Below are 72,089 nucleotides of genomic sequence, written 5' to 3' on the forward strand. Positions count from 1 at the left end.
GCATTGATCTCACCTGTTAGATCTAGGCCCCGCATGTCAGCATGTGGGATAAAATAGAGTATAATAACAAAAAAATAGCGCACCGGCAGGATTCAAATTCATTACCTCACAGACAACATGCACATGTGCTAACCAATAAGCCAAGAACAGTTATCTATGCACTATCTAGTTACACTACTATTTGTTAGGGATATCGGACGAAATAATAAACAGAATAGAAAGAAAAAGGTTGACTCGCAGAAAATTTTAAAAATTATTAAGAAATTCTCACGTTTGAAAAAAGAGAACAACTCAACATATTACCTGCCATCAACTTAAAAAACTATTAGTGCATTTTTCTAAAAAGCAAGATATTTTGGGAAAAATCTCACTTGTATTAAGAAATTGTAAATGTGTATTTGAAAAATGCCCGCCACGCATTCAAAAAAATTACAACATCTATTTCATAAAATGCTCGATATGTTTCAAAATAATTATTGTGTAGAACTTTTCTTACATTTCTACAAACATGTTTAACATGTTTTAACCCATTTATAGAATTTATTATTTTTACACAATCATTTTTAATACGTATTGAACAATTTTCAAAATACAACTTTGTTGTTTTTTAATAATTATGTATTCTAAAAATACAATGAAGATACAAAATAATTCTCCGTACTTGTGGTCCTGAATGAAGATACAAAAAAATTATGCAATATTTCATAATATACTTTGAACTTTTTAAATCCACATAAATTTTACAAACAGTTCATGTTTACCTCTTCGAACTACAAATAATAAAAATAGAATAAATATTTTAATAGACAATAGTTGCATATTTGTATATTGGAAATTTTACATATATTGTAAAAACCAAACAGTAACTTGAAAAAATATAATGGAAATTGAAGAGTCTTGGCGTCTAGCACGCTTGCTATTTAACCCGGAGGTCCCAGGGTCGAAACCAATTCATTGACGCAGTATATTCTTTTCCTGTTATTAGCATACAAAGCAATGCTTTATTTGTGACTTTGATTAAATCTCACGGGATATTCTGCAAAAAAAACTCGTAATTCACCCAGCGCGGGCAACGCTCACCCACTGATCTATGGGCCAGCTGTCACACCACACAGAGAACAAATACTGTGACATACGGACGGAGGCACTGTATATGCACTGTGCGATAAGTTGTAGCACAACTTTTGTGTATTTTACAAGTTTAGGCACTAAACTGACCACAACGGACAAGTTTAGGCACTCGTGATGTATTTAACTCTACATACATTGATTCGCCAACTTTCAAATAATGGAAAACGGTCAGTTCTGACATGCGGGACGGAGCAGTCGAACAACAGAGCATAGCTTCTTAATACAACCCCTTACTTCCTTTATCAAATCAACATAGGGAGAAAGGGAGGGGGGTCAATTACATACATGATTCACCTTCCCTTTCGCAAAATTGTCACTGAAGACTCACCTGACAAAGTGGCAACACTCATTGCGGGTTGAGAACATGCCATGTCCTGTGAATCAAACCCTTCATTTTGCATTTGTGTCATCATGATGTAGCTTTTGTAGGTCAGTGATAAATCAGGAGGCGGCTAACAATGGTCAAGGTATTGCATTCGCATGGTAGGTCTTGCATTGGGCGATGGGTACGTGCATAACAAACCCAGTTTGAGCACGATGGTTACCTCATCCGCATTGTATTCCCCTCCGAGTCGTTGATCTACTGTGTCGACGATAGAAGCATTGTGGTGGTGTTGAAGCATCCACTCGACCAACAATGCCCGGTTGTTATGCTCATCGATGAAGATTGGCCTTTGTCCACACGTGACCTCTAGAAGAAACACGCCAAATGCATATACATCATAGAATGGTGTTGGAGTCCCGGCACGAGAGAGTTCAGGCGCAAGGTATCCGATGGTGCCAGCCACATGGGTGGTTTCAGCGGCGGATTCATGGTCGTATATCCTTGCAAGACCAAAATCTCCCAACCTTCCATTCATATTACCATCCAAGAGCACATTGCTTGCCTTTACATCCGTGTGGATGACGACCTGTTCCCAGTCCTCATGTAGATATAACAAACTTGATGCCACACCTTTGATGATCGAATACCTTTGGAACCAACATAGAGTTGGGCCATTTCTTGTGTGTAGGTACTTGTCAAGACTACCATTTTCCATGTAGTCATATACCAGGAGAAGCTCCCCCTTACGCCTGCAATAGCCCAACAATTGCGTGATATTTCGATGTCGAAGATGACCAATACTCACCACCTCGGCAATGAACTCCCTTACTCCTTGCCTTCAATCATGTGACATCCTCTTCACGGCGACCTCCAGGTCAGTCCTGCAAAGCAAACCCTTATAGACACTTCCAAAATCTCCCCTCCCAAGTAGGTTCTAGTCACTGAACCCTTTGGTCGCATGAAACAAGTCCTTGTAAGAAAATCGGTTCGAGCCAAAGGGGGCCTCCCAGTCCTCACACACCTCAAAGTACTTGAGACGCTGTCGTCTTACACATATGTAGATTAGGATGCTTACCGAAACCAGCGCCACCAATGCTAAGGCCAGAACGATCATCATTGGCAATACGATGGACCGCCGTGTCGTGTAGGTCGAGGTCGATGGCAAGGCCGGCAACATTGAGATGTTAAGTGCAGGGGCTAGCGCATCCAACGCGAAGCTCCAGCCGAGGACGAAGTGTTGTGTGTAAAAGAAGCTCGTTGCCGAAGAGAACCCGACATATGTCGTGTTCTATACCACACCCGAGAGGTCGACGGTGGTCCATGGGAGGGGCCTCTTGGGCCTGGCCATGCCCAACGGAGCCATGGTTATGGTGATCTCCTTGGCCGTTTACCTTAGGGGCAAAATTTCAAGTCCGCGATGGCCTATCCACGCGCTTCTGGCTGGACTCTTGGCTGGGCCCATCTCTGCTCTGGCAGCGCCACCCAGCAGCCTTCCAAGTTGCTGCGAACACGGAGCTGCTGGTGGGTGATGCTCTACGGTCTCCCCCCCCTTCTGTTACCTTCTTGCGTGCACTGCTACCTCACGAGGAGGCAGACTGGAACGCGGTGCTGGCCATGATCGGCCAGCGCACTATTTGCCAGGGCGAGGACGAGGTCTCTTGGAAGCTTTCTTCCTCGGGATCATTCTCGGTCAAATCCCTGTACACTAAACTTACCGAGGGAGATGCGCTCGACATAGCTCCGGGGCTATGGAAGGCTGGTATTCCGCTGAAAATAAAAATCTTCCTCTGGCAAATGTTTCAAAATCGCCTCCCAACTGCGGATAATGTTGCCATTCGCAATGGCCCTTCCAACGGATCTTGTGCGATGTGCAATGGTAATGAAGATGCTAAGCATGCCTTCTTCCACTGCCACCTTGCTAGATTTGCGTGGAGCGCTGTTCGTGCGGCGTTCCAGCAAAACTGGAACCCCGCGTCGGGCGTCGACCTCTTAAACATTCTACGTACACAAAAAGGCGCTAGTGCATGGATAGTGTGGTGTTGCGTAGGGGCGCTGTTGTGGTCACTTTGGACTATTCGCAATAAGATGACCATTGAGAAGAAGTTCCCCTCTCATCCAGCTGACATCTTGTACAAATGTCATCTCTTCTTGCAGACTTGGGCTCTGTTGGCGAAACCGCGTGATGAGGAGCGTATAACTGAGATGATGGCAAGGATCCGTTCCATCCAAACTGCAGCGAGACAAGATGCTAGCCACGACTGATGCTCGTCCTCATCCTTGCAACCTTATGCGCGTCTTGGTGTTTTCTTTACAGACCTTGTTTTACCAGCCTGCGAGCTGAGGTGTTGCCAGCCTGCATGCTGAAGATTGGTAAACTATGTCCTGCTCTTATTCTGGTCTGTCTGTAGGCCTGTTTCGATGTTATGAACTTGTTGTTACTCTGTCGGTTACCGTCTGTTGGCTTTATTAATTTAAAGCCGGACGTCGTCGGCGTCTTCGTTCCAAAAAACAAATCTTCGTGGCCCTGCCGTCGTAGTCCATGCACACCTGCATGGGGTTCCCGCTTATTAGGCTTAGGTTCTGGAACATCCCAGTGCCATCATCATAGTACCCGGCGTTGGCGGAGTCGATCGACATCAGGCTATCAACGTTGACGCCGACATGGTTATCGTAGATGTCGCGGAGTTCGTAATCTTTGAACGTGTCTAGTAATGACCCACAAGTGTAGGGAATCTATCGTAGTCCTTTCGATAAGTAAGAGTGTCGAACCCAACGAGGAGCAGAAGGAAATGATAAGTGGTTTTCAGCAAGGTTTTCTCTGCAAGCACTGAAATTGTAGGTGATAGATAGTTTTGTGATAAGATAAATAATAACGAGTAACAAGTAAACAAAGTAAATAAAGTGCAGCAAGGTGGCCCAATCCTTTACGTAGCAAAGGATAAGCCTGGACAATTTCTAATAATGAAGAAGGAGCTCCCGAGGACACATGGGAATTATCGTCAAGCTAGTTTTCATCACGTTCATATGATTCGCGTTCGGTACTTTGATAATTTGATATGTGGGTGGACCAGTGCTTGGGTACTGCCCTAAGTTGGACGAGCATCCCACTTATGATTAACCCCTATTGCAAGCATCCGCAACTACAAAAGAAGTATTAAGGTAAACCTAACCACAACATTAAACATATGGATCTAAATCAGCCCCTAACGAAGCAACACATAAACTAGGGTTTAAGCTTCTGTCACTCTAGCAACCCATCATCTACTTATTACTTCCCTATGCCTTCCTCTAGGCCCAAATAATGGTGAAGTGTCATGTAGTCGACGTTCACATAACACCACTAGAGGAAAAGACAACATACATCTCATCAAAATATCGAACGAATACCAAATTCACATGACTACTAATTGTAAGACTTCACCCATGTCCTCAGGAACAAACGTAATTACTCACAAAGCATATTCATGTTCATAATCAAAGGGGTAATAATATGCATAAAGGATCTGAACATATGATATTCCACCAAGTAAACCAATTAGCATCAACTACAAGGAGTAATCAACACTACTAGCAACCCACGAGTACCAATTTGTGGTTTTGATACAAGATTGGATACAAGAGATGAACTAGGGTTTTGAGATGAGATGGTGCTGGTGAAGATGTTGAGGGAGATTGACCCCCTCCCGATGAGAGGATCGTTGGTGATGACGTTGGTTTATGATTTCCCCCCTCCCGGAGGGAAGTGTCCCCGGCAGAACAGCTCCGCCAGAGCCCTAGATTGATTCCGCCAAGGTTCCTCCTCATGGCAGTGGAGTTTCGTCCCGTAAGCTTGCCCATGATTTTTCCCAGGGTAAAATCCCTCATATAGCAGAAGATGAACAACAGAGGGCCACCAGGGGGCCCAGGAGACAAGGGGCGCGCCCAGTAGGGGGGGGGGGCGCCCCCACCCTCCTGGACAGGGTGTGGGCCCCCTGGTGTACTTCTTCCGCTCAATAATTCTTAATAAATCCAAAAATATGTTTCATGGAGTTTCAAGACTTTTGGAGCAGTGCAGAATAGGTTTCCAATGTTTGCTCCTTTTCCAGCCAGAATTCCAGCTGTCGGCATCCCCCCCCCCCCTTCATGGTAAACCTTGTAAAATAAGAGAGAATAGCCATAGTTATTGAGATATAATGTGTAATAACAGCCCATAATGCAATAAATATTGATATAAAAGCATGATGCAAAATGGACGTATCAACTCCCCCAAGCTTAGACCTCGCTTGTCCTCAAGCGGAAGCCGATATCGAAAAATATGTCCACATGTTTAGAGATAGAGGTGTCGATAAAAATAAAATACGGACATGAGGGCATCATGATCATTCTTATAACAGCAACATATATAGATTCTATCATATGATTTCTTATGCTCTAGTAACAATCAATTCACAATGTCAAGTATGGTTCAAAAACATCATTGAGAACTAACAAATTATACTCGCAGTCATTGAAGCAATCGCAATTTATCATAACATCAGAAAGAGTCAACAATAGAGCTTTTTAGCAAGTTCACATACTCAACTATCTTGTAGTCTTCTACAACTGCTAACACTCATGCAATACTTGTGGTTATGGAGTTTCAACGGGACACTGAGAAAGATAGGGGCTTATTGTGTTGCCTCCCAACGTATTCACCTTTAGGTGATGTCAATAATAATAGCCCATGCTAACTTCCATCCAATTGGATATATATATCATGATCTTTCAAACACGAAGAGCTTGCCAAAGGATAAAATGAAAAAGGGAAAGGTGAGGATCACCTTGACTCAAGTATAAAGTAAAAGCATAAAGTAAAAGATAGGCCCTTCGCAGAGGGAAGCAGAGGTTGTCATGCGCGTTTAGAGTTGGATGCACAAAATCTTAATGCAAAAGAACGTCACTTTATATTTCCCCTTGTATGTGGACCTTTATTATGCAGTCAATCGCTTTTATTGCTTCCACAACAAGATTGTACAAAGCTTATTTTCTCTGCACTAATAAGTCATACATATTTAGAGAGCAATTTTTATTGCTTGCACCGATGACAACTTACTTGAAGGATCTTACTCGATCCATAGGTAGGTATGGTGGACTCTCATGGCAAAAACTGGGTTTAAGGATATTTGGAAGCACAAGTAGTATCTCTACTTGGTCCAAGGAATTTGGCTAGCATGAGGGGGAAAGGCAATCTCAACATGTTTGGAAGGTCAATGACAATATACTTTAACTGAATGTGAGAAAACATAAACCATTACGTTGTCTTCCTTGTCCAACATCAACTCTTTAGCATGTCATACTTAATGAGTGCTCCCAATCATAAAAGGTGTCCAAGATAATATATTTATATGTGAACCTCTCTTTCCTTATCACTTCCTATTAATTGCAACAATGACCAAAACTACGTTTATCAACTCTCAACAATTTTTATGGCTCATACATTCTATATGTGAAGTCATCACTAACCATAAGATCAATATGAACTCTTTAATTCTTTCTACTTTCTCAAGATCATAGCAACATAGCAAAGCCCTTGACTCAACACTAATTTTTATTATAGATAGCTCACGGACTTGATCACAAAGCAAAGCTCAAAACTACTTGATATCAAAACTTCAATCTACTAGATCAAGATACTACTAAAAGGATCAAACTAAATAAAACGGTAAAGATAGGAGTGTGATGGTGATACAATACCGGCGCACCTCCCCCAAGCTTGGCAGTTGCCAAGGGGAGTGCCCATACCCATGTGATTATGTCTCCTTCTTCATAGTTGGTGTTATGATCTTCTTGGCGATGATGCCCTTCAGGATACGGTTCTCCTCCTCAAGCTTATTGACTTGTTGTTTGAGGTCCACAATTTCTTTACGGAGCTTGCCCGTAACGGCCAAAGCTCCCTTTACCCCAAGGATGCTGCATAGCTTCTGGAGAACAAGTGAAGCTCTTTTTCATATTTTCATAATAAAGAAATCTAAAGTTGGAAGGGATGACCAAAGTTGGGATAGCCAAGCTAGGTAGTTCCCCCATCATGAATTTTGCTTGGAGACGAGAGGTAACTTCTTGATCTTCCTCCATGGCATCTATCCTTTTCAAATCAGCCTCCATCTCATCCTCCGTTGATGGTCCAAAGTGATAAGCATCGCTATTTTCCCATGGACCTGGTGTTGGGTGAGACACCCGACTCTCCCCAACTGACTCCTGAGAAGACATCTTGCTTTAAATCTGCAACAGGAACAACTCGAAATGAAAACAGAGGATATTTGCGTGATACATTAGTCAAAACCTTCGGGAGTATATATAATGAATTTTTACCGACCAAAATACGTAACTTGCAAGAAAATGGAGTCCGGGAGGCACACGAGGTGTCCACGAGACAGGGGGAGTGCCCAGTAGGGTTGGGCGCGCCCTCCACTCTCGTGGGGGCCTCGTGTCCCTTTCGTACTACTTCTTTCTTCCTAAAATTCTTAAATATTTCAAAACTGATAAAAATTGCCATTGGAGTTGTTTCGGAGTCGGTTTACTTACTGTACCACATACCTATTCCTTTTTGGAGTCTGGAACATTCTGGAAAGTGTCCCTTATGTATTCCTCCGGGGTTATGGTTTCCATAATATTAGTTTCAAGATTAATAGGATTACCTGAAATATAATGTTTAATTCTTCGACCGTTTACCACCCTCGGACTTGTGCCTTCGAAGTTGTTGATTTTTATGGCACCAGAACAATAGACCTCCTCGATAACATAGGGACCTTCCCACTTAGAGAGAAGTTTTCCTGCAAAAAATCTTAAACGAGAGTTGAATAATAACACATAATCTCCTATGTTAAACTCATGCTTTTGTATCCTTTTATCATGCCAGCGTTTGACTTTTTCTTTGAATAGCTTGGCATTCTCATAGGCCTGGGTTCTCCATTCATCAAGTGAGCTAATGTCAAACAACCTTTTCTCACCGCCAAGTTTGAAGTCATAATTGAGCTCTTTAATAGCCCAATATGCTTTATGTTCAAGTTCAAGAGGTAAATGACATGTTTTTCCATAAACCATCTTATATGTAGACATACCCATAGGATTTTTGTATGCAGTTCTATAGGCCCACAATGCATCATCTAGTTTTTTGGACCAATTCTTTCTAGATCTGTTCATAGTCTTTTGCAAAATTAATTTGATCTCTCTATTGCTCAACTCCACTTGACCACTATACTGCGGATAATAAGGAGATGCGATTCTATGATTGACATCATAGTTAGCAAGCATCTTACGGAAAGCACCATGAATAAAATGTGAACCACCATCAGTCATAAGATATCTAGGGACTCCAAACCTCGAAAAAATAACTTCTTTAAGCATTTTAATAGAAGTGTTATGATCAGGACTACTAGTTGGAATAGCTTCTACCCACTTAGTAACGTAATCAACAGCAACCAAAATATGTGTGTAACCATTAGAGGCAGGAAAAGGTCCCATATAATCAAAGCCCCAAACATCAAATGGTTCAATAACAAGAGAATAGTTCATAGGCATTTCTTGACGTCTACTAATGTTACCTATTCTTTGACATTCATCACACGATAAGACAAACTTACGAGCATCTTTGAAGAGAGTAGGCCAATAAAAACCAGATTGTAGTACCTTGTGTGCAGTTCTACCTGCAGCGTGGTGTCTGAAGGAAATATGCCCTAGAGGCAATAATAAAGTTATTATTTATTTCCTCATATCATGATAAATGTTTATTATTCATGCTAGAATTGTATTAACCGGGAACATGATACATGTGTGAATACATAGACAAACATAAAGTCACTAGTATGCCTCTACTTGACTAGGTCATTAATCAAAGATGGTAATGTTTCCTAACCATAGACATGTGTTGTCATTTGATTAATGGGATCACATCATTAGGATAATGATGTGATTGACATGACCCATTCCGTTAGCCTAGCACTTGATCGTTTAGTATATTGCTATTGCTTTCTTCATGACTTATACAAAGTTCCTGCAACTATGAGATTGTGCAACTCCCGTTTACCGAAAGAACACTTTGTGTGCTACCAAACATCACAACGTAACTGGGTGATTATAAAGGTGCTCTACAGGTGTTTCTGAAGGTATATGTTGAGTTGGCATAATTCGAGATTAGGTTTTGTCACTCCGATTGGCGGAGAGGTATCTCTGGGCCCTCTCTGTAATACTCATCACCTAAGCCTTGCAAGCATTGTAACTAATGAGTTAGTTATAAGATGATGTGTTACAGAATGAGTAAAGAGACTTGCCGGTAACGAGATTGAACTAGGTATTGGATACCGACGATCAAATCTCGGGCAAGTAACATACCGATGACAAAGGGAACAACGTATGTTGTTATGCGGTTTGACCGATAAAGATCTTCGTAGAATATGTAGGAACTAATATGGGCATCCAGGTCCCGCTATTGGTTATTGACCGAGAATGGTTCTAGGTCATGTCTACATAGTTCTCGAACCCGTAGGGTCCGCACGCTTAACGTTACGATGACAGTTTTATTATGAGTTTATAAGTTTTGATGTACCGAAGTTTGTTTGGAGTCCCAGATGTGATCACGGACATGACGAGGAGTCTCGAAATGGTCAAGACATAAAGATTGATATATTGGACGACTATATTCGGACACCGGAAGTGTTCCGGGTGATTTCGGAGAAAACCGAAGTGCCGGTGGGGTTACCGGAACCCCCCGGGAGAGTATTGGGCCTTATGGGCGTTAGGGGAAAGGAGAGAGGGGCGGCCAGCATGGGCCGCGCGCCCCCTCCACCCTCTGGTCCGAATTGGACTAGGAGGGGGGCGGCGCCCCCCCTCTTTCCTTCCCCCTCTCCCCCTTCCTTCCCCCTCCTATTAGGAGTAGGAAAGGAGGAGTCCTACTCCTACTAGGAGGAGGATTCCTCCTCCCTTGGCGCGCCCAAAGGGGCCGGCCGGCCTCCCCCTCCCTCCTTTATATACGGGGGCAGGGGGCACCCCATAGACACACAAGTTGATCTACGGATCGTTCCTTAGCCGTGTGCGGTGCCCCCCTCCACCATATTCCACCTCGGTCATATCGTCGCGGAGTTTAGGCGAAGCCCTGCGCCGGTAGAACATCATCATCGTCACCACGCCGTCGTGCTGACGGAACTCATCCCCGAAGCTTTGCTAGATCGGAGCCCGGGGATCATCATCGAGCTGAACGTGTGCTGAACTTGGAGGTGCCGTACGTTCGGTGCTTGGATCAGTCGGATCCTGAAGACGTATGACTACATCAATCGCGTTGTCATAACGCTTCCGCTTACGGTCTACAAGGGTACGTGGACGAACACTCTCCCCTCTCGTTGCTATGCCATCACCATGATATTGCGTGTGCGTAGGAATTTTTTTGAAATTACTACGTTTCCCAACAGTGGTATCAGAGCCTGGTTTTATGCGTAGATGTCATATGCACGAGTAGAACACAAGTGAGTTGTGGGCGATATAAGTCATACTGCTTACCAGCATGTCATACTTTGGTTCGGCGGTATTGTGAGATGAAGCGGCCCGGACCGACATTACGCGTATGCTTACGCGAGACTGGTTTCACCGCTATGAGCACTCGTTGCTTAAAGGTGACCGGCGGGTGTCTGTCTCTCTCACTTTAGCTGAATCGAGTGTGGCTACGCCCGGTCCTTGCGAAGGTTAAAACAGCACCAACTTGACAAACTATCGTTGTGGTTTTTGATGCGTAGGTAAGAACGGTTCTTGCTAAGCCCGTAGCAGCCACGTAAAACTTGCAACAACAAAGTAGAGGACGTCTAACTTGTTTTTGCAGGGCATGTTGTGGTGTGATATGGTCAAGACGTGATGCTATATTTTATTGTATGAGATGATCATGTTTTGTAACCGAAGTTATCGGCAACTGGCAGGAGCCATATGATTGTCGCTTTATTGTATGAAATGCAAACGCCCTGTAATTGATTTACTTTATCACTAAGCGGTAGTGATAGTCGTAGAAGCAATAGATGGCGTAACGACACGATGCTACGATGGAGATCAAGGTGTCGCGCCGGTGACGATGGTGATCACGACGGTGCTTCGGAGATGGAGATCACAAGCACAAGATGATGATGGCCATATCATATCACTTATATTGATTGCATGTGATGTTTATCCTTTATGCATCTTATCTTGCTTTGATTGACGGTAGCATTTTAAGATGATCTCTCACTAAAATTATCAAGAAGTGTTCTCCCTGAGTATGCACCGTTGCCAAAGTTCGTCGTGCCCAGACACCACGTGATGATAGGGTGTGATAAGCTCTACGTCCATCTACAACGGGTGCAAAACAGCTTTGCACACGCGGAATACTCAGGTTAAACTTGACGAGCCTAGCATATGCAGATATGGCCTCGGAACACGGAGACCGAAAGGTCGAGCGTGAATCATATAGTAGATATGATCAACATAGTGATGTTCACCATTGAAAACTACTCCATCTCACATGATGATCGGTTATGGTTTAGTTGATTTGGATCACGTGATCACTTAGATGACTAGAGAGATGTCTGTCTAAGTGGGAGTTCTTAAGTAATATGATTAATTGAACCTAAATTTATCATGAACTTAGTACCTGATAGTATTTTGCTTGTCTATGTTTGTTTGTAGATAGATGGCTCGTGCTGTTGTTCCGTTGAATTTTAATGCGTTCCTTGAGAAAGCAAAGTTCAAAGATGATGGTAGCAATTACACGGACTGGGTCCGTAACCTGAGGATTATCCTCATTGCTGCACGGAAAAGTTACGTCCTGGAAGCACCGCTGGGTGCCAGGCCTGCTGCTGATGCAACTGACGATGTTAAGAACGTCTGGCAGAGCAAAGCTGATGACTACTCTATAGTTCAGTGTGCCATGCTTTACGGCTTAGAACCGGGTCTTCAACGACGTTTTGAACGTCATGGAGCATATGAGATGTTCCAGGAGTTGAAGTTAATATTTCAAGCAAATGCCCGGATTGAGAGATATGAAGTCTCCAATAAGTTCTACAGCTGCAAGATGGAGGAGAATAGTTCTGTTAGTGAGCATATACTCCAAAATGTCTGGGTATAATAATCACTTGATTCAACTGGGAGTTAATCTTCCGGATGATAGCGTCATTGACAGAATTCTCCAATCACTGCCACCAAGCTACAAGAGCTTTGTGATGAACTATAATATGCAAGGGATGAACAAGTCTATTCCCGAGCTCTTCGCAATGCTAAAAGCTGCGGAGGTAGAAATCAAGAAGGAGCATCAAGTGTTGATGGTCAACAAGACCACTAGTTTCAAGAAAAGGGGCAAAGGGAAGAAGAAGGGGAACTTCAAGAAGAACAGCAAGCAAGTTGCTGCTTAAGAGAAGAAACCCAAGTCTGGACCTAAGCCTGAAATTGAGTGCTTCTACTGCAAGCATACTGGTCACTGGAAGCGGAACTGCCCCAAGTATTTGGCGGATAAGAAGGATGGCAAAGTGAACAAAGGTATATGTGATATACATGTTATTGATGTGTACCTAACTAGAGCTCGTAGTAGCACCTGGGTATTTGATACTGGTTCTGTTGCTAATATTTGCAACTCGAAACAGGGACTACGGAATAAGCGAGCACTGGCCAAGGACGAGGTGACGATGCGCGTGGGAAACGGTTCCAAAGTCGATGTGATCGCGCTCGGCACGCTACCTCTACATCTACCTTCGGGATTAGTTTTAGACCTGAATAATTGTTATTTGGTGCCAGCGTTGAGCATGAACATTATATCTGGATCTTGTTTGATGCGAGACAGTTATTCATTTAAATCAGAGAATAATGGTTGTTCTATTTATATGAGTAATATCTTTTATGGTCATGCACCCTTGAAGAGTGGTCTATTTTTATTAAATCTCGATAGTAGTGATACACATATTCATAGTGTTGAAACCAAAAGATGCAGAGTTAATAATGATAGTGCAACTTATTTGTGGCGCTGCCGTTTGAGTCATATCGGTGTAAAGCGCATGAAGAAACTCCATACTGATGGACTTTTGGAATCACTTGATTATGAATCACTTGGTACTTGCGAACCGTGCCTTATGGGCAAGATGACTAAAACGCCGTTCTCCGGAACTATGGAGCGAGCAACTGATTTGTTGGAAATCATACATACTGATGTTTGTGGCCCAATGAATGTTGAGGCTCGTGGCGGGTATCGTTATTTTCTCACCTTCACAGATGATTTGAGCAGATATGGGTATATCTACTTGATGAAACACAAGTCTGAAACATTTGAAAAGTTCAAAGAATTTCAGAGTGAAGTGGAAAATCATCGTAACAAGAAAATAAAGTTTCTACGATCTGATCGTGGAGGAGAGTATTTGAGTTATGAGTTTGGCCTACACTTGAAACAATGTGGAATAGTTTCGCAAATCACGCCACCTGGAACACCACAACGAAATGGTGTGTCCGAACGTCATAATCGTACTTTACTGGATATGGTGCGATCTATGATGTCTCTTACTGATTTACCGCTATCATTTTGGGGTTATGCTTTAGAGACGGCCGCATTCACGTTAAATAGGGCACCATCAAAATCCGTTGAGACGACGCCTTATGAACTGTGGTTTGGCAAGACACCAAAGTTGTCGTTTCTTAAAGTTTGGGGCTGCAATGCTTATGTGAAGAAACTTCAACCAGATAAGCTTGAACCTAAATCGGAGAAATGTGTCTTCATAGGATACCCAAAAGAGACTATTGGGTACACCTTCTATCACAGATCCGAAGGCAAGACATTCGTTGCTAAGAATGGATCCTTTCTAGAGAAGGAGTTTCTCTCGAAAGAAGTGAGTGGGAGGAAAGTAGAACTTGATGAGATAACTGTATCTAATCCCTTATTGGAAAGTAGTTCATCACAAGAACCGGTTCCTCTGACAACTACACCAATTAGTGAGGAAGCTAATGATAATGATCATGAAACTTCAGATCAAGTTTCTGCTGAACCTTGTAGGTCTACTAGAGTAAGATCCGCACCAGAATGGTACGGTAATCCTATTCTAGAAGTCATGTTACTTGACCATGATGAACCTACGAACTATGAGGAAGCGATGATGAGCCCGGATTCCGCAAAATGGCTAGAAGCCATGAAATCTGAGATGGGATCCATGTATGAAAACAAAGTATGGACTTTGGTTGACTTGCCCGATGATCGGCAAGCCATTGAGAATAAATGGATCTTTAAGAAGAAGACTGACGCTGATGGTAATATAACTGTCTGTAAAGCTCGACTTGTTGCAAAAGGTTTTCGACAAGTTCAAGGGGTTGACTACAATGAGACTTTCTCACCCGTAGCGATGCTTAAGTCCGTCTGAATCATGTTAGCTATTGCTGCATTTCATGATTATGAAATTTGGCAAATGGATGTCAAGACTGCATTCTTGAATGGATTTCTAGAAGAAGAGTTGTATATGATGCAGCCGGAAGGTTTTGTTGATCCAAAATGTGCTGACAAAGTGTGCAAACTCCAGCGTTCCATTTATGGACTGGTGCAAGCATCTCGGAGTTGGAATAAACGCTTTGATAGTGTGATCAAAGCATATGGTTTTATACAGACTTTTGGAGAAGCCTGTATTTACAAGAAAGTGAGTGGGAGCTCTGTAGCATTTCTAATTTTATATGTAGATGACATATTATTAATTGGAAATGATATAGAATTTCTGGATAGCATAAAAGGATACTTGAATAAAAGTTTTTCGATGAAAGACCTCGGTGAAGCTGCTTACATATTGGGCATCAAGATCTATAGAGATAGATCAAGACGCTTAATAGGACTTTCACAAAGCACATACCTTGACAAAATTTTGAAAAAGTTCAAAATGGATCAGGCAAAGAAAGGATTCTTGCCTGTGCTACAAGGTGTGAAGTTGAGTCAAACTCAATGCCCGACCACAGCAGAAGATAGAGAGAAAATGAAAAATGTTCCCTATGCTTCAGCCATAGGCTCTATCATGTATGCAATGCTGTGTACCAGACCTGACGTATGCTTAGCAATAAGCTTGGCAGGAAGGTACCAAAGTAATCCAGGAGTGGATCACTGGACAGCGGTCAAGAACATCCTAAAATACCTGAAAAGGACTAAGGATATGTTTCTCGTATATGGAGGTGACAAAGAGCTAGTCGTAAACGGTTACGTCGATGCAAGCTTTGACACTGATCCGGACGATTCTAAATCGCAAACCGGATACGTGTTTTTATTAAACGGTGGAGCTGTAAGTTGGTGCAGTTCTAAACAAAGCGTCGTAGCAAGATCTACATGTGAAGCGGAGTACATAGCTGCTTCGGAAGCAGCAAATGAAGGAGTCTGGATGAAGGAGTTCATTTCCGATCTAGGTGTCATACCTAGTGCATCGGGACCAATGAAGATCTTCTGTGACAATACTGGTGCAATTTCCTTGGCAAAGGAATCCAAATTTCACAAGAGGACCAAGCACATCAAGAGACGCTTCAATTCCATTCGGGACCAAGTCCAAGTGGGAGACATAGAGATTTGCAAGATACATACAGATCTAAATGTTGCAGACCCGTTGACTAAGCCCCTCTCACGAGCAAAACATGATCAGCACCAAGACTCCATGGGTGTTAGCATCATTACTATGTAATCTAGATTATTGACTCTAGTGCAAGTGGGAGACTGAAGGAAATATGCCCTAGAGACAATAATAAAGTTATTATTTATTTCCTCATATCATGATAAATGTTTATTATTCATGCTAGAATTGTATGAACCGGGAACATGATACATGTGTGAATACATAGACAAACATAAAGTCACTAGTATGCCTCTACTTGACTAGCTCATTAATCAAAGATGGTTATGTTTCCTAACCATAGACATGTGTTGTCATTTGATTAATGGGATCACATCATTAGGATAATGATGTGATTGACATGACCCATTCCGTTAGCCTAGCACTTGATCATTTAGTATATTGCTATTGCTTTCTTCATGACTTATACAAAGTTCCTGCAACTATGAGATTGTGCAACTCCCGTTTACCAGAAGAACACTTTGTGTGCTACCAAACGTCACAACATAACTGGGTGATTATAAAGGTGCTCTACAGGTGTTTCCGAAGGTACATGTTGAGTTGGCATAATTCGAGATTAGGTTTGGTCACTCCGATTGGCGGAGAGGTATCTCTGGGCCCTCTCGGTAATACTCATCACCTCAGCCTTGCAAGCATTGTAACTAATGAGTTAGTTATAAGATGATGTGTTACAGAACGAGTAAAGAGACTTGCCGGTAACGAGATTGAACTAGGTATTGGATACCGACGATCAAATCTCGGGCAAGTAACATACCGATGACAAAGGGAACAACGTATGTTGTTATGCGGTTTGACCGATAAAGATCTTCGTAGAATATGTAGGAACCAATATGGACATCCAGGTCCCGCTATTGGTTATTGACCGAGAATGGTTCTAGGTCATGTCTACATAGTTCTCGAACCCGTAGGGTCCGCACGCTTAACGTTACGATGACAGTTTTATTATGAGTTTATAAGTTTTGATGTACCGAAGTTTGTTCGGAGTCCCGGATGTGATCACGGACATGACGAGGAGTCTCGAAATGGTCGAGACATAAAGATTGATATATTGGACGACTATATTCGGACACCGGAAGTGTTCCGGGTGATTTCGGAGAAAACCGAACTGCCGGTGGGGTTACCGGAACCCCCTGGGAGAGTATTGGGCCTTATGGGCCTTAGGGGAAAGGAGAGAGGGGCGGCCAGCATGGGCCGCGCGCCCCCTCCACCCTCTGGTCCGAATTGGACTAGGAGGGGGGCGGCGCACCCCCCTCTTTCCTTCCCCCTCTCCCCCTTCCTTCCCCGTCCTAGTAGGAGTAGGAAAGGGGGAGTCCTACTCCTACTAGGAGGAGGATTCCTCCTCCCTTGGCGCGCCCAAAGGGGCCGGCCGGCCTCCCCCTCCCTCCTTTATATACGGGGGCAGGGGGCACCCCATAGACACACAAGTTGATCTACGGATCGCTCCTTAGCCGTGTGCGGTGCCCCCCTCCACCATATTCCACCTCGGTCATATCGTCACGGAATTTAGGCGAAGCCCTGCGCCGGTAGAACATCATCATCGTCACCACGCCGTCGTGCTGATGGAACTCATCCCCGAAGCTTTGCTGGATCGGAGCCCGGGGATCGTCATCGAGCTGAACGTGTGCTGAACTCGGAGGTGCCGTACGTTTGGTGCTTGGATCGGTCGGATCGTGAAGACGTACGACTACATCAACCGCGTTGTCATAACGCTTCCGCTTACGGTCTACGAGGGTACGTGGACGAACACTCTCCCCTCTCGTTGCTATGCCATCACCATGATATTGTGTGTGCGTAGGAATTTTTTTGAAATTACTACGTTTCCCAACAGTGTCCTCCATAGGATTCAGAGTGACACTTGCGTAAGATCTGTTCCTATTCATGCTCAGGCACACAACGTCTAATAACACCATCTACTCCTTCTTTATAAAGGTGTGGGTCATCCCAAAAGTAATGCCTTAAATCATAAAAGAACTTTTTCTTTTGCTGGTATGTGAAACTAGGAGGTATAAATTTAGCAACAATGTAATTAGCATAATCAGCATACCAGGGAGCAGTGCGAGAAGCATTAATGACTGCTAATTGTTCATCAGGAAAGCTATCATCAATAGGCAGTGGGTCATTAAGAACATTCTATAACTTAGACAAGTTGTCTGCAACGGGGTTCTCAGCTCCCTTTCTATCAATAATATGCAAATCAAATTCTTGGAGCAGGAGAACCCATCTAATGAGTCTAGGCTTAGTGTCTTTCTTTTCCATAAGGTATTTAATAGCAGCATGATCAGTGTGAATAGTAACTTTGGAATCAACAATATAAGGTCTAAACTTATCACATGCAAACACAACTGCTAAGAATTCTTTTTCAGTAGTAGCATAATTTCTTTGGGCAGTATCGAGAGTCTTACTAGCATACTGGATAACATTCAATTTCTTATCAACTCTTTGCCCTAGAACAGCACCTACAGCATAATCACTAGCGTCACACATAATTTCAAAGGGTAAATTCCAATCAAGTGGCTGAACAACAGGTGCAATGATCAAAGATTTCTTAAGTATTTCAAATGCTTCTACACAATCATCATCAAAGACAAAAGGAATATCTTTTTGCAACAAATTAGTCAAAGGCCTAGAGATTTTAGAGAAGTCCTTAATGAACCTCCTACAAAAATCAGCATGACCAAAGAAACTTCTTATACCTTTTATGTCCTTGGGCCATTGTTGAGGAAATCGTTAACTGGTAGCTGCTCGGTTGGCTGGTGAGTAGGGGATTAATCGGCTAATCGGAAAGTAAATCGGCCATTTAATTAATTGATTGGACGATTTATCGGTTTATAGGCTACTCGGTGACCCTGCTGTAGGGATTAATCGACAAATTAACTGGTTAATCGGATGAATTCTTGAACAGGGCCTTGGGGTATGGCATCTTTTCAATAGCATCAACTTTGGCTTTATCAACTTCAATACCTCTATCGGAAATCTTGTGCCCCAAGACAATGCCTTCATTAACCATAAAGTGACACTTTTCCCAATTCAGAACGAGACTAGTGTCTTCGCATCTCTGCAAAACTCGATCAAGGTTGCTCAAACAATTATCAAAAGAGGATCCATAAACGGAAAAGTCATCCATGAATACCTCACAAATCTTTTCACAAAAATCAGAGAATATAGCCATCACGCATCTTTGAAAGGTAGCAGGTGCATTGCACAAACCAAAAGGCATACGTCTATAAGCAAAAGTACCGAAAGGGCAAGTAAAAGTAGTTTTTGATTGATCCCCTGCTAACACAGGTATTTGAGAGAAGCCCGAATAACCATCTAGAAAGCAGAAATGCGTGTGTTTGGGTAATCTTTCTAGCATTTGATCAATAAAAGGTAAAGGGTAATGATCTTTTTTAGTAACCTTATTTAATTTATGGAAATCAATTACCATCCTATAACCTGTAATAATTCTTTGCGGGATCAATTCATCTTTATCATTAGGAACAACAGTAATACCTCCCTTTTTAGGAACACAATGGACAAGACTTACCCATTCACTATCAGCAACGGGATAAATTATACCTGCCTCGAGGAGCTTTAGTATCTCCTTTCTTACTACTTCTTTCATCTTGGGATTTAGTCGTCGTTGAGGATCTCTAACTGGTTTGACATCGTCCTCCAATTTAATTTTGTGTTGGCATAACGTGGGACTAACGCCCTTAAGATCATCCAAAGTGTATCCAATAGCAGCTCGGTGCTTCTTCAGAGTTTTCAATAATCTATCTTCTTCTTGCTCTGAAAGGTTAGCACTAATAATAACAGGATATATTTTCTTTTCATCAAGATAAGCATACTTAAGATTATCAGGTAAAGGTTTGAGTTCAAACACGGGATCACCCTTGGGTGGAGGGGGATCCCCAAGAATTTCAACGGGTAGATTATGTTTCAGCACAGGTTCCTGTTTAAGGAACACTTCATCTATTTCCCTTCTTTCCTTCATAAACATATCATTTTCATGGTCTAGCAAATATTGCTCTAATGGATCAGTAGGAGGCACAGCAATGGAAGCAAGACCAATAATCTGATCCTTACTAGGTGGTTCCCTATCACGAGGTTGTCTACAAAACTTAGCGAAATTAAACTCATGAGACATACCATCTAAGCCAATGGTGACAGTATCTTTTCCACAATCAATCTTAGCACTAGCTGTATCCAAGAAGGGTCTACCAAAAATAATTGGACAGAAGGCATCTTGTGGGGAAGCAAGAACAAGAAAATCAGCAGGGTATTTAACTTTCCCACACAAAACTTCAACATCTCTAACAATCCCAACAGGTTTAATGGTATCCCTATTAGCAAGCTTAATAGTAACATCAATGTCTTCTAATTCAACAGGTGCAATGTCGTGCATAATTTCTTTATATAAATCATAAGGTATAGCACAAGTGCTAGCACCCATATCACATAAACCATGATAACAATGATCTCCTATTTTAAAAGAAATAACAGGCATGCCTACGACAGGTCTATGTTAGTATCTGGTCTAGCAATATTAGCAGTTTCATCACAGAAATAAATAACATGCCCATCTAAATCATCATCCAAGAGATCTTTAACCACAGCAATACTAGGTTCAACATTGATTTGCTCAGGAGGTGTATAAGTCCTAGTATTACTCTTTTGAACAACAATCGAAGTTTTAGCATGATCCTTTAACCTAATAGGAAATGGGGGTTTCTCAACATAAGTAGTAGGAACAATAGGATCACTATAGGTGATAGTCTTTTCTTCAACTGTAATAGGTACAACTACTTTCACTTCAACAGGAGGATTATATTTAAACCACTTCTCTTTAGGGAGATCAACGTGAGTAGCAAAAGATTCACAGAAAGAAGCTACTATCTCAGAGTCAAGTCCATACTTAGCGCTAAACCCACGAAAAGCATCGGTATCCATAAAAGATTTAACACAATCGAACTTAGGTGTCATACCTGACTCCTTACCATCGTTGGAACCCAATCTTCAGAGTTGTGTTTAATTCTTTCCAATAAGTCCCATTTGAAATCAATAGTCTTCAGCATATAAGAACCAACACAGGAAGTATCGAGTAGGTTGCGATTATTAAGAGAAAGCTGAGCATAAAAATTTTGAATAATCATTTCCTGGGAGAGCTCGTGATTGGGGCATGAATATAACATTGACTTAACCCTCCCCCAATCTTGAGTGATGCTTTCTCCATCGCGAGGCCAGAAATTATATATGTAATTACGATCACGATGAACAAGATGCATAGGATAGAACTTCTGGTGAAATTCCAACTTCAATCGTTTATAATTCCAAGATCTTGTATCATCACATAGCCTATACCATGTCAATGCATCTCCCTTCAAAGATAAAGGGAAGACCTTCCTTTTGACAACATCATCGGGAATACCTGCAAGCTTAAATAATCCACAAACTTCATCCACAAAGATAAGGTGTAAATCGGGATGCAATGTTCCATCTCCTGTAAATAGATTAGCTAGCAGTTTCTCTATCATACCCGAAGGAATCTCAAAGTACATATTTTCATAAAGTTCAGTAGGTTGAGGAGAAACTCTTTGCTCTTCTGGTCGGGGTGAAGATACCCCGAACAAGCCCCTCAAAGGATTAGTTTCCATAGTGACAAGTAACAGAAAATTTCAGCACACTATATAAATGTTTCCTTACCAAGTTCCACTCACCAAAAGCGCTACACTCCCCGGCAACGGTGCCAGAAAAGAGTCTCGATGACCCACAAGTGTAGGGGATCTATCGTAGTCCATTCGATAAGTAAGAGTGTCAAACCCAACGAGTAGCAGAAGGAAATGATAAGCGGTTTTCAGCAAGGTTTTCTCTGCAAGCACTGAAATTGTAGGTGATAGATAGTTTTGTGATAAGATAAATAATAACGAGTAACAAGTAAACAAAGTAAATAAAGTGCAGCAAGCTGGCCCAATCCTTTATGTAGCAAAGGATAAGCCTGGACAATTTCTAATAATGAAGAAGGAGCTCCCGAGGACGCATGGGAATTATCGTCAAGCTAGTTTTCATCACGTTCATATGATTCGCGTTCGGTACTTTGATAATTTGATATGTGGGTGGACTAGTGCTTGGGTACTTCCCTTACTTGGACAAGCATCCCACTTATGACTAACCCCTATTGCAAGCGTCCGAAACTACAAAAGAAGTGTTAAGGTAAACCTAACCACAACATTAAACATATGGATCCAAATCAGCCCCTAACGAAGCAATGCATAAACTAGGGTTTAAGCTTCTGTCGCTCTAGCAACCCATCATCTACTTATTACTTCCCTATGCCTTCCTCTAGGCCCAAATAATGGTGAAGTGTCATGTAGTCGACGTTCACATAACACCACTAGAGGAAAAGACAACATACATCTCATCAAAATATCAAACGAATACCAAATTCACATGACTACTAATAGCAAGACTTCACCCATGTCCTCAGGAACAAACGTAACTACTCACAAAGCATATTCATATTCATAATCAGAGGGGTAATAATATGCATAAAGGATCTGAACATATGATCTTCCACCAAGTAAACCAATTAGCATCAACTACAAGGAGTAATCAACACTACTAGCAACCCACAGGTACCAATTTGTGGTTTTGATACAAGATTGGATACAAGAGATGAACTAGGGTTTTGAGAGGAGATGGTGCTGGTGAAGATGTTGAGGGAGATTGACCCCCTCAGGATGAGAGGATCGTTAGTGATGATGTTGGTGATGATTTCCCCCTCCTGGAGGGAAGTGTCCCCGGCAGAACAGCTCCGCCAGAGCCCTAGATTGATTCCGCCAAGGTTTCGCCTCGTGGCGGCGGAGTTTCATCCCGTAAGCTTGCCCATGATTTTTCCCAGGGTAAAAGCCCTCATATAGCAGAAGATGGACACCAGAGGGCCACCAGGGGGCCCAGGAGACAGGGGGCACACCCAGTAGGGGGGACGCCCCCACCCTCCTGGACAGGGTGTGAGCCCCTGGTGTACTTCTTCCGCTCAATAATTCTTAATAAATCCAAAAATATGTTTCGTGGAGTTTCAGGACTTTTGGAGCAATCCAGAAAAGGTTTCCAATGTTTGCTCCTTTTCCAGCTAGAATTCCAGCTGCCGGCCTTCCCCCCTTCATGGTAAACCTTGTAAAATAAGAGAGAATAGCCATAAGTATTGAGATATAATGTGTAATAACAACCCATAATGCAATAAATATTGATATAAAAGCATGATGCAAAATGGACGTATCATCTAGCTCCACCGCGAAGATGCGGGTGCTCCGGTTGCCAATATTGCCTTCGTTGAGGAGGCCCAGGAACTGGCCTAGCGACACAGTGGAGAGCACTTCCCTGGACGTGGCCAGGAAGAAGGCGATGTCGTCGCTTCTCACGTTGTCGTATTGATTGGAGATGGCAAAGACGAAGGTGGTGGAGAAAGGCCGCACAGCGCCGGTGGCGTTCGACGCGGTGCGGGACGGCAGCGGGAACGGGTGGACGACATAGCCCTTCACCTTTCTGGTGTGATCAGCATGAGGAGGCCGTTAGGCATAACTGCGCTCGCGCTGTCAAGCATCAGGTTGGCGCCCGTGAAGCCGTTGTAGACGAACTGCTGGCCGTCATGGCCGCTGCCGGTGGCCGCAAGGCAGCGGCCCGCAGCGACCAGGAGCAGGAGAAGAGCGACCAAGTGGTAAGGCTCGAGAAGAAGCATGACTATCGTATCACTAGCGACGTAGAAGGACCGCTCGCCGCACTAGTAGAAAAAGGACCTATTGTCCTGGTTCGTAAGGGCCATTTGTCCCGGTTTTTGAACCGGGACTAAAGTGTCGGTACTAATGCACTAGACCTTTAGTCCCGGTTCTTACATAAAATGGGCCAGATGGGCCTCCACGTGGCCGGTGCGGCGAGCCCAGGCAGGAGGCGCTTTGGTCCCGGTTGGTGGCACCAACCGGGACCAATAGGCATCCACGCGTCAGCATTTCAGGTGATGGGATTTTTGTTTTTTTAAGGGGGGTTAGGAAGTTTTGGGTGGTTAATTTAGGTGTTTCATATATTGTGTTAGCTAGCTAATTAATAGAGAGAAGTGTCCTCTCTTATCTCCATGCTTGGTCGACGTTGCGTACTAAATGTATGAATAAATGAAACTAAACACAAATGATGGTAATAAAATAAAATTGTGAATATTATTATTTATGTACTTCATATTGTTTGTCAGAGTAGACCCGCTCACAGGTCGTGTGGCGGATGGACTCGCAAATGTAGTATCCACAATAATCATTCCCTTGTTCCTGCCACAACCACTTTACAAGAAATATAGGTCAATCAAACTGATAATTAGCAAGCATGCTAAATGGTATTGATGAAACTAGCGCTTGAATCACTAGGAGATGCGTGGAACATGCTACTATAGTACTTACTTTCGGGTGTCTAAATTGCAGCTTCTTTGGCATTCTCGGAGTTTTTGAGGTGAATTTTTTCCAAATAATGCCAGACAAAGAAAACAATTACTTGATATCAGGAAATGAACAAAAAGTTGCCGATATGGTGTGATAATGATCGATTTAACTTACTTCTCTAGAATCTTAGTCATGTCCGCATACTCCTTGGGATCTTTTCGTCTCGAGTCTAAGACGGTTACTAGTCCATGCTCGAGCTTTATCTCTAGGAGAATATAGTGGAAGCTACGCACGCATGCATAACTCATCAATTACATTACTATAACCTCGACTAATCAGGGAAACCGAATATGCACAAGACAATAAACACTCACTGGAATTCGTAAAGGAAGAGTATTATAGCTTTGTTTTGATTTAATACAAACGATTGTAGCAGCTTGGCCTCGGTATCTTTGGCCTGAAATTCAACCATATATGCATCTATGAGATTTGTGTTAATGAACCCAATATCACCGATTTGTCTTTTCTTCAATTCGGCGATCTTCGATCTGCATAATATAGCGAGGATAATTAAAAATACATGCAATGAAAGAGCTGTCCTATATATAGAGACTTAATTAATGACAGAAGTAGTACTACTTACAGGCAGTAGCAAGTGATCATTAATTTATCGAGGGCCTTTAGATCGAAAAACGCAAAGAACTCCTCAAATGGAACATTCAAAAGTTCAATTCCAACAAGGTCATGCTCCTCTCTGACTCTCGGCGTCAAAATATTCATCCCCTCAGACTCTCTGCAGGTTTTCATGTACCAATCATGGAATCTGGACATCATCGTTGGTAGAGATCTTTCATCTTTGATGAGAGGCTTCCCGTACACGTATTTGTGTTCGTCCACCTCCATGAAATCATAATGTACATCGTCGGGCAGGTAATCTTCAAGATTGTTATAACCGGGCACCATCCCGCCCGGAACATTAGCAACGATATTGCTAGACACCTGGAGCGGGTGGAACGATTGGTTCGCTTATTCACCGAGCTGGGCAACTTTTTTCCCAGCTCGTCGTTGACCACTGATAGTACTTCCCGACCGCGACGCTTCCACAAATGACTTTGTAAGAATGCACTCATAGTTGCCTTTCGCCGGAGACTTTGGCGGTTTCTTCAGGGCAGCCAGAGTATGCTTCGCTTTTACCGGATCTATCTTCTCCTCCAAAGGTGGATGTTTCTTTGCTTTCACCCCTTCAAAGAAGTTCTTCACTTTGGCTTGCACGATCTGCGTGTTTTCCTCCATGGTCCTCTCGTATGGTAACTTCTCTGGAGTCTTGAGAGAAGGACCGAATTTGTATTGCCTCCCGGCTCTGGCTGTGCTGCTAGACGCCGGAGCAGACGGAGCAGCTGCGACTGTCTTTCCTTTCTTACGAGGCGGAGGAGAAGGACTACGACGCGCCGGAGCAGCCGGTGCGGCGGCCGGTCTCTTGATCCGCCCTTGTTGACGAGGCGGAGAAGGAGGCTGGCTGCTCGGGGGCGCCGGCGCAGGCGGAGAAGGAGGCGGAGGTGCCGCCATGCGCTGGAGAAGGAGGTTGAGTGCCCTGATCACTCGCCGGAGGAGGAGGCGGAGGAGGAGGCGTATTACCCTGACTCGCCGGAGGAGGAGGAGGAGGAGGCGTCCAGTTCGGAAGGTTGATGAGCTCCTTCTGCCATAGGCATGGAGTCTTCAGAGAAGAACCCAGCCGAATCTCCCCTTCACCCGTAGGGTGGTCAACCTGAAGGTCCTCAAATCTGTCCATTATTTGATCCACCATCACCCTAGCATATCCTTCTGGAATCGACTGGCCGTGGTAGGTTGCGCCAGGTTCATTAGGTATAACAGAGCCAACAGTCGCCTTGACTTTCAATGTCATCCATCACGTCATAAGGTGGCAATGTTGAGAATCCGTGATAGCATCCACGGGGTAGCTAGCAGGAGCCGAGAAGACAGGCTCTAGCTGATGAGTCTACTCGGTGGAAGCCATGCTGCTTCTTTGCTGAGATGGCGGGGTAGCTTCAGGGGAAGATTCGGCAGGTCGTTTGCTGCGATCTGCTTCTTGTTCCTCTAGCCCTTGTACACTTTCGTGCAGCGCCTGCAGTTGGCTATGCTCCACTTTCTTCCTCCTATCCTGGGTTTTGTAACCCCCTACGTCTGGAAAGCCAGCCTTCCACGGAATGGAGCCTGGAGTGCCTCGTGTCCGTCCAGGGTGCTCAGGATTCCCGAGGGCCATTGTGAGCTCGTCCTTCTCTCTGTCTGGGACGAACGTCCCTTGCTGCGCTTTCTCGATATACTCCTGAAGCCTTGTGACGGGTATTCGCAGTTGCTCTTCCGTCCAAACGCACTTCCCTGTTACAGGGTCCAAGGTTCCGCCAACCCTGAAGAACCAAGTCCGGCAATGGTCTGGCCAGTTCAATGTCTCTGGTTCGACCCCTTTAGCAATCAGGTCATTCTCAGCCTTGTCCCACAAAGGTCGGGCTTTGAGGTAGCCACCTGACCCCGTGCGATGGTGATGCTTCTTCTTTGCAGCATTTTTCTTGTTTATCGCTGACATCTTCTTACTCTTTTCCGATGTCTTGTGGGCCACAAATGCGGGCCAGTGATCTCTGATCTTCTCATACTTTCCGGTGAATTCTGGTGTCAAATCTTCATCGACAAACTCTGTTTTCAGCTCATTCTTCCACCTCCTGAATAGTTCTGCCATCTTCTTAAGAGCATGAGACTTGATCAATTGCTCTTTAACTGGCTTCTCCGGATCCTCCTCTGGCGGTAGGGTGAAATTTGCCTTAAGCGATGTCCAAAGATCTTCTTTCTGCATATCGGAGACATAAGACACCTCAGGGTCTTCCTTCTTAGGCTTTAACCATTGCTGGATACTGATCAGGATCTTGTCCCTAACAAGAACCCCGCACTGAGCACGAAATGCATCCCTTGTCCGGATGGGTTCAATCGGCTTGCCATCACGCGTGATTGCTGTGATATCAAACCTTCATCCGAGCGCAACTTTTTCTTCGGACCTCGTTTCTTTACCGGAGTTGTGCTCGATCCGGAGGGCTAGAGAAAAGAAGAAAGACGAGAGTTAATTAATATGTGTACATACGAAAACAATGAATGCATCAATTAGCTAGTCAGCACATGCTTAACTAATATATATACCTGGCTGGACTCGGTTCGGTCACCGGAGCCGTCATGACGGTCTACTTCTTCTTGTGCCAGCATTGGGTCACCGGAGCCATCATAATCATAACATTCTTCTTCACTACCCTGTCCTTCCAAACCATCGGTGTCGTTGAGAAACGACGCAACGACATCACTTCCTTTTGCGATTATGTCCCCCAACATCTGTTCTGTTTCTTCATCTCGGGGGTGCTCCATAGTTTCTGCAAATATTTACAACATGGCAATTATTAAACATGACAGCTGGATATATTAGTGGCAAATGTAGAACTAGCTAGCTAATATAATCACAATAAGGAATCATATTAGTGGCCCCGACGCTGCTTCTCTAGGGTTTGGGGTGGCCTCGGCAACGCTTCAAGGGTTTGGGGTGGCCTCGACAACGCTTCAAGGGTTTGGGGTGGCCTCAACGACAACGCTCTTTTAACTTGGTAAATTTGGGTGGCCTCGAGAGAGTTTTTCGGGTAGGGGCACGGCGGGAGGGGGTAGGAGACCAACATCGTTTTTTTCTAGGGTTTGGGTGTCCTCGAGAGTTTTAGTCGAGCGAGAGGGCCGAGGGGGGGTGCTCCCGTGGTATAAGTTATCACGGTCGAGAGGGGGTATATATATCGACCGCCCCTCATGTCGAAGTTATCCGGGAGGGGGTTATATCGACAACGACGCGACATACATACATGGGAAAATAATGTTATCGGGGAGAGGGTATATCGACCCCCCCCCCCTTGTGTTGAAGTTATCGGGAGGGGGTATATCGACAACAACATACCCGATAAAAAATAAGAAGACAAAAGAAGAAATAAAAAGAGGAGAAGAAAGAATAGAATAGAAGCAATCGAAGAAAAAAAAGAAGGAAAAAAAGGAGAAGAAGAAAGGAATAGAGGAGAAGAAGAAATAAAATAGAATTTTTCTACTTTTTTCTTCTTCTCCTCTATTCCTTTCTTCTTCTCCTCTTCTTTTTCTTCTTTTTTCCTCTTCTTATTTATTTCTCCTCTTCTTCCTCTCCTCTTCTTCTTTCTTCCTCTTCTTATTTTCTTTTTTCATATCCATCTTTTTCTTCTTCTTCCTTCTTAATATCACTTAGCAACTTTTGCAACGATGGGAGGGGGTGCTCCCGTGGTCTAAAATCGGTCTATGCATGATAGAAAATTCTGAAAAATTTACATCTATGATCCCTCAACGTCCCCGCCTCTCTCATGAACAAAAAAAATCTATGAATAAAAAACACCATGTTCTATGAACAAAAAAATATCATATTTCATCCGCATCCATGCATACATCATATATATATATATATATATGTGATCATCTATGAAAAAAATCATATTCTAAAAAAATCATCATATATATATGAACAAAAACAATTATGATAACAAGCATATATATCATCATATATATGAAAAACAAGCATATACATGAAAAAAACAAGCATATATATATATATATATGGAAAAAAATGCTAGATGGCGCCGGCCGGACCAAGGTAAGGAGGAGCGCTGGGTCGGCGGCGAGGAAGGTGACGGGGCAGTGGGCGCGCGCTCGGGGTAGGGGGTGATGGCGACGGCGACGACGGGGGCGGGCTGGGGCAACGCGCGTCGGGGCAAGGGAGCGGGCGACGGCGAGGGCGCAGGCAACGGCGAGGGCGCGGGCGACGGCGACGGTGAGGGCACGGGCGACGGAGACGGCGGGGGCGGCGGCGTCGGGGCAGCCTGGCGGCGTCGATGTCGTCGGCTCGTCGGGGCGGCAACTGCGAGATGAGAGTGAAAGTTTCCAAAGTGTGAACTTATATAGCAAAGCCTTTAGTCCCGGTTTGTGCCACGAACCAGGACTAAAGGTGAGCATTAGTCCCGGTTGGTGGCACCAACCGGGACCAAAGGCCTCTTTTCAGCAGCCCAAAGGGTGGGAAGCAGAGGCCTTTAGTCCCGGTTGGTGGCACCAACCGGGACTAAAGGAGGGTCATTGGTACCGGTTGGTGCCACCAACCGGGACCAATGCAGACCTTTAGTCTCGGTTGGTGGCACTAACCGGGACCAAAGGCCTTGTGCTGGCGCGGTGCGGTGGGAAGTTTAGTCCCACCTCGCTAGCTGAGAGAGCTCAGCACCTGTTTATAAGCTGCGTTGCAGCTCAGGTGCTGAGCTACTCTCTAATATGCAGGCATTAGTTGCCTACCCTTGTCATTGTCGTGTTAGGCCTATTGGGCATGCGGGTCTGCACCCTAGCCCATGTACAGATGGGTTTCTAGTCGTATGCAGGCCGTGTGACCCATTAGGCGGCATTTTTTTGTATTATTTATTTTCTTTTGATTTTTGCTTTATTTTTTATTCTTTTTGCTTTTAGCTCAGAATAATTATAATTTTTCTGTTACTCCATTAGTTTCCAAATTTGAATAGTTTAAATTTTAATTCTTTGAAATTTGTGTGAATCACTAGTTTTATCATTATATTCAAAAACAGATTTTGTTATTTTAGTTTCTATCAAAAAAATCTTTATGAACATTCTTTTTGCTACTAAAGTTTCTAACAAAAAATTCTTTATGATAATTCTTTCTGTTTTTCATGTTTTGAACAGAAAATACTTTGATAATTTTAGTTGCATAAATTTTATATAATTTTAGTTTAAAAAAAACTAGAGGTTTATAAAAGCTTTTTAATTGATTCCTTTTGCTATTAGAGTTTCCAAATTTGAATAGTTTAAATTTTAATTCTTTGAAATTTGTGTGAATCACTAGTTTTATCATTATATTCAAAAACAGATTTTGTTATTTTAGTTTCTATCAAAAAAATCTTTATGAAAAATCTTTTTGCTACTAAAGTTTCTAACAAAAAATTCTTTATGATAATTCTTTCTGCTTTTCATGTTTTGAACAGAAAATACTTTGATAATTTTAGTTGCATAAATTTTATATAATTTTAGTTTAAAAAATACTAGAGGTTTATAAAAGCTTTTTAGTTGATTCCTTTTGCTATTAGAGTTTTATAAAAGCATTTACTGTTTTTTTAGCTATAAGACCTTGAAATTGAAAAGCATTTAAAATGAACTCTGAAAAGGTTGGAAGTTGGCATGGTATTATCATTTCACCCACATAGCATGTGCTAAAAAGTTGGGAGGGTTATGGAAAAAACTGGATACACTTCGTGTACAAAATGGACAATCTCTTTCGAAGTATCAGGGTTTTATACGGAAACTCATTTGTTACAAAGAGATTTCATTTTGTTGAACTTATTTGAACTCCATAGTTTTTTATGTTTAAAATGCACCATTCGAAGCCACATCATCAATTTACAACCCTTTCTGACTTCATTTGTTATTTTTCATGCATTTACTGATTATTTTGAGCTATAAGAGCATGAAATTGAAAAGCATTTCAAATGAACTCTGAAAAGGTGCAAGTAGGCATGGTATCATCATTTCACCCACATAGCATGTGCGAGAAAGTAGAGAGGGTTACGGAAAAAACTGGATGCACTTCGTGTACAAAACGGACAATCTCTTTCGAAGTATCAGAGTTTCATACGGAAACTCGTCTGTTACAAAGGGATTTCTTTTTTTTGAACTTATTTGAATTCCATAGTTTTTCTGTGTTCAAAATGCACCATTCAAAGCCACATCATAAATTACAACCCTTTCTGACTACATTTGTTATTTTTCATGCATTTACTGATTATTTTGAGCTATAAGACCATGAAATTGAAAAGTATTTGAAATGAACTCTGAAAAGATTCCAAGTTGGCATGGTAGCATCATTTCACCCACATATCATCATTAATAGAAGTTCATCATCACATTAAAACCAAAGTACATACATAGTTCTCGTTGAACAACATATAGCTCTTCAGAGCATCTAATTAAACCATACATTGAAATTATGTAAAACATTTCAATGCAACAACAAATGCGATCATAATCACAACCAAGGTAACAACTGATCCAACTGCATAATGATACCAAGCCTCGGTATGAATGACGTATTTTCTAATCTTTTTAATCTTCAACCGCATTGCATCCAACTTGATCTTGTGATCATCGACGACATCCGCAACATGCAACTCCAATATTATCTTCTCCTCTTTAATTTTTCTTATTTTTTCCTTCAATTAATTGTTTTCTTCTTCAACTAAATTTAACCTCTCGACAATAGGGTCGGTTGGAATTTCTGGTTCAACAACCTCCTAGATAAATAAAATATATGTCACATTGGTTGGCATAATTGTCATAAACAATAAATGAACCAAATAGTTATGAAAAGATAATATATACCATATCTGAATCATAGACAGGACGAGGGCCGACGGGGGCGGATACCAAAACCATCGCACTATATAATAACAAGGAATAATAAAAGTAAGAAAATTAGACAAGTATCTATCTGAAGTAAGAATTTTTTTTTCTTTCAGAAAAAAGATAAGAACAAGAGGCTCACCACGGTGGTGCCGGCGACGAGATCGGCGCGGGCGATCAACGGCGGTGAAGACGGGGACGGGACGGGACGGACCGCTAAACCTAGACAAATCTCGGGGAAAATGGAGCTCGGAGGTCGAGTTTCGAGAGGAGAAAGATTAACTAGTGTGGCTGGGGCATTTCATCAAACACCTCATGTGCATAGGAGGTGAACTAGAGCACCCAAATGCCCTCCCCTCGCCGGCTTGAAAAAACAAAGCACTGTGGAGTGCTCTGCTGCGGCAATGGGTATATATAGGCAAATTATTTGTCTCGGTTCGTGGCACGAATCGGAACTAAAGCCACCCCTTCTATACCGGTTCAAGGCATGAACCGGTACCAATGGCTGTGGGCCAGGAGCGCGGCCCATTGGTCCCGGTTCGTGCCCTCGAGGCCCCGACCGGCTCCCCGGGCTCATGAACCGGGACAAATCCCCCCCATGGGTCCTAGTTCATGAGGAACCGGGACTAATGGGCTGGCCAGGCCCGAACGATAGCCCCGTTTTCTACTAGTGCCGGTCTCTTTATCCTTGGCTATGGTGCTTGGGTTTTGTGAACGGTAGGCAGCGCGGTGAAGCGAGCTTTTTCCCCTTGTTTTTCTTTTTAAAAACAAGATAAAAGACTTCCGATCAAAAAAAACAAAAAAAAAAGACTTGCCATTTTCATTGTCAGTGCTTTGTTTTACTTTTGGGCCGCTTGGCGATGTCAGCCTTTTCCCCTTGTGAGTGCTTTCCGAGTTGGGGTGAGGAAAATTCTGGGAACCATGTCGCGAGCTGGACGTCTACCGACTGAAATGGAAATGCATGGAACGGTGCCCTCTTCCAGCTGTTCAAAAATGACTGCAGCGTCTGCACACCACATGTGGCTGAATGCAATCGTTTTCTAAGAGACGTGAGCCGACCGGCCATGCCGACCAGCCACAGGTCTCACTCTCAAGTCGCCCTTCTTGAGTCTTCTCCACTTAGCAATATGCGTGGGCCTCTTGAAAAGGCATATGAGGATTATTACAGGTTTTGACACCGCGGCGAACGCTTATTAGGTATCATCGCTGCTGTTGTTGTGTTCATCCGTATATATTGCAGCTGAACTTGGTGTTGCTATCTTACTCCCTCAGACCCTTTAATATAAGGAGTCTTCTTTCGGTACAACCCCCTCATTAATAAACGTATAAATGATAATATGTTCCTTAAACAAATCATACTCACTTTTGTATGTATGATGGATCGTCCGTCAAAACGTATAGACCATATGTTCGAGTGCTCCTATACGACGTGTGTCGCCTCCGGCGGCATGAAAACAGGGAAAAAACACATATAAGGGAATGACCTGTGCGAGGGATCGAACCCGACACCTCACTCGGAGCAGCGCTCATCGCTAGCCAGTCGAGCGGATGAGTTCGCTGTCAACAAAGAAACGGTAGCTATAATAATGATGAACAACAACTGGCTTACTGTCGCGAACATTCTTTTTCCCTTCTTTCTTTTTTCTTTTTTTTTGTTTTTTTTTCATTTTTCCATTGCTTGTTTTTCAAGTTTTGTTTTATTTTCAAAAAAGTGTTAGCGCTTTTAAAATTATGTTCAAAATTTCATAAATATTTGTTTCCAATTTTCTTCATAAATTTAAAAAGAATTCACGTTGTCAGAAATTTTACAATAATTTTTAAAAAATGTTCGTGTCTTTAGAAGATTTTTCCGAATGTCAAAATGCGGATATTTTTTGAAAAGTACAAACAAATTTTGAAAACCAACAATTTTTGAACATTTTTGGCACCGCCGTGAAAAGTAATGTGAGGGTTAGGCACTATTACAGGTTTTGGCACCACCGTGAACACTTATCATCGCTGCCGTTGTCGTGTTTTAAGATGAACATCAGAAATTCAGAATTAATTTGTTTGGCTCAAGTCGGAGTTTGCAGCTGAACTTGCTGTTGTTATCTTACGAGTGCCATCGGCCCTCGGAAAAATGGTCAAGGTTCCATTGGAATAATTCAAATATACCATGTTAGGCCGCAAAATATAATGGCCTTAGCACTGACGGATGAGGCATAGTCTTTCTTAGCTGTTCCGTGACACAGGTAACCACACTTTAGTTCCCTTCTGAAAAACAGGGTCTTTTCTAGATGCATTTCCATGGGTGATGTCAGCATGAACATCGTTTGCCTGTTGCCTGAATATTTTTCACCTAGCTAGTTCCCTGAATCTTTTCAGGGCCTCTTTGATTCGTAGGATTTTAAAAACGTAGGAATAGAAAAGGTATAGGATTGGAGTGGCATGCCCACTTGAATCCCATAGGATTAGTAATGAGTGTTTGATGGCACAGGAAAAACAAAAAAATTTAAAAAGAGGTTGGAGTGGATGTTAGATTTCCTATGAAATGTAGTACAAAAGATTCCATAGGAAAAATTTCTATGGGATTCAATCCTATGAATTAAAGGACCAACATAGGAAAATATCCTAAGGATTTCAATGCTCCAGTAATCCTATAAAATTTCTTTGAATCAAAGCAGCCAATCTTTTCCAGCTGCAGGGTTTATCGCTGGTGATTCTTTATAGGGAAATCATCGTTGGTGATTTTGGTCCAAGTATTCTAAGTTCAGGTGATGCAAACCTCTGATCCCTTGCGCATCTTTAATTCTGTATCGATAGCCACTGCATCAGAGGAATAGGCTGCAGCAGTGCAGTGTATTCAGAGCAACCATTATCTTCCTGATGTGTTGTACTTTAAGTGTTCTGTTGATGATGTATGCTTGGTTGATGCAGTACATGGTATGGAAGCATTCACTGCTGAATTCTAGTATTATTATTGTAATGAACTGGACATATTAGCTCCTTGACTCAATTTCTCTCCAGAAACTTCTATTAGTTGGGACGGGACTAGCTCGAGATTTTGGACCCAACGATTTACCAAGCCCATGTTAACTTTGATGGCCTGGTTGGCAGCCCAGATTAACCTGTACGGTATAGGCTCCTCACTCCGGATGCGCGCTTAAACCCAGAAGGTAGCTCAACCTCGCCTGAAGCGGGGTGCGACCAGCCTGTCCATTACTTTACCAGTGATTTCATTTTTCTTTTCTCTGTGTGTCTTTTTTTGTTCGTTTTTCCACTGTCTTGGGCCGGTTTATTCTGTGAGTTCTTTTGTCTTCACTGTTTGTGTTCGGATGTTCTTGGGTTTTTCTTGTTTTCTTCAACGATTTTCTTTCATCTTCTTTTTCTTCTTCGTTATACCTTGGGTTTTCACCCCTTTTGGGTTTTTTTTTCTTTATATGTGATTTCTATATTTCTTTCTCGGTTTCTTCGCCTTTCTTTTTGTTTCTTTTCTGTTTTTGTTTCTTATACATGTTTAACATTTTTTTAAATACATAGTTAACCTTTGTGCATTCACATTGCATATATTTTGTATATATGAGAAATATTTTTTTACACAGATTTAACAATTTTCAAATGCTTGATTAATATTTTTTAAACACCTGATCAACATTTTTTTCATAAACATTATATATATATATATATATATATATATATATATATATATATTTCATATACATGAGCAACATTTTTCGATACAGTTTCGATATCTTTCAAATGTTTTATTAACATTTATTAATATTTGACTAAAAAACTATTTTTTATTAACATTTTCTATATATGATGAAATATTTTCATACACATTGTATATAGTTTCCGTATACCTGAGAAACATATTTTATATAACATTTAATACTTTTCAAATACCTTATTAAGATTTTTCAAATGATTTATGTAAAAAAAATTGGTAAAAATATCTTCAAAATATTTGTCAATATAAAAAACATAAAAAGAAAAAGCAGAAAGCTAAAACAAAAAATGAGAAGGAAAATATAGGTTGTCGTCTGTGGCCTCGCACGTTGAGCCGGCCATGTTCCACGCTCGCTTTCAGGCGAGGCTGCCCTACGTTTTACACTAAGCGAGACATAGGTGCGCCCCTCCGAACACGGCTATGTCTATCTTTATGCGAGGCAGTAGCTCGGCTTGCCTGAAGGGGAGCCGATAGTGGATAGGGCCAGCAGTCTGCTTCGGTTTGTTTGTTTCTTTTTTACTTTTAAATATATTCATGAAATAACTTAAAATATAAATAACCCTCAAAAAGTAAATATATAAAATTTAAATTACTTTTTTTGAACTTTCAAAAATGTTTCAACTATTCAAAAGATGTATTTGCGATTCAAAAAGTGTTCACGACTGTTAATAATTGTTTTGCGCTTCAAACAATTGTTTGACATTTTCAAGTAATGTTTATATGAATATTAAAATTATTCCTTTAATTATAAAATGCTTCGTAAAATTAAAAAAAAATGTAAGTGACAAACAATATTCCCATGTGTTTGAAAAAACTGTTTGTGACTTTTTTTATACAATCTAAAAATGTTGCATAATTTCTAGAAAATATTTCTTACCATTGAAAACAATGTAAGTGACATATGTTCACACATTTCGACAAAAAATATATACAATGTAAAGAAATATTCATGTATTTTTGTAAAAATGATACCATTTGAAAAAAAAATAAACGTGTATTTGATGAATCTTTAACATGTATTCATAAAAAATATTAAAATATATATTTGAAAAAATCCTTCATGCATTGGAAATTCTTCGACGTGTATTAAAAAATGTACAACTTGTATTAAGAAATAGACATGACTTTGAGAAAAACATGGAAAAAGGGAATACGTACAAAAAATATAAGGAAAACCCCGATGAAAACTCTATAGAAACACATAGATAGAAAGCCAATAAAAAAATTAACATAGGAAAACCAACCAAAAACCTTTGAGAAAGAAATGCTTACCCTTTCCCAGTATTTGTGGCGCCGGCGAGCGCTAAGTACAACTTGCATTAAGCAAGATATAGACGTAGCGCCTCGCTCCTCACTCGACGCATGCGACCCTAGCTATTGTTGCCAGGGCAAAGAAAAAACAAAGAGACAGATCGGCGCGTGCTGGTTCATATATTAGCCATCAAACAAGCCCTGGAGAATCCCAAAGAAAACTTAGGTTTCTCTGCCTCCCGTTAGCGCCGCTTTCGGTCCGCCTCGTCTTCGGTTGCCTTAGGGTCATGCAGGCGTGTCAGATCCCGGTCTTTGCTGACGGGAGGGCTCCACTTTTATATGTTTTTTTCATAGTTTTTAGGGTTTGCGTTCTGGTCAGGAAGGCGGGACGACGACGACCCCCTGAAGATGAAATAATGATCTCCCCCCTAGCCCCCGTTTCGATGGTGTGTCTAGCATCGTCGGTGGGCGTCTCGAGGCGTGTCTCCGACGAATCCGTCCTTGGTGATTTGATCGGATTTATTCGTAGTTCATCTACGTTCATGTGTCTTCAGGTTGGATCCTTACCGAACAAGGATTTCCCCCCGCTTTGTATACAAAGCAACCAACTGATACATCCAACGATAGGTGCTGGGGCGAAAGCAGCAGTCACGTCCAAAAGAAAAGAAAGAGAAAATACAAGAGAAACAAATGCCACCAACGGCGGATCGACAAAAAATGAAGAAAGTCTCGTGGCCGCTGCACCCACCGGAGATCGCCCACCAAGCTCCGAGCCTTCGAAGCACCGGTACCAATCAACACCTCCAAGAAGGGACGCGACGATGACGACACTGCTGCCAAGGGTTTCCCCCGGTACGCTGTGAGGAGAGAGGAAGGGTAGCCTCGACGCCCTCCAGGAAGGTTCGGCGGTACCCACAAGCGCCACTGTGTCGGTGTCGGCCAAGCCAACATGGATTTCTCCCAGGCACTCCAGAGCTCGCCACCAAACAGACCCTCACCCTGCGCCAACCCGAACACGAAGCTTCCCACGCCGTCTCACCACGGTACAGTGAAGCATGGTCCGCACAAAGAAGAAGAGGAGTCGGGACTAGGGCAGCAGCACCGTCGGCACGCGGGAGGGCCCCACCTCCACCGTCGGTAGCTAATCGGACGCAATACCAGGAATATACCAGCCCCGTGGCCGCACAGGCCCGGCCGGGGTCTCCGAGGCCTTTAAAGTTCCCGCCTTCGCGCTGCAGCCGGCACGCCGTCGATGCCGCCGCCCCTGTGCAAGCCGCTCCCCTGCCTCCCCGCACAGAGAGCCGCCAAATGGAAGCACCACCACCACGCGCACCGCCGGCCACCACCACCAGGTCACCGGACCGCCATCGGCCGAACCACACCACCGCCGCACGCCGGCGACGGAGAGGAACCAGCGCGGCTGCCAGCAGCCCGAAGCCGGACCTCTATTTGCGAAACTTCTAAAACGAGTTGTTATTAGCTGCACTGTCTATTGGAGTGAGTTTTGCCCAAGTATACTAATTTCATGTGATGCAGTACCCGATTGCTTAGAGCATCTCTAGCAGATCCGCTAAAATTCGATACCGTAAAAATCATTTGAGGTATATCAATGACATAATAGATCCTGTAAATCGGTGCTTCAAATTTCTAAAACAACTTGGCAGTAAAATTGTTCATCATCCCACCACACTGCATACATAGGAAATACATACCCCGCGCTAGAAATTTAACCATAAATTGACGGTCGCTCGTCGATGCCGAGATAAAACTGCATTGCCGTCATGGGAAGCGCGGTGGCGATCGAGGGTGTGCTCCCCCTTGGCGGCGGTAAGGTGGCAGACCACACCTTCTTCTCCGGACACCACTTCGTGCTCGTCGCCACGGCACCGCTTGATGTGCGGCAAGATGTGCTTGTCGAGCACATCAAAGCGAGCCTAAGGGTCCCACCCATCACTCCCGGAGAGCCAGCCGCGGTTGCACGCCTGCCTCGACCGCCATGGCTCCACTTCGTGTTTCTGAAACGAGTTGTTATTAGCTGCATGGTCTATTGTGGTGATTTTTGTCCAAAGTATACTAATTTCACATGATGCAGTCCCAGATCGCTTATGTACCCTGACTGATAGCAACTGTGTTCGAGGAAAATTATTTTATTAATTTATTTATTACTCCCTCCGTAAAGAAATATAAGAGCGTTTGGATCACTAAAATAGTGATCTAAATGCTTTTGTATTTCTTTACAGAGAGAGTATTTATACAGTCCAACACGACCTTCTGGAGATCAGGCGCATCTTTAGAGGTAACTTTATTGTCCGAGTTTATTTCGTTGAACTAAGGAGTGTGCGAGGGTACCTTAAAGGTTTGAAATTTGCATCCTACAGTGTAATGCATGATTTTAACCTTCAATCGATCTACTCATAAACACGCGATATGTTGTTACCGATCATTTGGTGGACACAATTACAGGTTGTTGTCAGAGTACTTTTATACAGCATACTTCAACCTTCAGAGGTACGCATGGATTTTTTTTAACCACTTGTACAATCAACGTCGACATGATTTCCATCCATAGAAATTACGGGACCAATCAAACAATTTGCACGATGTTTCTAATACTTTCAACTTTTATTTGAAAAAAAAGAAAAAAAAAGGGAGGCACCGGGCAGCACGGCAAGCGTCCAAAGTCCACGGGAGCGCCGCGCTTTTTGCGTGTGACAAAAGACTATCTACCTAAGTGTGGCGGTACGCGCATCTCTAACGGATCCAAAAAGAGTTAATTGCAAAAACCCATCACATTTGGGACATCGATAGCAGAAAACCACCTGGTCCTTAATTTTGTGCAAAAATCACCACGTTTCTAGTAAACTTTTTGCAAAATGCACTGATCAGGTGATTTAGCCCATTTAATGACTTTCTGACACATGGGACCGGACTGCAAGGAGCTGACTTGGCAAAATAATCACACACAGACCCTTAGTAGATTAAAAAAAAACAATCAGCCCCCTGGACCATGCCCGGCAGAGCCCGCTGCCTCGATCCCATCGGATTGAGTGAACCCGAACTGGCCGACCCCCGACGCCACTCCGGCGATGTCGCCGCCGCCGACAAGCACGCCGCCGTCGTGATCTCCTCGCCCTGCCTCTCTCTCCCACATCGTCCCCGTAGGAACGCCATGGCTCTGCACTGTCGACCACCATCTCCTCCTAGTTCTCCGCCGCAGCCATAGCCATCTCTGGCACCGCCGGGACGGCAGGGCCAGGCCGTAGTCGTCTCCACCCTCGCCGGGAATGCCCGTGGTGTTGTATCGCGGGCACACTGAGCAGGAGGCCATGGTGTTATGTCGCGGGCGCGCCCACCAGGAGGACGAGCACAAGGTCGTGCCACTGTGACACGGGCGCGCCGACTGCTCGCGGTCGCCGTCCACGAACGAGACGTGCTCGGGGACGCGCACGCCAACTCAATCCTGTCCATCTCCTCCTTGCTCCACCCTCACCGGGAATGGCTGTGGCGCCGTGTCATGGGTGTGCCGAGCAGGAGGCCATGGTGCTGTGTCGGGGATGCGCCGACCTGCTTGCGGTCGCCGTCGGCCACCGCGAAGCGCTCGGGACGCGCACGCCGCGCTCGCCGTCTCACTCCTATCCATCTCCTCCTCGTCTCCACGTCCGCCCGGTTGGCGGTGGTCTTCCGGCGGCGGCGACGGGAGCCGGTGGGGCCGGCATGGACGTGGTCGGGTGGGTGCGGTTGCCTCCTGGGATCAGGGGGTTGATTGCTTTTTATTTTCAGATTCAGGGGGTGTTTGTAATTTTGTTTGCCCATTCATCTTCTTACAGTCTGGCCCTACTTGTCATAAAGTGATCAAACGGGTCAAAACACCCGATCAGTGTTTTCTGCAAAAGGTTTACCAGAAACACGGTGAATTTTGCACATGATTAGGGATTAGATGATTTTCTGCAATTGATGCCTCAAATGTGATGGTTTTTTGCAATTAACTCATCCAAAAAGAAGTGATCAAAGCAGTAAATTTACAGTCTTGGTCTAAGAAGATGCACCTAATAGATGCCATAAAACATCGTTCACCTCTTCTTGAGTCTCCTTGGTGCTTTTGCTAGAAAATGCAACTTCATCTGGATCTGGCACGTCTTCAGAATTCACTAGTTTGCTGGTACTGAAATTCTGTTGTGACTCATTCTCAAGCAGTAGCTTCCTAGCCATGTTCCGAAAGGATTTGGTCTAACGGGTCACCGTGCTTCCTGTTCCTGGCAGAAAGCTTCCTTGGCTTTCGAACCTCGAGGCGAAGAAGTCAACAAAGGCACTACTAGAATTTTTCTTGTAATATCGGCATTCTCGTCGGCCTTGGTGCCATGGCTTGCAAATTTCGAAAAGAAGAATGACCCTTGGCCTCTGCATCTGGGAGATGCATACGACTATTTTATTGATTATTCTTGAGGATCTTACAAAGTATAACAACAATATGCCTGAATCCGCCATCTTGGCAGCATCTGCCGCTACTTCTATCCAAATGTTGACGGGGTGCAAGCTAGGCCACATACCCATACCTCTCACCTAAGACTAACATCTAAAGCCGGAGGCCTCGACCAAGCCATCTGCCGGGTTCGGGGCTCATACCGGTCTGACGCACTCACATGTGTCGTCGCCGTCATCTTTCACTGGTCCATCTTCAGAGCAGATTGAGCTGACAACCTTGACAGGTCCTCCGCCATCGATGCCACCACGACGCCAAACGACGACCTCACCTACGCGAGCCTTCGCAGGTCCTCCGCCATTGACGCCACCACGACGCCAGCCGACGACCTCCATCTACGCGACTCCATCTCCAAGGATCAGACATAAATCCATGCTAGGAAAGGGCCGCACCACCGCCGTCGCCCACCATCCACAAGCGCCACCCAACCCCAAGGTTCCCAAAGCGTCGCCTTCAAGAAGGGAACGACGCCGTGAGCACCGCCGCCGCCCAACAGAGTTAGGGATTTCGCCTGGGAAACCTAGGGGAAGGTGAAGTGAGGATCAGTCCATACCGACGCCTCCAAGGAGGGAAACGGCGCCCTCAGGCGTCACCGTCGGCGTGGCCGGTCATGGCCGGCCAGGGATTTCGCCCAAACTAGATCTCCGCCACAAGCAGCACCTCCTGTATAGAACCGACGACCAAGAGGAAGCGCGGCCCGACCAGGCTGGCCCGCACGGCGCACAGGGGAGGAAGGGATGCGCCAGATCGCGCACACCGACCGCCGCAGAAGCCGCCGCCGGCCGCCAACGACCACCGGATCCCGCCGCCCGCGCGGCCGGGACACCGGATCCACCACCCGCACGGTTGTTAGCCGGTCGTGCCTTGCCAATGGAGCCGCAGCTCCAGATCTGGTGTTCCCCACACAGGAGCAGGGCAACCGAGGCCCCGCCGCTAGCATCCTTGGCGCCCCGGGCTTGCCCAACCGCTGCCTCAGGCGGCGGCGAGGGAGGAAGGAGGGGAGGGCGGTGAGGAGGAGGGGCGGCTAGGGTTGGGAGGAGGAGGCGGCTATGTTTGAAAGGAACTAATGTAGAGGAAACAATGGGAGAGCCTAAATAGTGATCTAAATGCTTTTCAGAGGTAACTTTATTGTCCGAGTTCATTTCGTTGAACTAAGGAGTGTGCGAGGGTACCTTAAAGGTTTGAAATTTGCATCCTACAGCGTAATGCACGAGCTTAACCTTCAATCGTGCTATTCATAAACATGTGATATGTTGTTACCGATCATTTGATGGACACAATTACAGGTTGTCGTCAGAGTACTTGCATACAGCATACTCCAACCTTCAGAGGTACGCATGGATTTTTTTTAACCACTTGTACATTTTTTTTTGAAAAAGAACCACTTGTACAATTAACGTCGACATGATTTCCATCCATAGAAACTACGGGACCAATCAACAATTTGCACGATGTTTCTAATACTTTCAACTTTTGTTTGATTTTTTTTTTAAAGAGGAGGCACCGGGCATCGCGGCAAGCGTCCAAAGTCCACGCGAGCGCACACGCTTTTTGCGTGTGACAGAAGACTATCTACCTAAGTGTGGCTGAAAGAGCATCTCTAGCAGATCCAAAAAAAAAGTGGTCAAAGCAGTAAATTTACAGTTTTGGTCGAAGAAGACGCACCAAATAGATCCGGTAAAACATTGCTCACCTCTTGTTAAGTCTCCTTGGTGCTTTTGCTAGAAAATGCAACTTCATCTGGATCTGGCACGTCTTCAGAATTCACTAGTTTGCTGGTACTGAAATTCTGTGGTGATTCGTTCTCAAGCAGTAGCTTCCTAGCCATGTTCCGGAAGGATTTGGTCAACGGGTCACCGTGCTTCCTGTTCCTGGCAGAAAGCTTCCTCGGCCATCAGCATTGTTTTGTGTGATGCCACACGCATGGGTACAGGCTGCACCTGGAGAGAGCCATGCCCCAAACGAACTGGTCCTCTCAGTGAGGTCACTGCTTCTCTTGTTCACCGGCACAGCAGAGCATGGCAGTCTGGTGTTTGATGTTTTTGGCGAATCAGCTGAAGGCAACATGCGCGCTTCTGATGCTTCATCTTCTGACGAATCCTGGTTGCGAAATCCGTGCACTTGATGCCTTATTCTTCGGATGATGTGTCGATATTTAAGTTGTCGGAGCGCAGCCGAGAGGAATCCTTATTATCAGAGAATGTGTCTGTTCTGAATCTGCAGGAGATTCTGAATGAACACTGAACGCTAAAACACTGAAAGGGAAAAACGAGAAATGGAGAAGATAGAAACAGTTACCTGGAGCATTTGTGAGCTCCTGTCCTGGGAGGAGCAGGCTTGGAAATGTTGCCTGCACAGTGAATTTCTGGTGTACCATGGGGGACAGCGCCAGGCCTAAAAATTGCGCTTTGTAGGCGGTGCTCGCCGTGCGGATCCCATTGTTCGCATGCTTTTAAATGATGCTGTCTTCGGCTTGCTCATCAAGATGGAAGTCATGCACAAGCATCCAAAGGTTAATGAATTCCGAAATGTGGTTGACGGAGATGGCGGTGTCATGCTTGATCTTGAGGATCCAAGTGTTCCCCTTTAGAGTCTCACACACCTTCCAATTCTTTCTCTTCGATGCCTCATAGATTAGTGGTGCAATGTCCTTGGGCTTGGGCCCAGGAGCCATGGGGAGTCCCAGAAAGGTGTTTTGGCACCGTCGCCGACAGTGATAGTCGTAGATGCATAGAAGAACTGGAGGTCCTCTTCACTGCAGGGGTTGCCAGAGCCAACCCATAATCTGCGGGGCTCCTTCCATTCGTACCATAGCCAACGAAGCCGCAACGCCCGTGCAAACTTGTGTGGAAGGCTTGGGCACCTCCAAAGGTTAAATTCTTTGCTTGGTTGGCTTTGCAAGATAGGATTTGGACTGCCGATCGTTTGGAGAAGCGTGATTGGCCAAACTGTGGCCCTTGCCGCTTTGACAAAGAGAACAAGAAACGGGGATACACCTCTTTGTCAAGTGTCGCTACACTCTTAGGCTCTGGAGATCAATCATCGAGAACTTGGGCTCACGCACATGGACACCTCCGATTGGCAGTTAGAAGCAACCGTCACTAAGTGGGGGCAAAAAAAAAAAAATAGACGACCGCAACCCTCACCACCACGCAATGGCTTCCCTCACCATGCTCATTTCTTGGACCATTTGGAATGAGAGAAACGCCCGCGTATTCCGTCGAAAAAGCGCACCATCGCCGGTCCTCTTAACCAACATTTTAGAAGATGCTAAACTTTGGGTTACTGCTGGCGCAAGAAAGCTAGGGAACATCATATTGTACGAGTAATTGTATCCCGCTTATTTGTGAGTGCGTTGTAAAACTCTAAACTCTACTCTTCCTTATTTAATTGAACAGGCAAATCTATTGCCTCCGTTTCAAAAAAAAAAAAAAAAAACTGGTGTACTCCCTCAAGCTTAGTACTAACTTTAAAGCTTTAGACACATTTATTTTGGGACGGAGGGAGTACTAGTTCGTTGCAAGGTATGCGCATGTTTGTTGCAAGATATGTGTTTTTTTACTAATTATATATAGATTAAAAAAATTGGAGGATCATTCTTGAGCTGTGCTGAATCGCAAATCATGACGACGCTGTACTTGTCAAGTATGGATAGCTGCGGTGGACTGCGACGCGACACAGAACTTCTCACCGAGTATGTACAAGCGTGTGTGTGTATATATGCACCTGCATGTCTGACGACAAAACTGAATTTTCATATAGTACGTACCATTGTTCGAAGCAACGGCGACGTCCTGCTGCACAAGAAGCAGGGCAGTTCGTTCTCACGACGGTGGAGACCTTCCTCGACGAACGGCAGCCCGTGCGGACGCGGCCGTGGCCTGGTCGTGCAGGACGTGGAACACCTCCGCGGCGAGGCTGAAGAAGATGAGAGAGCTAGTTGAGTTTCAGACAGTAGCACACACGTACAGAACGTACGGAGGGAGAGACAGGAGAACGTACTCTGCGAGGTCCGCGAGCTGGCGGATGATCCCGAGGAAGCCGGCCATGGCGGCGCACTCGAGGACAGCGGCCTCGTGCAGCTCCGTGCGGCTGAACTCGTTGCCGCCGGTGCCCGGTGGTGACCTTGTGCCTTGACAGTGGCATCAGAAGCTGCGCAGCACTCTGCTCCATGAATTGCGCGCAGGTGCTTGACGATTGATGCTGTGCTCAAATGGCTGGCTCATGACGCGCAATGGCGCGTGTACGCTTGACACGTAGTAGCCATTGACTCAACCTGACAAGATCGAGAGGATCTTGCCGTCTGCATGTGGACCCACATCGGCGGGTCTGTACGAAAGAGACGGGCACCTACGAGCCGGTGATCGCGCACGGCATAGGAGCAAATTGTACTACCGCACTGCACATGCCCGTGTGGTGCGAGGGTGCTCATGTAGGGCGTTGCGGTTTTGTACCGCACGTTGCGTAGCTCGCCCATGAAACCGTACACTCACCGTAGGTGCATTCTTTACGCCGAAACAGCCAGTGCGTACCATGAATCTTACTCCGTGTGTTTACAAATATTAGCTTTTTTTAGAGATTTTACTACGGACTACGTACGAAGCAAAGTGTGTGAATTTACACTCTAAAATATACCTATATAAATCTATATATAGTTTGTATTGAAATCCTGGGGGGGGGGGGGGGGGGGGGATTGTTCGGCAGTGGTAAAGTTTTGTGATGAAGATAAGCTGAAATGACACAAAGAATATTGCCAATTTGCCATGGTAAAGTTTTGCGTGGAAAATGAGCTTAACTTGCCCATGACTCGTGATTCCAAGCATTCAAATGGCAACATCCAATTCCTCAAGGCAACAACACAACAAATGCTACATGTTCAACAAAGCATATCACCGGACAAACATCAGGTAGGCCCACACCCAGTGTCCTGATCCTCGATCACGAGAACAATCTAGTCATCCTCTCACTGTTAGTTCACACCACGATCCAATTGAAGCATGCATGTACATGCATACTCTTGAACTTCAATCAAGCTATTCCTGGGCACGTAATCTGTTGTTACCGATTCATTATACATGAAATCTTTCTTAATGACTATGCTGAGGGAACAACTATGCTGAGATGGACACAGGAAGATGTCATCAAGCTGATCAATGACTTGTCAGAGTACTTGTGCACTCCAACCTTCAAACCTATACATGAAATCTTTCTTAACGACTTGTACTTATACATACATTGATTGGCCACATACAAAAAATGGAAGTCGGCCAGTTCCGACACACGGGACGTAGCAGTTGAACAACAGAGCATAGCCTCTTAATACAACCCCTCACTTCTTTCATCAAATCAACCGAGAGGGAGAAAGGGAAAGGGAGAGGGGAGTTGGGGGGGGGGGGGGGGGTCAATTACATACACGCTTCACCTTCCCTCTCGTAAAATTGTCGCTGAAGACTCACCCGACAAAGTGGCAACACTCATTGCAGGCTGGGAACATGCCATGTCGTGTGAATCAAACCCTTCATTTTGCATTTGGGTCATCATGATGTAGCTTATATAGGTCGGTGATAAATCAGGAGGCGGCTGACTATGGTCAAGGTATTGCATGACCTTTCGCATGATAGGTCGTGCATTGGGCGATGGGTACGTGCACAACAAACCCAATTTGAGCACGATGGTTACCTCATCCGCGTTGAATTCACCTCCGAGTCGAGGATCTACTGTGTCGAGGATGGAACCATTGTGGTGGTGCTGAAGCACCCACTCGACCAACAATACCCGGTTGTTTTGCTCATCGATGAAGATTGGCCTTCGTCCACACGTGACCTCTAGGAGAAACACACCAAATGCATATACATCGGAGAATGGTGTTGGTGTCCCGGCACGCGAGAGTTCTGGCGCAAGATATCCCATGGTGCCAGCCACATGGGTGGTTTCAGCGGCGGTTTCGTGGTCGTATATCCTTGCAAGACCAAAATCGCCCAACCTTCCATTCATCTTACCATCCAAGAGCACATTGCTTGCCTTTACATCTCTGTGGATGACGACCTGCTCCCAATCCTCATGTAGATATAACAAGCTTGATGCCACACCTTTGATGATGGTATACCTTTGGGACCAACATAGAGTTGGGCCATTTCTTGTGTGTAGGTACTTGTCAAGACTACCATTTTTCATGTAGTCATATACCAGGAGAAGCTCCCCCTTGCGCCTGCAGTAGCCCAATAATTGTGTGATATTTCGGTGTCGAAGACGACCAATACTCGCCACCTCGGCAATGAACTCCCTTACTCCTTGCCTTGAATCATGTGACATCCTCTTCACGGCGACCTCCATGTCAGTCTTGCGAAGCACACCCTTATAGACACTTCCAAAACCTCCTCTCCCAAGTAGGTTCTTGTCACTGAACCCTTTGGTCGCATGAAACAAGTCCTTGTAAGAAAACCGGTTCGAGCCAAAGGGGGCCTCCCAGTCCTCACGCACCTCAGAGTACTTGAGACGCTGTCGTCTTACACATATGTAGATTAGGATGCTTACCAGCGCCACCAATGCTAAGACAAGAACGATCATCATTGACAATACGATGGACTGCAGTGTCGTGTAGGTCGGGGTCGATGGCAAGGCCGGCAACATTGAGATGTTAAGTGCAGGGGCTGGCGCATCAAACGCGAAGCTCCAGCCGAGGACGAAGTGTCGTGTGTAAAAGAAGCTCGTTGCCGAAGAGAACCCGACGTATGCCGTGTTCTGTACCACACCCGAGAGGTCGACGGTGGTCCGCAGGAGGGGCCTCTTGGGCCTGGCCACGCCCAACGGAGCCATGGTCACGGTGATCTCGGTGGCCCTGCCGTCGTAGTCCACCCACACCTGCATGGGGTTCCCGCTTATTAGGCTTAGGTTCTGGAACATCCCGATGCCGTCATCATAGTACCCGGCGTTGGCGGAGTCGATCGACACCAGGCTATCAACGTCGACGCCGACATGGTTGTCGTTGATGTCGCGGAGCTCGTAATCTTTGAAGGTGTCTAGCTCCACCGCGAAGATGCGGGCGCTCCGGTTGCCAATATTGCCTTCGTTGAGGAGGCCCAGGAACTGGCCTGGCGACGCAGTGGAGAACACTTCCCTGGACGCGGCCAGGAAGAAGGCGATGCCGTCGCTGCTCACGTCGTCGTATTGACTGGAGATGGCGAAGACGAAGGTGGTGGAGAAAGGCCGCACAGTGCCGGTGTCGTTCGACGCGGTGCGGAACGGCAGCGGGAACGGGTGGACGGCGTGGCCTTTCACCTTTCTGGTGTAGTCGGTCAGCATGAGGAGGCCGTTAGGCATAACTGTGCTCGCGCCGTCGAGCGTCAGGTTCGCGCCCGTGAAGCCGTTGTAGACGAACTGCTGACCGTCATCGCCGCTGAGGCCGGTGGCCGCGAGGCAACGACCGGCAGGGACGAGGAGCAGGAGCAGTAGCTGGGCGACCAAGAGAAGAAGCATGGCTCTCGTATCGCCAGCGGCGCAGAGGGACCGCTCGCCGGTCTCTTTGTCCTTGGCCATGGTGCTTGGGATTTGTGAATGGTAGGTAGCCCGGTGAAGCGAGCTTTTCCCCCCTTATCAGAGCTTCCGAGATGGGGCGAGGAAAATTCTGGGAGGCATGTAGTGAGTTGGACGTCGACGTCTACCAACTGAAATTGAAATGCATGGAACGGTGCTATCTTCCCTGCTGCGAAAAATGGCTGCAGTGTCTGCACACCACATGTGGCTCAGTGCAATCGTTTTCTAGGAGACGTGAGTCGACCGGCCATGCCGAGCAGTCACTTGTCTCAACTCAAGTCGTCGCTCTTGAGTCTTCACTTAGCAATGCAGGCATCTTGAAAAGTAATATGGGGGGTTAGGACATTTCCAATGCTGATCCTTGAACCGTCCGCAACTGTTGGATCATGCGGTCTAGACGTATTGTATCATCCAACGCTATTTTGCATCGGTCCGTAACATGGTCCAAATGCACTTTCTCCCATAAACCAGAGACAAACATGGATGAGCTTTACAGACGTCCGGACAAAAGCCACACCCGCTTCTCATCACCGTGACCCATCCACCACCTCCCTCGTCCGCGCATGTTTCCACCCAGCGCTAGTAACCCGCATTCATGTCACTGTAGAGCGTCTGCTCCCCATTGAAGCCGGTAACAGAGCAGATGTGTCCCCGATGTCCAAGCATGTTCAATGGCGGAGACGCGTTATGGACGGAAAGGGATGGATATCTACCACGCCCGTTCAATGCCCCACCCGTCCGTATGCCGGCATAAGCAAGCTCTCCGGCCGAGAAACCAACTCCCGCGCCGCGCATTTGACGCACCCGGACGCCCGGCCTCATCGGAATTCTCTTCTAAAGGCGGCCACACCCGGTTTAATCCACACCATAATAGAAGCCGCTCCACAGCCTCCTCCCTTGCACCACATCCACCATGACTACAGGCGGCAATGCTATGTGGGATAGTCCTTCGACGGAGATGAAGCACAAGATGGTCACCCTTGTCACCGCTTGGCAGAGTCAACGTGCCAGGCGGATCGAGGCCGACATGCCGGACAACTTGCCCGAGGTCTTCGACGACGATGACCCCAAGATAGATACGGGCTCCGACGACACCGCACCGGAGCCCACGCCTATGCATGCAGCTTTCATCATAGAGCAGGCGCATGCACATTACAACGCCGCCATGACGGAGGAGCAGCCTACGTCGACGCCTATGTCGGAGTTCCAGCAGGCGAAGCTGAAACAACGGTTCATCCTGTTCCTCCTAGAGCAGCATCGACTAGTGGACGACCAGATTGACGGCGAGTGCGCGAATGAGGAGGCCGTGGCGATCATTGCCGCGGGAAACACCAACTTTGTCGTGGAGCAGCGTGCGATCTACGACGTTGTTCACGCACAAGCCGCCGCTCGCCAAGAAGCGGCCGCCGCGGGCCGCGGTGGCGCGGGTGCAGGTGATCACGAACACGAACAACGCCAGTTGCGCCTCTTACGCGCCCCCGACGAACTATCGGACGACCCGGTTGGACGACACCAGCGCCAGCGCCACCATTTTGATCATGGACCTCACGTCCGCTGGTGACGGACAGGTTGCAGACTCCTCCGAGGATGAGTTGGGCACGGGAGGCGGCGGGGCCTTGTGTCTCATGCGGGCCGGTCCGTCTCCCGTGTTCTACTCTTCCTTGCTGGAGACTACACCTTCACTTCAAGGGTCTTACCGTCACCGTTCACGGAGACGGCAGATGGAGGAGGTGGTCGCCGACGCGGAATAGAAAGGAAGTGGACGACGGCCGGCCGCCACCGTAGGATAGGTTTAGGGTCGGGTTTTTTCTTCTAAATGTTTGAAATGTAGTTAAAATTTGGCATGAGTGCATGAATCTCGTCCGGTTCATATGAAAATCCATCGTGTTTGCATGACCTTTGTCCGGTTTGTCGAAAAGTTGTTTGAAATGTATGCAGACAACGTTGGATGATCGCCTCCTGCACCCTTGTCTACAGACTAGTTCCCCTGTCCGTGGACGGATGAGGAAGGAAATTTATGGGTTGCTGTCGGAGATGCCCTTAGATACTATTTACAGATTTTGACACCGCCTTGAAAAGTAATATGTGTTTTTCGTGTGGGGCCTGTCCGTCAGTCCGATATGACGGACGCGCCCGGGGCTTACTATATCCACCCCATATTTCGGCTGCATATGAAAGGTGAATCTGGACATTCAAGATCCGTTTGAGGCGTGTGTCTGGATTTGTTTTTTCTGACTAGTCACTAACCGGATCGTCTATCTGAGCGTTTGAGGCAGGTTTAGAGTGCTGGGCTGCATATCTCTACCTACTATTAAAGGGAGGTGATTCTTGGTTTGGTCCGTCAACATATTTTTAAGATTTTTTTTCGTATGTCACATATATTTTCTACTATCCGAGGTGGTACTAAATTTTTATGCATACGTAAATAAATAAATTATTTACCCAGAATTTCGTATGTGGGCTGTGCAACATTGTGGCCCAGTGGCTGCCAAGTTGGGCCTTCGACCTAATAATAATGCAACAAAAAAAATATACATTAACCTGGGATTCGAACCCCACACTTCACAATATCACTCTGACTACCATGACCAACTAAACAACCAAACCACCTTGATCAGAGATGGTTGTATTAAGTTTATTTCGGACAAGCACAAAGGCCACACAATTGGGCCTCTGCCTGGCGCTCCAGCTGATGGGCCAAAGTCCGTCAACGCAAGTAAACAAGATCAACGGGCACAAAAATATATTTTCGACCCCACGGTCTTAATGACCATAGATATCACGTGTTTAATAGTCCCACCTTGCTACACAAAATTGATTCTCGTCAATTTATATACGTTCAACATCGTTTTCTGTCGTGAGCTAATTGAACGGACTCCTCACATGCAAGGTGGGAGAGGCTTTGCACACTGCATGATCGAGCAATAAAATGTCGGTGTTTACGAGACTTGTGGGCTGATATTTTAAACTTTCCATGGTGCATAATTAAAGGAGGTACTACCTCCGTCTTGATGAATAAGTCATTTACCTAGTTCTAGGTCGACGATTTAATTATATAAATATGTATTATATGTGAAAAAAATATATTTAGAAAACTACACCCGTGTAGAAATCTAGTGATATATTTTTTATGAATATAACACATATTTAATTCCTCAAATCGATGACCTAGAACTACGCGAATGACTTATTCACCTAGACGGAGGTAGTATTATATTACGAGATTTGTGGGATTATATTTGAACGTTGCATGGCGGATAATTAAATGAAGGAGATTTGTGGGATGATATCTGAACTTTGCATGGTGCATAATTAAAGGAACCCGAAATTGTGGGCTGATATGAAAGAATTAAAATACAAATCCAGAGGATTAAGTGCAGCTGCCATTGCATCGCTATAATAAGGAAGCTGCACCGTACCATCTATGGATAGGCGCACAAGTGTAGCATCTAAAGAATCAAAGGAGGACGTTGCACAACGATTGGGAATTGCATTAAACAAAAAGAAGGAATTTATAGGAAGGAGTCCCCATAATCAAAGGAGAGGACGCACAATGATTTAATGCTTGGTAGATAGTTGTAATTGGAACTAATATTCCTAAATTTGTGCCAAATTTATTTTTCGTTGAAATACACGATGTAATTTTTACTACTTTTAATGTTCTTTATATTGTCATGATGTTATGAATAAAACAAAAGTTTTTCATAACAAAATGTTGTCAATAAGATCAATTTACTTCAAATCTTCCCCCTATTCTAAGCTCCCTGTCGTGATCTTCAAATAATGCATCTTTTTTTTTTACATAAGCCTCCGTTGTCCTGCGACATAATTCCTGGACCCGGCCAACATGAACCAGATTTTTTTCCCCAAATGTTGCCATAGGTATTAATATTCCTTACTAAATTTGCATCAGTTTTATTTTCCATTGAAGCGCATAATGTTATTTTTATTAACTATTCAATTTCATTACTTTTGATTTTCTTTATATTGCCATGAAGTTATGAATCGATCAAAAGCTTTTCATAAGAAAACATTGTCAATCAGATCATTTACTACGAATGATACAACATGTCCTAAGCTCCGTGTCGTGAACTCGTGATCCTGAAATGATACATATTTTTTCATAAGAAATTGTTGTCCCATTATGAATAGATCCAAATCTTTCTCATGACATGCCGTGAAACGGAATTTTTTCCCATTGCTATATACGGGCATTTATGCTAGTATGTTCTAAAAGAAGCATGGCTCTCGTATCACGGGTGGCGTAAATTAAAGGACCGCACGCTACGGTGCCTGGGATTTCTGAACAGGAGCACGGTCAACTTTCCCTGTGTCAGTGCCTCCGAGTTGGGGCGAGGAAAATTCTGGGAGCCTTGGTCTCGTGAAGAGTTGGACGTCTGCCGACAGAAATGGAAATGTATGGACGGGATCTAGAATTTGTGCTATCTGCCATGCTGTCGAAAAGTCTAACTTTCAGAAGAGCTCGGTAGTCCCGATTCGGTGCAGGCACCTACACCTCGACACCATCCTCCAGAACTTTCCTGCTGCCCGGGCTTCATTCCCAATAAAATATCTAGGGCTGCCTTTCTCGGTCTGGCAACTAAAAGTTCGGGATTTCTAATTCCTCGTGGACAAGACCGCTTCCAAACTTGTTCCTTGGGATGGGAAAAATATCACAGTTATTGGTCGGGCTGCCCTTGTCAAGTCTGTGCTATCCTCACAAGCCATCTACTTCATCACCCCATTGATCGTTCCACCAAGCATCCTCCACAATGTCAACAAGCTTGAGAGAGCTTTTCTTTGGACGGGAACAGATAAGACTACCGGCGCGAAGTGCAAAGTTAATTGGGAATCTGTATGTCGACAGTCGAATATGGAGGTCTTGGGGTGCTAAACACGGAGAAATTTTCAAGGGCACTTCGCTTGCGTTGGCTTTGGTTTGAATGAAAGGAACCCACCAAGCTATGGGTTGGGACCGGTAATCCATGTGATGAGATGGACAAAAATCTTTTCTATGCTTCAACGACCATAAGCATTGGCAACGGTGCACGCACGCCCTTCTAGGACTCCCCTTGGGTGCGGGACCGCAAGCCAAGAGACATCGCACCGCTTATCTACGCCGCTCCCTCTCGGAAGACATGGAAACTTCGGGAAGCCCTCCAAGATGATGCTTGGGTTCGCAAGATCAAGGTCACTCCCAACTTCACCTTCGAACATCTTCGACAATTTATTGAGCTTTGGTCCTCCATCCGCGACTTCCCTCTTGAGGTGCACGCTGAAGACGACATTGTGTGGAAACACACTGAGAGCGGGATCTACAGTGCCAAGTCCGCCTACTTGGCCCAGTTTTTTGGAATCATCCGCTCACCCATGGAGCTTGCAGTGTGGAAGGCCTGGGCCCTGCCCAAGGTCAAATTTTTCGCGTGGTTGGCCATGCAAAATAGGGTATGGACTGCTGACCGGTTGGCCAACCGGGGGTGGCCCAATTGTGGGCTTTGTCCTCTTTGCAAGCGCGTGCAAGAGTCCATCGATCACCTCCTCTTCAGATGCCGGTACACTATTAGACTTTGGGAAATGATAAAAGATTGGCTCCAGCTCGAAAGCATCAACACTTTCACTTGGCACTTGGCACGGTCAACCAAAGAGTGGTGGATCGGGCTCTCGACTCTACCATACCGAACAGGAAGGCCATGGCTACCCTCTCTATGCTCACCTCTTGGACAATCTGGAATGAAAGGAACGCTCGCATCTTCCAACTCAAGAGTGCCCCACCGACGGTTCTACTAGCTAACATCAGGATTGAGACTCAAACTTGGGTCACCGCGGGTGCAAAGAAATTGGGATCCATCATGCCGCGAGAGTAGGCCTGTTGTAGTGGTGTTGTAACACGATGGGTGTTGTAACACAAACTTTAAACTCCTTTTCCCCCGCTTAATTAATGAATGAGGCAAGTCTTTTGCCTGCTTTCAAAAAAATAAAAAGTCACTGCAGTGTCTACACCACCACATGTGGCTGAATGCAATCGTTTTCTAGGAGACGTGAGTCGACCCGCCATGCAGAGCAGCCACAGGTCTCACTCTCGAGTCTCGAGTCGTCGTTTTTGAGCCTTGACTTAGCAGCGTCCACCTCTTGAAAAGTAATATGGGGGTTAGGCACTATTACAGGTTTTGGCACCGCCGCGAACGCTTATCATCGCTGCCGTTGTCGTGTTTTAAGATGAACATTAGAGATTCAGAATTAATCTGTTTGGCTCAAGTTGGAGTTTGCAGCTGAACGTGGTGTTGTTATCTTACGAATGCCATCGGCCCTCAGAGAAATGGTCAAGGTTCTATCAGAATAATTCAAATACGCCGTGTTAGGTCGCAAAATATATTTCTTAGCTGTTCTGCTGCACAGATAACCACACTTTCGGTCTTTTCTGAATTCTGGACAGGGTCTTTTCTAGATGCATCTCCATGGGTGATATCAGCATGAACATCGTTTGCCTGTTGCCTAAATATTTTTCATCTGGCTAGTTGGGTGAATCTTTTCAGTCTTTTTCGGCTGCAAGGTTTGTCGCTGGTGATCTTTTATAGGGAAATCATCGTTGGTGATCTTGGTCCAAGTATTCTAAGTTCAGGCCTCTGACCCCTTGTGTATCTTTTAATTCTGTATTAATGGCCACTGCATCGAAGGAATAGGCTGCAGCAGTGAAGTGTATTCAGAGCAACCATTATCTTCCGGATGTGTTTTTCTTTAGGTGTTTTGTTTCTCTAGTATTATTGTAATGAACTGTACATAATGGCTACTTGACTCAATTTTTGTCGAAAAACAAAAAAAAAACTTCTATTAGTTGGGCCCGTACTAGCCCAAGATTTTGGACCCAACGGTTTACCAAGCCAATCATGTGCCGAGTTAAGCGCATCTCCAGCCGTTGGCCCCTCAGGAGGCATAAAAATCGTCGCCTGTGGGCGAGCCGGCGGCAAACTCGGCTCTGGAGGCGGTTGGGCACCAAGGTCGCCCCCAGGCGCCGATTTTGGCTCATTATTCGGCCTAATTTTGTCCAAAAACGGCTCGATATCTGCGTGAATCGGCCCATATTCGGCGCGGTTTGGCGTGTTTCAGCGTGAATTTTCTCATACAATTAGAAAGCGATAGTTCATCACATAGTTCGGCGTGGTTCCACGTGTTTCGGCGTGTTTTTGCCTCTATAGTTCATCACAGAAAATCAATATAAATTAAATAGTTCAACAAATAGTTCAATACAAATTATATAGTTCAACAAATAAAAACTCAAGTTTCGTCACACGTCATTCCCGGCGTTGCCCTTGAGCCTCCATAGGTGCTCCATCAGATCTTGTTGCAGTTCTTCATGCACCTGTGGGTCTCGGATCTCCTGACGCATATTGAGGTAATCGGTCCAGGTTGCCGGTAGCTGGTGATCAACTTGGGCAAGAGGACCCGGCCTGTAATATAGTTCTGTGTCAAACGTGGCTCTTCCTGCTCGCTCTCAATGATCATGTTGTCCAAGATGACATAGCAAGTCGATCTTCCATATTTGATCTTTCGACCAGGTCTGAGCAGGGTACCGGACAACAGCAAATCAAGATTGGAGCACACCAAATGCCCTCTCTACATCCTTCCTGCAAGCCTCCTGAACCTTCACAAAGAAGGCGTTCTTGCCTCCTGGCACAGGGTTTGAGATAGTCTTCACAAATGTCGACCATCTCGGATAGATGCCATCAGCTAGATAGTACCCCTTGTTGTAGTGCCGCCCATTGACCTCGAAATTCACCGGAGGAGAATGACCTTCACAAGCTTGGCAAAGACAGGGGAGCACTGCAGGACATTGATGTCATTGTGAGTTCTTGGCATCCCAAAGAAAGAGTGCCAAATCCAGAGGTCTTGTGTAGCCACTTCCTCAAGTACCACACTGCAACCGCCTTTGGCGCCTTTGTGCAACCCCTGCCAAGAAAATGGACAGTTTTTCCATTTCCAATGCATGCAGTCGATGCTTCCAAGCATCCCAGGAAATCCTCTTGCTGCATTTTATGCTAGGATCCGAGCAGTGTCTTCCGTATTGGGTGTTCGCAAGTATTGCGGTCCAAACACTGCCACCACTGCCCTGCAGAACTTGTAGAAACAATCAATGGTGGTGGACTCGGCCATGCGCCCATAGTCGCCGAGTGAATCACCAGGAGCTCCGTATGCAAGCATCCTCATAGGTGTCGTGCACTTCTAGATTGAGGTGAATCCCCCTAGTGCCGAAGGGTTACCAGAACCCCCCGGGGAACTAATGGCCACCATGGGCCTTAGTGGAGAGATAGGAGGGCCACATGAGGGCTGCCCCCCCTTGGGTCCGAATTGGACTAGGGGAATGGGGCGGCGCCCCCCTTTCCTACTCCCGAATTGGACTAGGATTCCATATTTGTAGTTGTCGACCGATTCTCTAAAATGTCTCATGTCATTCCATGCAACAAGATAGACGACGCTTCACATGTTGCAAATCTCTTTTGTAGGGAAATCTTGAGGCTACACGGAGTGCCAATTACCATTGAGTCAGACCATGACGTCAAGTTCCTAAGCTACTTTTGGAAGACTCTATGCGCCAAACTCGTAATCAAGCTTTTGTTCTCTTCGTCATACAATACTCAAACCGACGGACAAACGGAGGTCACAAACCAGGCGCTATCCACTCTTCTATGCATGTTGATCAAGAAGAACATCAAGGAGTGGGAGGAGTGCCTACCAATCTCTGAGTACTCCTACAACCGAGCAAGACACTCTACTACCGGCAAGTCCCCCTTCGAGGTCGTATACGGCTTCAACACATTGTCACCATTCGACATCCTACCTCTTCCGCTACAAGAACGCACAAACATGGATGCAAGGGCAAGGGCAAGCTTTCTTAAGAAGATGCACGAAGATACAAGGGCAATGATTGAGCGTTACATCGCATCATCACCAAGCGCAATATCAACAAGACACCCATGGTGTTCCAACTAGGAGATCTCGTGTGGCTTCATCTTCGCAAGGAGCGCTTCCCCAATGAACACAAATCCAAGCTTCTACCTCGAGTCGGCAGACCCATCAAGGTGCTAGCCACTACAACGACAACGCATACAAGATTGATCTTTCGTGTGACAAGTACAACATGAGAGAAGTCTTCAACGTCAAGGACCTCTCCACCTACCATGATGATGAAGATCTCGATCTGAGGTCGGATCTTTCCCAAGGGGGGGGGAGATGATGCAAAGCATCCCACGGTCATCCCCAGGGACCTACCTACGTCTCCCATGACAGCACTTGGACCAATGACAAGAGCTCGAGCAAGGGCTATCGGAACTAAGGTGAACTCGCTCCTCTCCGAACTACCACTTTCCACTTATGAGACATGGCTACTACCTCAACCGGAAACTCTATGCGTGATCAGGTACTTGGAGGGAAGCCATGAGACAGCTGCTCCCAATGGACGAGACGACGAGGACACCAAGTACAAGGAACAAGAAGAGAAGCAGCCAGGAATTCTCCAGCCACCGGACGACCGAGACATGTCGAATGTCTTACACCTGATACTTCAGCCAGCCAGCCCAGCCCCAGCCAGCGGACACAATAGCGGTCGGACGTCCAACGTGCCTCGGACGACCGATCTCCTCCGTACGACCGACACCACCACATCAGTACAAAAACGTTGGAAGTATGGAGATCACCGGACCACCGATGCCTCGGATGTCTGACCTCGACTGGACGTCCGACCGAAACCCATCCGTATGAAAACATCGAAAGTCTGACGTGCACCGGACGTCCGAGCCCCCGCGAAATGTCGGACGACTGGTAGGTGTCGGACGTCCGACACCTGTGTGTTGACAGCGTGTTGGGCCGAGGCCCATGTACACACTAGTAGAAAAAAGGGCTTTGGTTCGGGCCTGGCCAGCCCATTAGTCCCAGTTCTTCATGAACCTGGACCAATGGGGGGCATTAGACCCGGTTCATGAGCCCAGGGGGCCGGTCGGGGCCTCGTGGGCATTGGTCCCGGTTCGTCTGGATCCATTTGTCCCGGTTCTAGGCAAGAACCGGGACCAATGGTCCATGCTCCTGGCCCACAGCCATTGGTACAGGTTCGTGCCATGAACCGGTATAGAAGGGAGGGATTTAGTCCCGGTTCATGCCACGAACCAGGACAAATAAGTTGCCTATATATACCCATCACCGCGGCAGAGCACTCTATTTTTTTGGCCAGCGAGGGGAGGGCATTTGGGTGCTCTAGCTCACCTCCTATGCACATGAGGTGTTCGATGAAATGTCCGAGCCACGTTAGTTAATCGTTCTCCTCTCAAAACTCGACCTCCGAGCTCCATTTTCCCCGAGATTGGTCTAGGTTTAGCGGTCTGTCACGTCCTATCCCCGTCTTCACCGTCGTCGATCGCCCACGCCGATCTCGTAGCCGGCACCACCGTGGTGAGCTTCTTGTTCTTATCTTCTTTCTGAAAGAAAAAAAATTCTTACTTCAGATAGATACTTGTCTAATTTTCTTACTTTTATTATTTCTTGTTATTATACAGTGCGATGGTTTTGGTATCCACCCCCGTCAGCCCTCGTCCTGTCTATGATTCGGATGTGGTATATATTATCTTTTGGTAACTATTTGGTTCATTTATTGTTTATGACAATTATGCCGACCAACGTGACATAGATTTTATTTATCTAGGAGGTGGTTGAACCGGAAATTCCAACCGACCCTATTGTCGAGAGGTTAAATTTAGTTGAAGAAGAAAACAATTACTTGAAGGAAAAAATAAGAAAAATTGAGGAGGAGAAGATGATAATGGAGTTTCATGTTGCGCATGTCGTCGATGATCACAAGATCAAGATGGATGCAATGCGGTTGAAGATCAGAAAGGTTAGAAAATATGCCATTCATACCGAGGCTTGGTATCATTATGCAATTGGATCAGTTGTTACCTTGGTTGCGATTATAATCGCATTTGTTTTTGCATATAAATGTTTTACATAATTTCGATGTATGGTCTAATTAGATGCTCCGGAGAGCTATATATTGCACATGCTATGTGGGTGAAATCCCTTTGTAACAGACGAGTTTCCGTATGAAACCCTGATACTTCAAAGGAGATTGTCTGTTTTGTACACGAAGTGCATCCAGTTTTTGTCGTAAGCCTCGGTACTTTCTTGCACATGCTATGTGGGTGAAATGATGATACCATGCCAACTTGGAACCTTTTCAGAGTTCATTTCAAATGCTTTTCAATTTCATGGTCTTATAGCTCAATATAATCAGTAAATACATGAAAAGTAACAAATGAAGTCAGAAAGGGTTGTAAATTGATGATGTGGCTTTGAATGGTGCATTTTGAACACAGAAAAACTATGGAGTTCAAATAAGTTTAAAAAAATGAAATCCCTTTGTAACAGATGATTTTCCGTATGAAACCCTGATACTTCGAAGGAGATTGTCTGTTTTGTAAACGAAGTGCATCTAGTTTTTGCTTTAAGCCTCTGTACTTTCTTGCACGTGCTATGTGGGTGAAATGATGATACCATGCCAACTTGGAACCTTTTCAGAGTTCATTTCAAATGTTTTTCAATTTCATGGTCTTATAGCTCAAAATAATCAGTAAATGCATGAAAAATAACAAATGAAGTCAGAAAGGGTTGTAAATTGATGATGTGGCTTTCAATGGTGAATTTTGAACATAGGAAAACTATGGAGTACAAATAAGTTTAAAAAATGAAATCCCTTTGTAACAGACGAGTTTTCGTATGAAACCCTGATACTTCGAAGGAGATTGTCTGTTTTGTACACGAAGTGCATCCAGTTTTTGTCGTAAGCCTCGGTACTTTCTTGCACATGCTATGTGGGTGAAATGATGATACCATGCCAACTTGGAACCTTTTCAGAGTTCATTTCAAATGCTTTTCAATTTCATGGTCTTATAGCTCAATATAATCAGTAAATACATGAAAAGTAACAAATGAAGTCAGAAAGGGTTGTAAATTGATGATGTGGCTTTGAATGGTGCATTTTGAACACAGAAAAACTATGGAGTTCAAATAAGTTTAAAAAAATGAAATCCCTTTGTAACAGATGATTTTCCGTATGAAACCCTGATACTTCGAAGGAGATTGTCTGTTTTGTAAACGAAGTGCATCTAGTTTTTGCTTTAAGCCTCTGTACTTTCTTGCACGTGCTATGTGGGTGAAATGATGATACCATGCCAACTTGGAACCTTTTCAGAGTTCATTTCAAATGTTTTTCAATTTCATGGTCTTATAGCTCAAAATAATCAGTAAATGCATGAAAAATAACAAATGAAGTCAGAAAGGGTTGTAAATTGATGATGTGGCTTTCAATGGTGAATTTTGAACATAGAAAAACTATGGAGTACAAATAAGTTTAAAAAATGAAATCCCTTTGTAACAGACGAGTTTCCGTATGAAACCCTGATACTTCGAAGGAGATTGTCTGTTTTGTACACGAAGTGCATCCAGTTTTTGCCTTAAGCCTTTGTACTTTTCTTGCACATGCTATGTGGGTGAAATGATGATACCACGCCAACTTGGAACCTTTTCAGAGTTCATTTCAAATGCTTTTCAATTTCATGGTCTTATAGCTCAAAATAATCAGCAAATGCATGAAAAATAACAAATGAAGTGAGAAAGGGTTGTAAATTGATGATGTGCCTTTGAATGGTGCATTTTGAACACAGAAAAACTATGGAGTTCAAATAAGTTCAAAAAAATGAAATCCCTTTGTAACAGACGAGTTTCCGTATGAAACCTTGATACTTCGAAGGAGATTGTCTGTTTTGTACACGAAGTGCATCCAGTTTTTGCCGTAAGCCTCTGTACTTTCTTGCACATGCTCTGTGGGTGAAATGATGATACCATGCCAACTTGGAACCTTTTCAGAGTTCATTTCAAATGCTTTTCAATTTAATGGTCTTATAGCTCAAAATAATCAGTAAATGCATGAAAAATAACAAATGAAGTGAGAAAGGGTTGTAAATTGATGATGTGGATTTGAATGGTGCATTTTGAACACAGAAAAACTATGGAGTTCAAATAAGTTCAAAAAAATGAAATCCCTTTGTAACAGACGAGTTTCCGTATGAAACCCTGATACTTCGAAGGAGATTGTCTGTTTTGTACACGAAGTGCATCCAGTTTTTGCCTTAAGCCTCTGTACTTTCTTGCACATGCTATGTGGGTAAAATGACGATACCATGCCAACTTGGAACCTTTTCAGAGTTCATTTCAAATGCTTTTCAATTTCATGGTCTTATAGCTCAAAATAATCAGTAAATGCATGAAAAATAACAAATGAAGTCGGAAAGGGTTGTAAATTGATGATGTGGCTTTGAATGGTGCATTTTGAACACAGAAAAACTATGGAATTCAAATAAGATCAAAAAATGAAATCCCGTTGTAACAGACGAGTTTTCGTATGAAACCCTCATACTTTGAAGGAGATTGTCTGTTTTGTACACGAAGTGCATCCAGTTTTTGCCGTAAGCCTCTGTACTTTCTTGCACATGCTATGTGGGTTAAATGATGATACGAAGCCAACTTGGAACCTTTTCAGAGTTCACTTCAAATGCTTTTCAATTTCATGGTCTTATAGCTCAAAATAATCACTAAATGCATGAAAAGTAACAAATGAAGTCAGAAAGGGTTGTAAATTGATGATGTGGCTTTGAATGGTGCATTTTGAACACAGAAAAATTATGGAGTTCAAATAAGTTCAAAAAAATGAAATCGCTTTGTAACAGACGAGTTTCCGTATGAAACCCTGATACTTCGAAGGAGATTGTGTGTTTTGTACACGAAGTGCATGCAGTTTTTGCCTTAAGCCTCTGTACTTTCTTGCACATGCTATGTGGGTGAAATGATGATACCATGCCAACTTGTAACCTTTTCAGAGTTCATTTCAAATGCTTTTCAATTTCATGGTCTTATAGCTTAAAATAATCAGTAAATGTATGAAAAATAACAAATGAAGTGAGAAAGGGTTGTAAATTGATGATGTGGATTTGAATGGTGCATTTTGAACACAGAAAAACTATGGAGTTCAAATAAGTTCAAAAAAAATGAAATCCCTTTGTAAGAGACGAGTTTTTGTATGAAACCCTAATACTTCGAAGGAGATTGCCTGTTTTGTACACGAAGTGCATCCAGTTTTTGCCGTAAGCCTCTGTACTTTCTTGCACATGCTATGTGGGTGAAATGATGATACCATGCCAACTTGGAACCTTTGCAGAGTTCATTTCAAATGCTTTTCAATTTCATGGTCTTATAGCTCAAAATAATCAGTAAACGAATGAAAAATAACAAATGAAGTCAGAAAGGGTTGTAAATTGATGATGTGGCTTTGAATGGTGCATTTTGAACACAGAAAAATTATGGAGTTCAAATAAGTTCAAAAAAATGGAATCCCTTTGTAACAGACGAGTTTTCGTATGAAACCCTGATACTTGGAAGGAGATTGTTTGTTTTGTACATGAAGTGTATCCAGTTTTTGCCGTAAGCCTCTGTACTTTCTTGCGCGTGCTATGTGGGTGAAATGATGATACCATGCCAACTTGGAACCTTTTCAGAGTTCATTTCAAATGCTTTTCAATTTCATGGTGTTATAGCTCAAAATAATTAGTAAATGCATGAAAAATAACAAATGAAGTCAGAAACATAATAAAATAAAATAAATAAGTAATTTGAAACAAAATAATACAAACTTTAATAAAATAGATAAGGAGAAACAAAAAAAATAAAGTTTAATAACATATATAAAATTTATGAAACTAAAATTATCAAAGTATTTTCTGTTCAAAACATTATAAGCAACCTCTAGTATTATTGAAACTAAAATTATATAAAATTGATGCAACTAAATTATCAAAATATTTTTTGTTCAAAATCATTAAAAGCAAAAAGAATTTTCATAAAGAACTTTTTTTGTTAGAAACTTTAATAGCAAAAAGAATTATCATAAAATAAAATTAATAAGTAATTATAAACAAAATAAATAAAATAAATAAGTATTTTGTTGTAAGTAGAAACAAAACAAAATAAATAAAGCAAAAAAGAAAACAAAAAAACTGGGAAAAAATAAAAAAAATGCCACCAACTAGGCCACCACGGCCTGAAGACGACTAGAAACCCATCCATGGGCCAGGATTCAGGCCCGCAGTAGGCCCAGAAGGCCCATCAGGCATATCAGTAACAATTAGGCCTGTAAGCCTAGAATGGAGAGGAGCTCGAGAGGGGTGCGGCAGTGGGGCTTATAAACCACTGTGCGCCCCTCTCAACTAGCGAGGTGGGACTAAACTTTGGCCGCGACGCGGGCAGCACAGGGGCCTTTGGTCCCCGTTTGTGGCACCAAAGGCCTCTGCTTCCCGCCCTTTGGGCTGCTGAAAAGTACCCTTTGGTCCCGGTTGGTGGCACCAACCGGGACTAAAGGCTTTGCTATATAAACAACACTTAGCAGTTTCTGCAAAAATCACTCTTCTTCTCCGCCCCGACGCCCCCACGCTGCTCCTCGTCGCCATCGCCGCCGAGCCCTGCCCCGACGCCGTCGCCCGCGCCCTCACCCAACACCGTCGCCGGTCGCTCTTGATAACCCACAAGTGTAGGGGATCGTAACAGTTTTCGATAAGTAAGAGTGTCGAACCCAACGAGGAGCTAAAGGTAGAATAAATATTCCCTCAAGTTCTGTCGACCACCGATACAACTCTACGCACGCTTGACGTTCGCTTTACCTAGAACAAGTATGAAACTAGAAGTACTTTGTAGGAGTGATAGGAAAGGTTTGCAAGATAATAAAGAGCACGTAAATAAAAAGTAGGGGCTGTTTAAATAAAGATGCAAGAAAGTAAATATAGAGAGTGTGGAAAAGTGGTGGTAGGAGTTGTGAAATTGTCCCTAAGCAATTGACTATGTTACTAGACTGGTAATCACTACTGCAATTCTATTTGAGGGAGAGGCATAAGCTAACATACTTTCTCTTCTTGGATCATATGCACTTATGATTGGAACTCTAGCAAGCATCCGCAACTACTAAAGATTCATGAAGGTAAAACCCAACCATAGCATTAAAGTATCAAGTCCCCTTTATCCCATACGCAATAATCTACTTACTCGGGTTTGTGTTTCAGTCACTCACGCAACCCACCATAAGCAAATCATGAACGCATTGCAACACCCTACAGCGGGAATCCCTCACGCTTGCGCGACACGGAGGGCACCATAGGACAGCACCAATAATAAAACATGCATCTCAAACCAATCATAGCAATTCATCAATCACCGGTAGGACAACGAAAATCTACTCAGACATCATAGGATGGCAACACATCATTGGATAATAATATGAAGCATAAAGCACCATGTTTAAGTAGAGGGTACAACGGGTTGCGGGAGAGTGGACCGCTGGATATAGAAGGGGGAAGGTGATGTAGATGTTGGTGAAGATGACGGCGGTGTTGGTGAAGATCGCGGTGATGATGATGGCCCCCGGCAGCGCTCCGGCGCCACCGGAAGCAAGGGGGAGAGAGGCCCCCTTCTTCTTCTTCTTCCTTGACCTCCTCCCTAGATGGGAGAAGGGTTTTCCCTCTGGTCCTTGGCTCCCATGGCTTGGGAGGGGCGAGAGCCCCTCCGAGATTGGATCTATCTCTCTGTTTCTGCGTTCTCTGTTTCTGCCCCTTCACTGTTTCCTTTATATCTGGAGATCCGTAACTCCGATTGGGGTGAATCTTTCGCCCAGATTTTTCTCATAAAATTAGCTTTCTTGCAGGAAAAGTAGAGCCTTAACCGCCTTACGGGTGGCCCACGAGAGATAGGGCGCGCCTGCCTCCCTGGGGCGCCCCCCCTATCTCGTGGCCACCTCGGACACCGTTTCGCGTTGATTCTTCCTTCGAAAAATCCCAAATATTCCAAAATAATTCTCCGTCCGTTTTTAACCCGTTTGGACTCCGTTTGATATTGATTTTCTGTGAAACATAAAACATGCAAGAAACAAGAACTGGCACTGGGCACTGGATCAATATGTTAGTCCCAAAAATAGTATAAAAAGTTGCCAAAATATATGAAAGTTGAAAAATATTGGCATGGAACAATAAAAAATTATAGATACGACGGAGACGTATCAGCATCCCAAAGCTTAATTCCTGCTCGTACTCGAGTCGGTAAATGATAAAAAAGATAATTTTTGATGTGGAATGCTACCTAGCATAATCTTGATCATATGTCTAATCATGGCATGAATATTAAGACACGAGTGATTCAAATCAATAGTCTATCATTTGACATAAAAAACAATAATACTTCGAGTGTACTAATAAAGTAATCATGTCTTTTCAAAACAACAAGGCCAAAGCAAGCTTATCCCTACAAAATCATATAGTTTGGCCATGCTTCATTTTCGTCACACAAAATGCTCCCATCATGCACAACCCCGATGACGAGCCGAGCAATTGGTTCATACTTTTTAACGCGCTTCAGCTTTTTCAACCCTCACGCAATACATGAGCGCAAGCCATGGATATAGCACTATAGGTGGAATAGAATATAATGATGGAGGTTATGTGGAGAAGACAAAAAAGGAGAAAGTCTCACATCGACGCGGCTAATCAACGGGCTATGAAGATGCCCATCAATTGATGTCAATGCGAGGAGTAGGGATTGCCATGCAACGGATGCACTAAGAGCTATAAGTGTATGAAAGCTCAAACTGAAAACTAAGTGGGTGTGCATCCAACTTGCTTGCTCATGAAGACCTAGGGCATTTGAGGAAGCCCATCGTTGGAATATACAAGCCAAGTTCTATAATGAAAATTCCCACTAGTATATGAAAGTGACAACATAGGAGACAATCTATATGAAGAACATGGTGCTACTTTGAAGCACAAGTGTGGAAAAAGGATAGTAACATTGCCCCTTTTATTTTTCTTTTTTCTTTATTTTTCTTTTTCTTTCGGTGGCCTTCTTTGGCCCTCTTTTTTATTTAGGCTTCTTTGGCCTTTCCTTTTTTTTCTTTTTTTTCTTTTTTTCTTTTTTTATGGGGCAATGCTCTATAATGATGATCATCACACTTTTATTTACTTACAACTCGATATTACAACTCGATAATAAAACAAAGATATGACTCTATATGAATGCTTCCGCGGTGTACCGGGATGTGCAATGATCTAGCGTAGCAATGACATAAAAAAACGGACAAGCCATGAAAACATCATGCTAGCTATCTTACGATCATGCAAATCAATATAACAATGAATGCTCAAGTCATGTATATGATGATGATGGAAGTTGCATGGCAATATATCTCAGAATGGCTATGGAAATGCCATGATAGGTAGGTATGGTGGCTGTTTTGAGGAAGATATAAAGAGGTTTATGTGTGATAGAGTGTATCATATCACAGGGTTTGGATGCACCGGCGAAGTTTGCACCAACTCTCGAGGTGAGAAAGGGCAATGCACGGTACCGAAGAGGCTAGCAATGATGGAAAGGTAAAAGTGCGTATAATCCATGGACTCACATTAGTCATAAAGAACTCATATACTTATTGCAAAAGTTTATTAGCCCTCGAAGCAAAGTACTACTACGCATGCCCCTAGGGGGATAGATTGGTAGGAAAAGACCATCGCTCGTCCCGACTGCCACTCATAAGGAAGACAATCAAAGAAACACCCCATGCTTCAAATTTGTCACACAACGGTTACCATACGTGCATGCTACGGGACTTGCAAACCTCAACACAAGTGTCTCTACAATCCACAACCACCCACTAGCATGACTCTAATATCACCATCTTTATATCGCAAAACTATTGCAAGGAATCAAACATATCATATTCAGCGATCTACAAGTTTATGTAGGATTTTATGACTAACCATGTGAATGACCAATTCCTGTCATCTCTCTAAATTGATATAAGTGAAGCAAGAGAGTTTAATTCTTTCTACAAAAGATATGCCCACGCTCTAACAAATATAAGTGAAGCAAAAGAGCATTCTATAAATGGCGGTTGTCTATGCGAAGAGAAACAGGCAATCCAAACTTCAAATGATATAAGTGAAGCACATGAAGCATTCTATAAAGCCATACTCAAAAGATTTAAGTGAAGTGCAATGAGCATTCTATAAATCAACCAAGGACTATCTCATACCAGCATGGTGCATAAAAGAAAAAAGAAAACTAAATGCAAAAGACGCTCCAAGACTTGCACATAATGCATGAACGAAACGAATTCGAAAACATACCGATACTTGTTGAAGAAAGAGGGGATGCCTTCCGGGGCATCCCCAAGCTTAGACACTTGAGTATCCTTGAATATTTACTTGGGGTTCCTCGGGCATCCCCAAGCTTGAGCTCTTGCCTCTCTTCCTTTCCTCATATCGAGACATCCTCGATTAGACACTTCATCCACACAAAACTTCAACAGAAAACTCGATAAGATCCGTTAGTATAATAAAGCAAATCACCACTCTAAGTACTGTTTAAAACCAATTCATATTTTGTTTTTGCATTGTGCCTACTGTAATATAACTTTTCCATGGCTTAATCCACTGATATAAATTGATAGATTCATCAAAACAAGCAAACTATGCATCAAAAACAGAACAGTCTGTAGCAATCTGAACATCCACCATACTTATGGTACCCCAAAAATTCTACCAAAATTAGGAAAAATAAAAAAGTTGTACAGAAAGACAGTGCAAAAGGAATCAGAACCAATTGACGTTCCAGATAAAAATGTAAAATCATGCACTACAGCCAAAGTTTCTGTCCTGCACCGTACAAACCAACAAGCATTGTAAACATCCTAAAGGCAAACCTTGGCGCATTATTTTTATAATACAATGGAATTGTACAAGGGGATAATTATTTTTGATGAAAAGTTTCTGTAATCAAGATTCACAAAGTTTCCGTGAGCATGAACAAAGTTCAAGGCTAGCTCCCACTTCAACAATGCTTGTCTTTCTCACTTTCACTTTCCTTTTTGAAAAGTTTTTAGGCTCCCCTCTTTATTTATTTTTTGTTTTTAAACTATATAAAAGCACTCAACAGAAATAAATGACTCTCTAAAACTTCCGGGTTGTCTCCCTGGCAGCGCTTTCTTTAAAGCCATTAAGCTAGGCATATAGTGCTCAAGTAATGAATCCACCTGGATCCCAAGGTATATCAAAGCCAATTTTAATTAACAATGATTTGTAATTTAGTAGTGAGCACAAAGTAACATATATCAAGCAACAACGAAGTCTAACTCTCTTCCTATGCATCGGCATGTCATAAAAGAACAATTCATGCACACCAAGTAAAGGCCAATGCATAGTATAAGCAGTTTCTTGCAATTCTATCGTGTTGGAAACATAGAGGGGCGGAGATGTAGTTCCTCTCTCATAATAATTGCAAGTAGGAGCAGCAAGCACATGAATATTATATTCATCAAAATCCTCATGTGCAACGGTAAAAGGCAACCCATCAATATAATCCTTAATAAGCACAAACTTCTCTGATATAGTGTAGTTTGGAGAATTCAAAAAGATAATAGGACTATCATGCATGGGTGCAATAGCAACAATTTCATGTTTAACATAAGGAACTATAGCAAGTTAATCTCAATAAGCATAATTCATATTGGCATCTTGGCCACAAGCATAGCAAGCATCATCAAAAAGGGATATTTCAAACAAATTCAAGGGATCATAGCAATCATCATAGAAATCAACCTTCGGTAAGCACGAAGGGGAATTAAATAATGTATGAGTTGGAGGGTTACTCTCATTAGAAGGTGGGCACGGGTATCTAATCCGCTCTTCCTCCTTTTGTTCTTCGCTCTCCTCATCATCTTTTTCATCCAATGAGCTCACAGTTTCATCAACTTCTTCTTCCATAGCTTCCTGCAAAATATTAGTCTCTTCTTGGATAGCGGAGACTTTCTTCATAAAAGCATTAATATAGTAATTGTATTCATAATTTTCATAGCAATATCTAAGTATAGCTAAATTTTCAGGTCTACAAACTGAATCATCAAAATCATCAAAAGCTTTAAACATAGATTCAATCTCATAAGCACCCATAAAAGCAACAAATTCTTCTATTTGTTCCACACCATAGTAATCATATCTACCATTAGCATAAGAAGCTAAGGTTTCATTATCATTGAATTTGCATGAAAAGGGAAGGTGTGGATCCTTCATCCTAGAGCAACAAGTACAATCATGCATCACGCATAGTTGACGAGCATACCAATGCAAAATAATAAATTGATCCCATAATAGTTTCCCTTTTTGTGTTGAGCGATAATCCCTAAAGTATTCACGTTGATCCAACGTGTCTCCCATTATAAAGTTGAATGGGGTTTTCTCAGGATTATCAAAGTAGTACATAATATCTTTTACATAATGAGAATCGGGGGTTTTAGGAGTTACCCCATCTACATGAGTAGCAAGTACCTCTAATTTTTTGGTATTTTGCATTCCATATCCATAACTAAAGATAGAGAACAACTAAGAGCAGCAAATAAAAATTACTTAGTGATAAAGCAAACAAGCACACACGAGAATATTCACCCAACGCTATGACTCCCCGGCAACGGCGCCAGAAAAAGGTCTTCATAACCCACAAGTGTAGGGGATCGCAACAGTTTTTGATAAGTAAGAGTGTCGAACCCAATGAGGAGCTAAAGGTAGAGTAAATATTCCCTCAAGTTCTATCAACCACCGATACAACTCTACGCACGCTTGGCGTTCGCTTTACCTAGAACAAGTATGAAACTAGAAGTACTTTGTAGGAGTGATAGGAAAGGTTTGCAAGATAATAAAGAGCACGTAATTAAAAAGTAGGGGCTGTTTAAATAAAGATGCAAGAAAGTAAATATCGAGAGTGTGGAAAAGTGGTGGTAGGAGTAGTGAAATTGTCCATAAGCAATTGACTATGTTACTAGACCGGTAATCACTATTGCAATTCTATTTGAGGGAGAGGCATAAGCTAACATACTTTCTCTTCTTGGATCATATGCACTTATGATTGGAACTCTAGCAAGCATCCGCAAATACTAAAGATTCATTAAGGTAAAACCCAACCATAGCATTAAAGTATCAAGTCCTCTTTATCCCATATGCAATAATCTACTTACTCGGGTTTGTGTTTCAGTCACTCACACAACCCACCATAAGCAAATCATGAACGCATTGCAACACCCTACAGCAGGAATCCCTCACACTTGAGCGACACGGAGGGCACCATAGGACAGCACCAATAATAAAACATGCAACTCAAACCAGTCATAGCAATTCATCAATCACCGGTAGGACAACGAAAATCTACTCAGACATCATAGGATGGCAACACATCATTGGATAATAATATGAAGCATAAAGCACCATGTTCAAGTAGAGGGTACAACGGGTTGTGGGAGAGTGGACCGCTGGATATAGAAGGGGGAAGGTGATGGAGATGTTGGTGAAGATGACGGTGGTGTTGGTGAAGATCGTGGTGATGATGATGGACCCCGGCAGTGCTCCGGCGCCACCGGAAGCAAGGGGGAGAGAGGCCCCCTTCTTCTTCTTCTTCTTCCTTGACCTCCTCCCTAGATGGGAGAAGGGTTTCCCCTCTGGTCCTTGGCTCCCATGGCTTGGGAGGGGCGAGAGCCCCTCTGAGATTGGATCTATCTCTCTGTTTCTGCGTTCTCTGTTTCTGCCCCTTCATCGTTTCCTTTATATCTGGAGATCCGTAACTCCGATTGGGGTGAATCTTTCGCCCAGATTTTTCTCATAAAATTAGGTTTCTTGCAGCACAAGTAGAGCCTAAACCGCCTTACGGGTGGCCCACGAGAGCCCAGGGCGCGCCTGCCTCCCTGGGGCGCGCCCCCCTATCTCGTGGCCACCTCGGACACCGTTTCGCGTTGATTCTTCCTCCGGAAAATCCCAAATATTCCAAAATAATTCTCCGTCCGTTTTTATCCCGTTTGGACTCCGTTTGATATTGGTTTTCTGTGAAACATAAAACATGCAACAAACAGGAACTGGCACTGGGCACTGGATCAATATGTTAGTCCAAAAAATAGTATAAAAAGTTGCCAAAAATATATGAAAGTTGAAGAATATTGGCATGGAACAATCAAAAATTATAGATATGACAGAGACATATCAGTCGCCGCCCTGCCCCGAGGCCGTCGCCGCGC

The 72,089-nt window shown here is 44.0% G+C and overlaps 1 protein-coding gene and 1 pseudogene across 1 annotated transcript; both read right to left on the reverse strand.

Moving 5' to 3' along the window:
• Positions 1 to 1,583: 1,583 nt before the first annotated feature.
• Positions 1,584 to 23,770, reverse strand: LOC123038979 (L-type lectin-domain containing receptor kinase SIT2-like; annotated as a pseudogene).
• Positions 23,771 to 46,481: 22,711 nt separating this feature from the next.
• LOC123043565 (L-type lectin-domain containing receptor kinase SIT2-like) lies at positions 46,482 to 48,958 on the reverse strand. The gene has a single exon (XM_044466052.1). It carries the CDS (start codon positions 48,911 to 48,913, stop codon positions 46,796 to 46,798), a length of 2,118 nt encoding a protein of 705 aa, XP_044321987.1. The 5' UTR covers positions 48,914 to 48,958; the 3' UTR covers positions 46,482 to 46,795.
• Positions 48,959 to 72,089: the final 23,131 nt, after the last annotated feature.

This window comes from Triticum aestivum, chromosome 2B (assembly GCF_018294505.1).
Source record: "Triticum aestivum cultivar Chinese Spring chromosome 2B, IWGSC CS RefSeq v2.1, whole genome shotgun sequence".
Taxonomy (NCBI): Eukaryota; Viridiplantae; Streptophyta; class Magnoliopsida; order Poales; family Poaceae; genus Triticum; species Triticum aestivum.

Excerpts from the sequence above, each read along its gene's own strand:
- LOC123043565 (XM_044466052.1), bottom strand. The coding sequence starts at position 48,913 with ATGGCCAAGGACAAAGAGACCGGCGAGCGGTCCCTCTGCGCCGCTGGC.